General features: G+C 38.5%; 2 protein-coding genes and 1 long non-coding RNA gene across 11 annotated transcripts in view; 1 reads left to right on the top strand and 2 right to left on the bottom strand.

The window, feature by feature from the left end:
• Nucleotides 1–5,490, bottom strand: part of LOC309395618 — a 15,606-nt gene extending 10,116 nt beyond the window's left edge. For 4 of the 6 annotated variants that reach the window (XR_014175941.1, XR_014175942.1, XR_014175943.1 and 1 more), the window contains exons 1-3: nt 4,675–5,490; nt 4,486–4,587; nt 238–374 (exon numbers count right to left, since the gene is read on the bottom strand). This is a non-coding gene — a long non-coding RNA (uncharacterized lncRNA). The remainder of the gene's footprint in view (nt 1–237; nt 375–4,485; nt 4,588–4,674) is intronic. The other 2 variants (XR_014175944.1, XR_014175946.1) reach the window with 1 other exon arrangement.
• A 27,489-nt stretch (nt 5,491–32,979) lies between these two features.
• Nucleotides 32,980–35,948, top strand: SCOC (short coiled-coil protein). 2 transcript variants are annotated; one of them, XM_081960024.1, is made up of 4 exons: nt 32,980–33,127; nt 34,048–34,114; nt 34,196–34,279; nt 35,186–35,948. In XM_081960024.1, the coding sequence occupies exons 2-4, from the start codon at nt 34,093–34,095 to the stop codon at nt 35,326–35,328; spliced, it is 249 nt and encodes an 82-aa protein (XP_081816150.1). In that variant the 5' UTR covers nt 32,980–33,127; nt 34,048–34,092; the 3' UTR covers nt 35,329–35,948. The 2 variants fall into 2 exon arrangements, with proteins under 2 accessions (XP_081816150.1, XP_081816151.1); XM_081960025.1 differs by having other exon boundaries at nt 33,042–33,131.
• A 4,954-nt stretch (nt 35,949–40,902) lies between these two features.
• On the bottom strand, nt 40,903–71,504 carry CLGN (calmegin). 3 transcript variants are annotated; one of them, XM_081959642.1, is made up of 15 exons: nt 71,351–71,504; nt 64,243–64,398; nt 62,995–63,068; nt 59,792–59,850; nt 56,628–56,769; nt 56,032–56,113; nt 54,004–54,196; nt 50,631–50,820; nt 50,047–50,160; nt 47,761–47,917; nt 46,948–47,163; nt 45,509–45,628; nt 45,186–45,312; nt 43,615–43,706; nt 40,903–41,681 (listed from the first exon to the last, which is right to left on the bottom strand). In XM_081959642.1, exons 1-15 carry the CDS (start codon nt 71,489–71,491, stop codon nt 41,601–41,603), a joined length of 1,944 nt encoding a protein of 647 aa, XP_081815768.1. In that variant the 5' UTR covers nt 71,492–71,504; the 3' UTR covers nt 40,903–41,600. The 3 variants fall into 3 exon arrangements, with proteins under 3 accessions (XP_081815768.1, XP_081815769.1, XP_081815770.1); XM_081959643.1 differs by having other exon boundaries at nt 71,289–71,493; XM_081959644.1 differs by lacking the exon at nt 71,351–71,504 and adding an exon at nt 70,637–70,654.
• Nucleotides 71,505–72,089: the final 585 nt, after the last annotated feature.

Genomic DNA, 72,089 nt, shown 5'->3' with positions numbered 1-72,089 from the left:
TTATACAGTATTGACTAGAGATTATTATTTGCTCTAATATTTAGATAAACCTTTATAGAGAATAATTGCAATGCTTTTTAGTTAAATATCAGATTAGATTCCATCCATTCATCATCAAGCATTTTAACAAGATATTACAAGAAGGTAAAGTTAAAGATTAGTTAATATCTGGAAAAACTATCCAATAATGAAAGATCCAACAAAAGGGGCAGTAGTAGACAACGAGAGGCCAATTACTTGCTTACCAGAACTTTCAAATTGTTGGCTGGTATAGTAGTTGATTCCATCCAACAGCATTTAATTTGAAAACAAGCTCTTTCCATCTGAGCAGGAAGGAAAGCATCCCAAACAGCAGAGGGATGAAAGAATAGCTCCTAATTGACAAGGTGATTTTGGAAAAATGTAAGAGAAAGAAAACCAACTTGAATATAGCTTGAATTGATTACAAAAAAGGATTTGACTCCCTGCCACATGACTGAATAATTAAGTGCCTGGAAATAACAGGAATTATTATTTTTCCTGGAATAATACTTTTACGGTACTATTTTACTTTACAACTGTTTACACGGATTACAAACCACTTTAGGAAGTTTATCATCCTGCAAGATGAGGTACTGTATAAACAATAAATACAATATAAATTGTGGTAAAAGTATTGACTAATTATGCATATTTATATGAATTGCATGTTATCAAGTATGTTGATAATCCAAAAATTCCTAAGGGAAAAAAGAACTATTTTTCATTCTTAACTATATAGTAGTACTAGCCATTTTGCCCATTTAAAAAATGCAAGGGGAAATTTTTTTTGTACTACTATAGAACAACAGAAGTCCAACATATTTCAGGCTTCTCCAGGTTAGAGAAGATTCATCTAGATCTACACTCTCAGATTTTTTTTAAATCTCTGAAAGTCAAGATGTTTGTTTAATTTATTTTATTTATTTTCTTCGAATTTCTAGACCGCCCCCTCTCCCGAAAAGGACTCGGGGCAGTGTACAGTCCACACAACAAACAACAAGTATCTGTATTTGATATATATTTGATTTATATCTGTATTTGAATATAAATACAGATATAAATACACATGAGGAGGTTAAAAATTTAAAAAGAACTGTACGGAAGAATATAAATATGGTTCTAAAAACCCTAAAATCAGTTAAATTTAAAACCGTACCCTATAAATAACCAGGTAAGAATATGTTTCCAGGAGGTAACAGTTGTCACAATTATAATTATGCCAGGCCAGCTAATCGAAACAGGTGAGTCTTCAATTTTTGTCGGAAGGAGCGGAAGTCAGTGGTGGTTCTGATATCGGGGGGGAGGTCATTCCAGAGGGTTGGGCCCATCACAGAGAAGGCCCTACTCCTTGGCGTCGCCCGCTGGCATTGCCTAGTGGACGGCACCTGGAGAAGCCCCTCCCTGTGAGAGCGGATTGGCCGCAGGGATGTATATGGGAGGATGTGATCCCGCAAGTAACTAGGTCCTGTGCCATGGGGCGCTTTAAAGATGGTAATCAGGACCTTGAAACGCACCCGAAAAACTACAGGTAGCCAGTGCAGCTCGCGCAGGAGAGGTGTTACATGGGAGTATCTAGAGCTCCCCATGACAACCCGCGCGGCCGCATTCTGGACTAGCTGCAGACTAGTTTAAGCTTTTTTCTTCTCACTACACCCATTGCCAATGTAATTTTTTACCCAGTTTTTTGTCATTAATATCACAATTCACTAAAGTGCTGTACCTTATGATTCTTGATTAATGTATCTTGTCTTTTTATGTACACTGAGAGCATATGCACCAAAGACAAATTCCTTGTGTGTCCAATTACACTTGCCCAATAAAGAATTCTATTCTATTCTATTCTAAACTAGCAAGAATATATGGGGGGGGGATCACAAATTTTGCCTGCTTAAAACCTTTTAATAATATATTTGGCCTGTCTTATAATTCCAAACAATGTTTTGAATAAGCCCTCTCCCCCTTATATGGCAATGGTCCTAAAGCACCCACAGCTAATGAAGACACTGTCTTCAATGGCATGAAAAGATATTAATTTCCACTTAATTGGGACAAGAAACAATTGAATGTCTCAATTGCCAATAAAGGTCTGAGGTGGGGCCAGGTTGCCCACCTGAAGCTGGAGTTAAGAAATGCTTCCGTGGTCTCGGTCCCTCAGGCAATGGACATGTAAGAGGAATTCTGGGAGTTGAAGTCCACAGGTCTTAAAGTGGCCAATGTTGGACACCCTGTTATGAAGCATACAGAAATATAATCCCGCTTTACCATGTCCAGGTATCAGTATTCCTGCCACAGATTCTCCTGGGGGACTTGCTGAGTCTCAATCCTTCAGGAATAGTTTTGCCACAGAAGCATTTGTGTGCAAAAAGCATAATCTTATTAAGTATTCACCTGCAAGTGGTTAGTCTTGTGTAGGCATAGGTTTATGAATATATTTAAGCCTTAGACGTGTAAGAGAAAGGGAGGCAACTGCTGAGAAAAATAGTTTGTCATCCCTGAACAACAACCACCACAAAAACCGAACTGTCAGAATTAATTATTGTCTTTGAGGCTTCTTCTGCACTTTTCTCTTATTAAATGAGCAGACTATTAGGATATGTATGACCCTTCAGAAAGTAGAAAGTAGAGTAATAAAGCAAAGCAATAAATGACAATAGATAATACATAGTAACTGTTGAAATCTAATACAGTACTATGTATTTAATATTTCACCGTATCAATATTTTGCTGTTTCTTTAATACATATATTGTTTAGAATCTTTATTTTATTAAAGGAAATGATAAGGGTTATACAAATCTGAAATCATATTTAGAATCCTGCAAGTTTGGTCCTGTTATCAAAAACACATGATGTTGCCAAAGATAGAAGAAAGATAAGTAATGAGTTCATATGTCATTCCAAAATATGATATGGAGGTTGGGCTTGGCACTCAGAAGCATCAATTATTTTATTTTATTTTATTATTTATATGCCATCCATGCTGCTGTCAAGTGACCTGGGGCAGCTTACGGTAAGATAAAACAACAATATTAAAATTTAAAATTTAAATACATAAGTTTTAGCATTAATAATTTTAATACTTCAGTAGAAAACTAGTATATAACTAAATTTTGGGGAGACCTTCCAACTAATTCATATAAGATTGACATTAGTCTAGAATACAAATTCAGAGTTACCATGTAGTTTTTTTAAACAATGATTTATTGAATAAATCATAGTTTGATTTATTGAATAAATCATAGTTGCCTAGGTTTACACACAAAATGCTAAGCTATAAACCATGGCTTACAAACAATAATGGAAAACACAGTAAATCAAAATCAAATTAATGACATAATGAATTCGTGTGCTGTGTAAATTCAGTCACAAATTTAATAAGCATCTAGGCAAAATAGCAAATATGGATTCTGTTCTTTATAAATTATTAGGCTCATATTTCAGTATGATATCAATACATATATGATATCAACTTTTGTAAAGTATCCCAATCCAGACTGAACAACTGAAGTCAATTAATTTGTTAATTATGCTAAGGGGAATCTCTGGAAGCAATTTCCAGAAGTTATCCATAAATGCTATGTGTGCTTTGAAAATGATTTTGAAGAATGCTTGGAAACATGGGGGGGGGGGGGAATGCAAACACACTCTTGGGGTGGCTTTCATATGCTTGCAAAAATATTTGGTCACTTTAACAAAATGCAATTAATTTTAATGAGCTGGCCCATTAAAAGCAGAGGTTTTTTTCAGGTTCCCAGAGAAGCTTGAAAATGACATCACTGCTTCAAAAAGATAGTGTTATAACTTTTGAGTATTTGAACATGCTTGTTTTGAATAATTTTTAAAGCATGTGGAGTCCTAATATCAATTTAACCTGATGTGCAAAACCAAAGGCAAACAAATGGATTATGCCACAATACATACATTAATTTTTAAGATTACCCAAGACACTATTTTGGGAAATGGCATCATCTCTGAAAAATGTATAATAAGGATTATCTACACATACATAAGTGTATAAACAAAAATGAATTAATTAAACTTGTTGATAAGTGAAAAATTGATTAAAAGTGTTTCATGAGATTCCAGTCTTGAAGCTGTCATCAGTTGAAAATAGTTTTTTGTTGTTTTGCTAAATGTTTACATATTTTTTAAAAAATAATTTATAGTCTTTAAATATGTGAGTATAGAAAAACAGCAAATAAGACAATAAAGACTTCAAAATAATTATTTTCTCCCTCAAAAAGCCAATAGTAAAGTACAGAGGCAACACACTGCCAACAAGAATCTTCCCATTAACATGAAAGCTAGTCTATCAGAAAAGGCAGACAAAGAAAAAAAAAGATGCTTTTGAATTGTGATACTAAAGAAAATGTCTAAGAATATCTTGTACACAAGATGAACAAATCATCTCTTACTAGTTGAAATCACAAGTCACAAAGAGTCAGAAGTAACTGATAATGACAAACCAGTATTCGCTGCTTCAATAGCTATCTTTCATAGACATTGAGTCATTAAATCGTATTATTCACATCTTCCATCATGAATCCTTCACATCTTCAATCTAGTACCTATAATGATGGATAGATAATATTAGAGCAACATTCATTCCATCCCTCCAGCTGAGAATTCCCCTTCTCCATTCCATTATACTGTACACTTATCTAACACCTTGGATAATTTGCATTCTCTATCCTGCGAAGTGAGCAGAATTGTCTCATCAACCACAGCCAGCAGCCTGTGATCTGACTTATTGAGATGATTTGCATATTCCTGAAGTATTCTGGGAAGTAAGCAGAAAATCAGCCTGGAACAGCAAAAAGTTGGACTTTATCTCATCAGCTCAAGCTTTCAGTCCCAAACTTAACAAACTTATTAGCTTCCCCCTCCTCCTTTTTTGTCTTTAGAATATAAGCCACTTTTATTTGTTTTGTGTGTTTATTTGTTTGTTTGATTGATTGATTTGCTCTTCTAGGAAAAACAAGTGAATCTACAAAGAAAGGAACTGTTTGGAGTTGCACAATCTTCAGGAGACACATAGACATGGATAAAGAAGCAAGTACTTTGATAACCTTTGATCAATGAAGAGTCTATCAGGAATCCCTGGTTCTTGCAGAATACACAAAGTGTGGATAAGAAGATAGCTCTTCTCTGTACTAAATCTCGTTTTATATAATTTATGCCCCCAGAGGAATGAGTACCCTCAATACATACATCCTTACTTTTTGGAAATAAATGTAGACAGTGCTATTCTGTTTGCCTTTGACACAAGCTGATTGTAAATCCCAGCAGAGAATTTGATTGGAATATAATTACATTAATTTTATTGTATTTTATGTAACTTGTGTTGCATGTTAGACCCCATCAGGACTGGAGTGAGTTAGAATTGTTAAGTGTAACGTCATAATAATGTAATCATGGATATGTAGAGTTAATGAATAAGCCATGCTCTGGGTAGCTTGAAACCATGTATTATCAAGTTATGAAATGGGAATAAATTATTTGTGGTTTATTGGCTTATTATTATTTTTTCTATTCCGTCTGAACTTCTAGTTCACTAGCATTTAACAATGAAAGGAAAATAAACATTGACCAAATTAGTTATGGTTACTCTACTTAAAACAATCAGATTTTTTTTCTGGCTTGCCAGGAAATGGTTTACCATACAGCTCCTATAGTTCAGAATTTTATGTAGCTGCAAAAACAAGGGTCATTTTTTGCAATCAATGTCTACTCTGAATGAATCTACAAAATATTTGTGTGTGTGTGTGTAAGCCAAAAATGTGCAGGTCAGTTCATAAGCTTCAGTCACAATTGATTTTAGGTTTTTATTCTTGTTTATTTCACACATTCAACAGCATAACACAGGCCCTGACCCAGTTGTTTTTATGGTCTGGTAACTGCTTTAATCTTTTGTGTGAAAGATTAGAAGATGCTTCCAGCTGTTTCACCTAGAACCAACTTCAAAGCAACTCTTTGTGAATTGTTGGTGCAATATAAGAGTTCTGTTACTGTTTGCTGGGTAAACCTTTAGAGACATCTACAATGCATTTATTGAATGCTACACATACTCTAGCAGTGAGGCTTTAGGAAACACTGAAAAGAAATGCGTTGAAGGACAAGAAAAAATGGCACACAAAAGCCTGCTTTCCTTGCAATCTTGTATACTCAGCCAGCATGTGTGATGTTTTCTGTTGGCCATTCACCTACCTGAGATTTTAGGTGTGTCAATCTTTCCCCACAGGGAAACAGGGTCTAACCATCCAAAACAGATAAAATATTATAGTATGGGTGAGGATGAGCTTTTAAGGAGAAATAATGAGTGGTTTTTAAAAAACTACATATGTTATTCTTATGTCCTCTGGTAATTTCTATTTGAACACTTTGCATTTACCAGGTTATTGAATAAATTACTGAATATGTCTAACGTTGCAATAGAATTTATATGAATGAGCAACAATGCAATAAAACAGAAAAAGATAAACCAAAACCTTTATAAAAGATAGGGTTGTTGGTTGGTTTCTCTACCCTGGGGCCAATATTATCTTGGTAAATTTAGAATTCTCTTTTCAAAAAATCCTGACAAAACAAATAAAGAAAAAAACAACAATGTAAAATAAAACCAGTGAAATCAAACATTTATACTGAGTAATGACAGCGTAATGACAGCGTTTATATGACACGAGTGTTAACACAACACTCTAAAAGGAGCAATGTACTTCAATCAGAAGATAATCCCAAACTTTAAAAGTGAAAAGACTGTCAGATTAATAAAGCTAAAACAGTAAGAACAATTAATGGGACACCTTGCCTCCCAGGGTTGTGGGTAATCTATCGCTGGAAGTCTTCAAGAAAAGATTGGACAATCATTTGTCCAGGATGGTATAGGAACTGCTGCCTTGCAGGAGGCTGGACTAAATGACCTCCAAAATCTCTGAGATGAAAGCATCTCAGTAAACATCAAACTTGAAGCACCCTGTTTACTAATGATACACTTTTGTGAATTGGAGAATAATTTATTTTATAGTGAAAAGTCTATTTCATTGTTTTTAAAGTACAAGTATTAAAAAGCATATGCATAACACAGAAATTAAAAAGAAATAAATGTAATGGTGGCTCTCCTAATTATATTCCATGCTTTTATTTAATTTTTGATCAGTATTTCAGTTGTTTACAATATTGACAATTTTACTAATCCAAAAACAACTCAAAGGAGCACTTGAATTCTCAGAAATAAGCAACACTCAGAAACCCTTCCACTGGAAGTACTGATTTGAGAGACTTGGAGGCTAGATCCACCCAAATCCAATCAAAAACATGGCCTCATTTGAGTTTCATTAAAACAGCACCAAATTGGGGGGGAAACTATATGCAGTTGTATTGTAAGAAGTTAGATTACCAAAATTCTAAATGAATGAATGAGCAGGGAAATTGTGCGGAAAGAGTGGTTTGAAAGAGAGGTAAACCTAAGTAACATTTTAGGCTCAGAAAAACAACTTTGTAGGATCCCTGCTGTGAATTAAAATAATAAACAAACAAACAAACAAGCTTTGTTTTTAACCTTGAAGTGAAAATATTACATCCAAAATCTTCCATTCCAAATATCATCCTAAATATAAAAGAATTCTTTCCCTTAATAATTGCTGGACTATTTTTCTTAGAAAGAAAACAGCAGCAACAGCAACAAAAAAACTGTCAAATGGAGACAGATTCTTTTGTCTATTTTTTGTTTTGTTTTCCTTGTTAACTTTCCGTGCCTGGTGCTATGAATTCCTGGCAGCTCAACGTGGTCCTTCCTGTGTATGCTGAGGGTCTCTCACAAAGACGTAATGATTCGACAAGGGAGCGGGTTCTGGTGGTAGAAGGATAATTAGACTTTTTACTCTCCCTGTTGCTCTGCCTCCCACATCTCTCTTGGCTGTACCCTTAAGAGCAGCTGAGCTGCAGCCAAGTTCTGCACACTCCCCACAGCCAGCAACTTCCTCTGAAGCTGCAGCCCATAATTATCACCAGCTGTTCAGAGTTGTCTGAGAGCAGTCCAAGCAGCATCTTCGTGCCCAGAGAGCAGTCCCATCTCCACCCCCCACCCCACCCCGCCTCTACTCTCAGCTTGGCTGCAGTGAAAAAGCTTGCAGAAACCTCTCCAAAAGTTTCGGGAAACAAAAGCCGGGAGGTCCCTTGGTTTTGCTGTACTGCAGCAAGAGAGGTGTTAAGTGGACAAGGCAGCTTGACTGCCTAGCCAGGAGCTACCTTTGCTTTAGACAGTATCATTTACATGAATGGCATGTGCACATGTGCCTTTTCTATGGCACTGGCTGCCAAGTCAGATTGACACTGCTTTACCCCATAAATCTGGCACGCTATTTTCATGCTATGTGCAAGTTTCCTTTGTAGAAGCATTACATTCCAGATGATCAGGCACTGATGGTAGAGCCCAACATAACGTCCTTCCCACTTGTCAGCTTGCCTGTGCTATCTCCGCCCCATCAATTATCTGAAGGAAGAATGCTGAGCTAGATGGATGGTAGGCCTGAGTCAGCAGTTTGGGTGTTCTTATGACAGTCGATTAAAAAAAAACATGCATTCAGGTAGAAAATATGTCCTGACAAGACACACCACAAACTAGCCAATCACCTTTTAGTCTACCGTGTTGTCTGAAGACAAGTCAGTGTGATTACTTTATCATCTATCTATCTATCTATCTATCTATCTATCTATCTATCTATCTATCATCTATCTATCTATCTATCATCTATCTATCAATCTACAGTATCTATCTATTATCTAGCTAGCTAGCTAGCTAGCTAGCTATCATTTATCTATCATCTATCTATCTATCTATCTATCTATCTATCTATCTATCATCTATCTATCATCTATCTATCATCTATCTATCTATCTATTATCTATCTATCTATCTATCTATCTATCTATCTATCTATCTATCTATCTATCTATCTATCTATCATCTATCTATCAATCTACAGTATCTAGCTATCATTTATCTATCATCTATCTATCTATCTATCTATCTATCTATCTATCTATCTATCTATCTATCTATCATCTATCTATCATCTATCTATCATCTATCTATCTATCTATCCATCCATCCATCCATCCATCCATCCATCCATCCATCCATCCATCCATCCATCCAATTTCTACACTCGCCTCCCAGAAGTGGGTTTCACATAATTTTACCACGGATTCGCCGCACACTGAAACTGTGAGAGCACATGCACAAACACTTGCTTCCTGAGCACTCACGCTTTCCGCACATGTGCTTTGTTCGCATGAGCAGCTCGCATGCATGCACATGGCTTAGAAAATGTGGGTAAATAGGACAACATAGAACAGGGTAGGGGGCGGGCGGGCGGCACCCACAGATCGCCACTACCGGCTCTCCGGAACTGGTCCAAACCAGCTGAATGCCACTGCCCCCCTCCCCAACTCAACCTAGTGCCCCTAGAAATTTTTTTTAAAAACATTAAAACAATAAGAGCAGGCACCAAATAAATATGCATAAGCAGCAGCCGTGATGATTAATCAACTAAGAGTAAAGCCAAGTAACAGGGTCTTAAACACATTCTGAGCCATAGGCCCAGGAACACAGCCAGGTTTCTAAAGCTTTGTGAAAAGCGAAGAGGGTTGGGGCCATTCTAATCTTCGAAGGGAGAATATTCTATAAGGCAGGGGCTGCAGCATGCTTTCTCATGAACTCTAAACATTAGATTAACTGAATAAATCATATGAAATATGTCATGGAAAAACAGCAGCAATGTTGATAAGGATAGATGCGTGAGTAAAGTTATAAGGACTCCAGTTAAACCAGAGGGAACTTTAACACTTGTGGCATTATATGGAAGCTATGTAATGAATCCTGAATATCGTTGGGTTTTTTTTGTAAAATCAAGAACTTGACATGGAAAAGAGCAGGAATATCCTATATTTCATTCTTTCTATCTTTGCAGCAAATCGTTCTCTTCCTGGGTGAAAGGTTTCGAGCTGCAAAACTGCAACAGCTTCATTTGATATCCAGCAGGGACTATGTAAAATTCCCTGATGCCGGGAAGAAGGAATTTGTAACCTTTCACATTTGTTGAGCTACAACCCCCTCACCTTTGGCCATGCTGTTAGTTGTAGCTGAATAACATAGGAACAAATTTAGCTTTTAATTTTTAATGGTCCTTCCTTCCTTCCTTCCCTCCCTCCCAGCGGGATTCTTTGTGGAGCTGGCATTCTATATGTTGTAATAAATAAACCAAAGAAATCAGATTATAGCAAAGTGTGATGTGTGAACCCAGCTCACTTTACTTCCACATGAAGTTAAGATCATGTGGGCAAGTGGTGTTCTCATAGACGTCATGAAAAAGTCCAACACAACTGTCTTATTATTTCAAGCATGTAAAAAGAGAAAAGTCACTCCTACATTAACACAGTAACCTCTGAAAGGGTCCTTGTGTTTGGAAGCCAAAATGTTTCATAGGAATTTTATATTTCCTTTTGTCACTGTTATTTTTATGTGACTTTTTAATTCTGATTCTTTTTAGGCTCCAGTTCTATGAAGTTTGGACCTTTTTCATTCAGTTCACATACACGCATGTAGACAAGGATTGTCTTAAAAGTCCTTGTCATCAGGCCATTCTCAAATGAAAGAAGTCTTCTCTGTTGCTTCATGGATTACACATCAGCTTATAAAAAGACTTGCTTTTGCTTAGGTAGGTGTAACAGGTATTTAGGCCAACCCTTCACAAGCCAGAAATTACTAATGTGTGATTTGAATCTATTAACCTGGGCAGGTATTGGTATTTTTCGTGCTGTGATTTGGAGGGAGGAAATAATAATGCCACACGTATTAAATCAGTGTAGCTATGTGAAGGAAGTTCCAGAACTACAAGGAAAAGGTTAAGCAGTTCATGAATCTTTACAGTTATTGATTCTGGACTAAACTAGGGATTTAAAGTCCTATCTCTATCTTGTTTGATCATATTTTACTTTGGCCTGGAACAAATTAATCGTAAACCATGATTGAAAAATCACAGTATCTGGATTCAGTTTATGTGACACTCAAATCAAATCATGTTATAGTTTAGCATGCTATAATGGGTGAACAAACCTCTTAATAGAAAAGAGAATGACTGAAAATAAAGGAAGTTATATACTAAAGTATGGAAATAATTTTATTCATTAGCTCTGTAAAACATGCTGAATAGTATTAATCAAAGGTGTATACAAACATACCAATGGAAGCAGGTGGTCCAAAATATGATCATATTGTGAGAAGTAGCATTATACAAATCAACTCAATAATTGTAGTTAGGCCTTTTAATTGCCAGAAGGTGAAAACAGGTTGGAAGTTAAGAGGGGAGAGAACATGTAACCCTCCCCCCCAAGAAGATAGGTGGACAAATAATTACCAACCTGCCATCCTAAAACAGAAGAGGACCTGCATTGGCTCAACCAGCCCCTACACTCTTCACTACTCATCCGTAAGTAAAGAGAAAACTATACCAGCATGAAATATGATGTCCATGTTGCTAATCCCTATCCTGCTTCTACTGCCCAATCATTTGATCTCTCTCCAAAGCAATGGGTGACAAAGCCTAACAAATTTTACTTATGTTGAGGTTGCCTTTGAAGTAACATGCGCCCGCCCGCCCGCACACACACACACACCAGCTAGTTATGACTTAAGCAAATCTTACTGAGAGTTGGGGTGAGGTTAAGGCCACATTATGGGGACACGTAATAAAAAATGTGTTGCCTAGAGTTACAGCTCCCAAGAAAAATGTGTGAAAAGTCACTGTGATTACTAAATACTGATAAATAATGGGAATCTGCACATGCTTAAAAACATTCTTAGCTGCATTATTTAAGGGATTGTGATCTTAAAATCAAACCCACGCTTGGCTCTTCTCAAATTTCTGCTCTTCTTTGTTCTCAGATGTAGAAAGGCTTCTGACGCGTAGGTTTTGGGATTCTGAACCTATGCTACCACTCTCTTTTTGGAGGGCCAACGCTGTCACTAGCAGGAAACACACTGTGCTGGAAAAGCCTCAACCTGCTGCTGGTTCTTTGTGTGGAATGCTGGCTCAGCACCATTCCCCTTCCTTCTTCCCAAGCTGCTCTTTTCCCTAGTCTCTGTCAGGCATCCAGCTGCTGACAAGCAAAGGGGGAGTCAAGGGAGTTGGACTGGTTGGTTGCTTAGAATACTTCTGCCTTGTCCCTACAGATTTGCTGCTACCTGCAGCAGCTCTGCCATCTACTGGCCACATGCAATTCATACAAGAGAGTGAGGTTGGTACTAAGTGAATTTTAAATGGATCATGGTCTCCAGAGGACAAAAGAATTGCCACCACCACCCCCGGCATCTTATTGGCTTACAAATGCCAGCCTTAAAATTCTGAATAAAGATTAATTAAATGTGCAAAGTAAGACAAAATACTTTCTGCCTTAGGTACATTGGCATTTCCCCCAACAAACTGAAAATCATTTCTAGCCAGTGACCAAATCTGTTATCCAGATTTCTTCCATAACTGACATTTGCTGCCAATATAAGGAATGTGATTCTATTGTTTTCAGAACAATACATGCAACTCAGCAAAGCTACAATTACATCAGTGAGCTAAGAGGACTGTTTTCTTCAATAATCTTAATAATCTCCTTTGAGAGACATGCACACCCACACGCGGCAAATCCTATTCCCTTTGAACTATGTATGTTGCCTGTATGTATGTTGTAAGGATGGTACCAAATCACAAAAGCAACTAAGAGCATACCATTTCACTAAATTGGGGTCGTGGAGACAATTAGCTCATTTACTGATTCTGTTTCTGATGGGATTCTTACGCTAGCAAAGTTCCCACAGGAAATAGAGGGAAGGCAGGAATGTGATTAAATCACTGGCTCAATATCCCAGATACTGATGTTTAGGTTAATAACATATACCGTATTTTTCAGAGTATAAGACGCACCAGAGTATAATACACACCAAGATTTCGAAGAGGCAAATTTAAAAAAAAAGTTTTTGCACTCTGCAAACCTCCCCAAAACGGCCCATTTTTCAAGAAAATGGGCCATTTTTTTGTCAAGAAATGGGCAGGCATAGCCTTTAGGAGGCTTGTAGAGTGCTCCTGGGGACTGGGGGGGGGGGGGCAAAAATGAGCAAAAAATGGTCCATTTTACGTGAAAACAGGCCCGTTTTTTGTCAAAAAAGGGAATGCATAGCCTTTAGGAAGCTTATAGAGTGCTCCTGGGGCTGGGGGAGGGAGCAAAAATGAGCTAAAACATCCTGTTGTTCGCTCATTTTTGCCCTCCAAGCCCCTAGGAGCACTCTGGAAGCCTCCTAAACGCTATGCATGGCCATTTTTGCAAAGGGGGTGGGGTTTCAGGAGGCCAAAATGCTATATTCAGTGTATGACGGAGACAAGGCAATGACAGCAAATAATATGTTATGATGGGAAAAGTAACTAAGAAGGATTAATAATCTCCCAGTATAACACTGTATATCAAAGGGAGGTAGGCCGGGGTGGGCTTCAAATATTTCAGCAACGGGAGACAACTTCCGGTTCCTACTGGCGACGGACATGTTGTCTGCCGCTCGTCTCCCCAGTTGGCTCCGTAAGGAGCACAGGGGGCCTTGGAGGGGTCCCCTGCCGAAGGGCAGCTTGCTGAGGCACCCCGGAATCGCCGGCAGCCGGCAGGGGTGCTTTTCAGCTTCGCCTAGGAGCCGGGGAGCGGGGGGGGGGGGGGCGAGGGACAGCTTTGGGCTGTCCTCCCTTTCGCCGAATGGCTCCGGAGGAAGAAGCTTATCTGGAGAAGTGCGGCTGGATCCTGGTGGTGGGGGATTCATCCTCATCTCTTCGATCCACATTAAAGGAAAAGCAGCAGACTTCTGTAAGTTTGTGTTCAACTTATTTGAATGGAGATTAGAGGGGGGTGTTTCTTCTCTCTACCCCTCTTGGAGCAAGCGGCATATGAACTGTCCCCCTCTATATTAGAATGGAGAGAGAACAAAGGCTGACTCTCACTTGAACTAAGTGAGAAAGATCGTTATCACAATTGCTAGAGATGATGGCTGAGCTGTTTTCCTTTGAAAAGCTTTATAGAGATCTCTGTGCTTGGAGGGTCGTTTTGACTGCTCTGGAGGCTTCAGAGAAGCTTCCTGAAGATCCCTGAAGCCTCGAGAGCAGTCAAAACGACCCTCCGAGCAAACCGGAAGTCCGTTCCTGAACTTCTGGTTTGCCCGTAGGGCTGGTTTTTTGCACTCCTAAAGAGACAATTGAGCTGCTACTAAAGAGACACTTGAGGATGATAATGTACTTACGTTAGTAAATATACACTTTCTTAAATAATTCTAAATAATATATGAGTAGAATATGATTATCCCCATATGTCAATATATTTAGTCAGACAATTTTAATATAAGAACTTAATTAAATAGGGTAATTCTTCAAGGATTATCCTTATACTCATGGAGACCTATTAAATAGTATTCATGTTCATCAAAAACGTCTCCTATATTGCTACTTGCTTTCCCCAAAACTTTTGAATTAAAGATTTTGTGACATCCTTTATTTCCAGAGACCTTATTCACTCATTTTGAGGCTTCTCTGATTTTTCCTTCGTTGCTTTAATTAAGACTGTTTTTATGGCTTTTGAGATATCACCGTGTGCTTTGTTCCCAGTTAAAAAAATAAATTATTAAACCATGTTGCTCTCTACTCTTCAAAATTAAAAAACAAATGAAGTTATATAATTTGAATTATAAATGATAATTTTTTCAGTTCAATCCCAATCAGAAGTACAACAGTTTAGACTTATAATAATCATGTTCAAACATATTCAGATTATAATTACTTTTCCTCTAGTAATGATAGCTCATATGATTGGATGATTGCCTATTTGACTTTGATAAGTCTCAGAGGTCAAAGTAGAGATAATTACAGACATCTGTTTTTCTGGAAAATAAAACCCTGGAAAATAATATTTAAAGTGACATCTGCAGATAGGTTAAAGAAAACATTTTGCACGTTAAAAAAAGGACAAAAATGTAGGAAAGAATTGAATTGACCATTATGTCAAAATGGAAGTCAGAGGAGAGCTACTTTAATGTAATGATTTGAATGCTAGATCTGAACTGAAAATCATCTTGCTTCAAATACTGAATCATTCATGAAACTCAGTGTAACTTTAGTTAATCCAGTAATTCTAACCTATTTTATAGACTACTGTTAGTAGATACTCTAACTGCTGTAAAGCATACTGTATTAGAGAATGCATAGGATACAGATGGGATCGGCAGTGTACACTGGTACACTCAGAACTAAATTTCTAAATCAAATAGGACTTATTCTAAGTTAAATATACATAAGAACTAAAACACTCTAAAAGAATTGTGTACTTCAAATATAATATATGCACGTGAACGCTCTTGAAAGGAGCTATACCAAGGTTTAATTTCTTAGGTCATTAAATAGTTTAAATAGATACATCAGACATTGCCACCGGATCTGAAAAGGAATTGCTGTAGGTACCTCACTCTGATAGCTTTTTACCAAACCGCTGGATCAGAATTTATGGAAAGAGAGAAAATTTTCTGACACTGGCATTTGGAAGCAAGTTTTCCTTGCCCTGATGTTAATGAATAAAACTATGAAACCTGTACATTATTTTTATACATATATTCTGCAGAGTAATTATAGATGTATTTTGTGCAAGTTACATATTATTCTATGCAAGATGCAAAAAATAAATTCAGGCTTACGCTTAGGTGTTCCTCTCAATCCTCCAGCTACATTCTACATTATGAACGTCAATGTTTTTTATTCTCCAAAATAAAAATGTTTAATTTCTCTTTACAATGGAACTCTGGAATTCATTTTCTGACGTTCACTGTCATAAGTCATTAAAATGCCTTGACTTGGCCCTGTCTTTTGCACAACCACATTAAAGAAAGAAAATAGTATTGCTACTTAAAGTGATATTGCACATGCCTTTGTAAGACTAGTTTTGGGTACATTTAAGATATTTGTTTATTGATTTATTTGGTCCTGCCTGACTCCAGAATAACTCTGTGCCTTCCAATTTAGCAAACAAAACTACAAAATAGAAGGGAACAAGAAGGAACAAAGGAAAGAACAGGATGGCTAATCTCACCCAACAACACAAAAACATATATAACCAACATTGAGTAAAATATTCCTGCCACTTAGGCAAGGCCCCTTGGAGAAGAATTGGGTCTTCAAGGCCCCCCATATAATTCTTTTCCACCCAGATTTCAGCAGGAACATCATTTCAGAAAGCAGGCACTGCAACAGAGAAGAAGTGCTGTCTGATTCCTGATAGAAGGCATTAACTGAAGGAACTTGGGATGTGTTCATTTTGCCAGTTTGTATGGGCCAGGAAGACCTCACAGGACATAGGTAGACCCTTAAATAACCAGGTCTTATTAAATATTTTAACTCAAACATTTAGGATATACTTTGTTCCCTTTTTCCCTTTCAACTTCCTCAGAATAATAGACAGCAAGAAAGTTAAACTTTGCCACCCATGCCTGACTTTCTACTTTATGAAGAGGATAGTTACTTTGGGAATTGCAAGAAGGGACAAAATGTTTTTAAGTGACAGAGAACAATAAATTTATCAAGCGTCAACACTTTTATTGGAATAAAAATTGAATACATTGTGTAGGTTGGTGTGTTAAACCAGTGCTAATATTGATAGCTTGAACAACATGATAACATATGCTTGTGCTTTTCTCTACCTTCCAAAAGGTTAATCCATTTACTAGAGTGTTATTTATTTCCTCCCTCTTCCCATTAAACACCACCCATGATATGTGCATACAGTGGTAGACAATCTATACACAGACAAGTATATGCAACAGTCTGGTCTGTGCATACTTCCTCCTCAAAAAAGACAAGGAAACACTCCACAAACTTGTCTGTTGCAGCTAGGAGAGAGGTTCCATGTGAAATAGCTCTCACATATGAAATGTCATATTAGAGTAAGGACACCTCTTCTATTATAAAAATAAGAACATCCGTTCAGGAACTGAATCTACCAAAATGTAGTCTGGCCTTTCTTATGTTTTTTCATCCTTTGAAGTTTTGGATTTCCTTTCTAGTAGCATGTAATAAAGAAAACTTTCCCAAATCATAACACACTTTCTCTGCCACAGTTTCAATACATGAAATCTTTCTGAAGTCTGTAAACTCTGCTTTTTTGACTGTGCATGTTTTACTATACTCTCTTTTAATTTGGCAGCCTGGTTGCCAGAAAAAGCTTTCCTAAATCTAAAATAGGCTTAAGACAATTAAATGAACACACCCAATGCCTCATCAAAGATAAAAGTGATGGGAATTCCCAGGCATTGCCAATATGCATTTTATAGTTCTTCCCAGTGGTTTGGGGGTTGTTGTTTTTTTGCATTAGTCATGAGTGAATTTCAGCTGTCCAACAAATACTTGACACTTAACACATACCCAATATGTAATTCTTCAGAGTATTTGTGACTGCAATCTGTAGGCAAAGAAAAGGGCATTTAAAAAAATATTTCAAAGTTAATGTGGCCTGGGACAACTTAGGCCCGGCTTTGCCTGGCTACCATTGACAATAGCAACAGCGGCTATAATTCTATTTGTTGCCGTTGCTAACAGTGATAGTAATTACAAGGTCTTCGTCCTTCTACTTTTCATTCATCATCAGTTTTCTTGATGGCAGTGGTTTTCTTTTGAGGATATTGGGAAACAGGACAATCCAAAAAAGTTTTAAGGATTAGGTTAAAACTGCCACTATGAACAGTCTTTATGCGACTGTCACCCAAATCAGTGCTGAATTTATAATACTGTATGCAATTTTGTAATTAGGAACAGAAAACTGAACACCTGGATGAAGAGGCAGGAGAAATTTAAATGAAGGAAATTGGTACTGGCACATTTGGGCTGTGCTGGTGCCATTAATATAATCCTGATTATTGTATTTTATGTTCCTTTTGTTTTGTTATATTATCCTTGATGATAATTTTGAAAACCAAAATTAAAAACTTTTGCTGGGTCAAGATTTTTCCTCTGCTCTATATTTTAACATTAGCAATTCTATCTGTTAGAATTAACAGTCATTTTGAAAAACTGCAAAGCAGCTAGGCACATGGATGTATATGGATGTCACCAGCAATCATCCCCCACCCCAAATAGTGAATGAACTAGAGAGAAAAATTCTAGTTAGGCTGTTGAAATAACTTAAATACGCAAGACTCAAGACAAGGCAAGATATAAAATGGTCAAGCAAGTACCATGCATTCCACATTTTAGAATAGCCAATTAATGTCATTGTTGTTCCTTTATTCTTCCATTCTGTAGGCATAGAGACACTTTCTGACTAGCATAAAGGTCATTGTGCAGGCAAGCTCTCCTCCCCCTAACCATATTCATTGACGGGCGGCATCCATTCCGTTTAGGACTTTTCCACACTGCAGCCTCAACTGCATGTCTCCCAGCTAGAAATGAGGGTGGATTAAGAAATCCCTTCTTGGATTTCAACCCCTTCATATCCACAGGTTCTAGTTATGGCTGGTATTCTGTCCTGACCTCAGTGACCTCAGCCCCCAACATGTGGATTCCCCTCCCGCTTTTCCACTCCCAGCCACATCAGGAATGTGAATGATAATTATTTTCCTTCTGTGGGCATGTTTTATCAGGGGTTGCCACAAAGAAGAGGGAGTCAAGCTATTCTCCAAGGCACCTGAGGGTAGAACAAGAAGCAATGGGTGGAAACTAATCAAGGAGAGAAGCAACTTAGAACTGAGGAGAAATTTCCTGACAGTTAGAACAATTAATCAGTGGAACAGCTTGCCTCCAGAAGTTGTGGATGCCGCAACACTGGAAGTCTTTAAGATGATGTTGGATAGCTATTTGTCTGAAACGGTATAGGGTTTCCTGCCTAGGCAGGGGGTTGGACTAGAAGACCTCCAAGGTCCGTTCCAACTCTACTATTGTATTGTATTATTGTATTGTATTATTGTATCTACAGGACTGTATGTTTTATCTGGGACTACTTAAAGCAAAAAAGAGTTTTTTATATTCTTTTTTAAAAGTGGATCCCTCTCATGTAAACAGAAATAATTTAGAAAGCATAGAGTGGATTATAATGATTTTGGGAGACAGGGGAAGTGCCACAGAGTAGATAAGGGTCAGTGAGAAAGGCTGAGGGGACATGGTGGCTCAGTGGCTAAGACGCTGAGCTTGTCAATCAGAAGGTCAGTAGTTCGGCATTTCAAATCCCTAGCGTCGTAACAGAGTGTGTTCCCGTTACTTGTCCCAGCTTCCGCCAACCTAGCAGTTCGAAAGTAAGTAAAATGCAAATAGAAAAATAGGGAACCACCTTTGGTAAGAAGGTAACAGTGTTCCATGCACCTTCTGTGTTTAGTCATGCCAGCCACGTGACCACAGAGACGTTTTCAGACAGCGCTGGCTCTTCGGGTTTGAAACAGAGATGAGCACCACCCCCTAGAGTTGGGAACGATTAGCACATAAGTGCGAGGGGAACCTTTACCTTTAAGAAAGGCTGAGTGTGCAGAAGGAATGGGAATATGGCAAATGTCTCAGAAAGGTCCCTCCCTAGTAAAGGCAAGATGGGAGACATGAACTTGCAAGATTCTGTTAAAGTAAACTCCCAATAAAGTTAGAGTTAGAACCCCCGAGTGTGCTGCTTCTCTGGACTAAGTCACCAGGCTGACAATATAGGTATCAGATAAAAGGAATGGAGAACTAAGACAAATATATTTCATATTGTTTCTTAGAAATAATGGCAGAATGTGCAATGTTTACATTAGTTACATATTGACAGGGGAATTATCCAATCTAAACGTAAGTTTCTTGGTTCTAATTTCTAAAACCCTGAACAGTTTGAGAACTTGAAGGACTGTCCTTAGGCAAACCACTCTGCCTACATGATGAGACCCACTTTTAACCCTTGGTTGTAGCCGTAAGCACAAAGGACAAATCTTCTTCCTCCCTGGTGGGATAGTGGGATTCTACAGGTTCCACTGGCTCAACCCCATTAGGAACTCATGATGTTTGCTGCACTTTTTAAATATAGTTTTTATAATGCACTTGAGCTGTAGCTGCTTTTGCCATCTCTGTCTATAGAGCTGAATGCTCTTTTATTGCTACCACCATCTGTTATTGTTTAATGTAACTGTGATAGAGTATTTAATTATGTTTTATATAGTTATAAATGTTTTAATTTGACTATATTTCTGAGCTGTTTTACAAGAATATTCTCTCTAAGGTGGGATAAAGATTTATTACATAGTACTAATAGTATTAGCATAACTAATGACAAATCTAATGCCCTCTCATACAGAGCTCTGGGGCTGCTTGCTACCCTGCCAGGAAGGATGCAGCATGCGCAAAGAGACAGACATGGGGGAGACAACTGGGTAGGAGAAGTTGAAGAGGAAGTCTCTTAGCTTCACTGAGACTCAGGGCTAGGAGGGACCAAACCAGGAATGGCTTGGACTAGGGTGGGCGCCCAGCTAATGGAATTCAGTTCATGACAGGAATAGGAAATGCGGAGATTGCCATTGTTACGTGAACCAGTAATGTGACATTGCACCTTACAATTGCACCACTGACCAATAGAAAGTCTGGTCCCAATTGTGATGTCAAGGACTACCTGTAATTACCAATAATGGGCAGAACTTTTAGATTCAGAAGTTATGAACAACCAAGTTTCTTTCTTTTTTTAGAAGTCATTACGTTTCCCAAGCTAGACAGGCTTTAACCAAGAGAACTGAACCAAGAATATCCGAAAAATCCGTTCCACATAGTGAACACTAGAAAACAAGTTTCCATACTGCATTGGCTGTTGACTGGGACAACAAGGGCCCGTAACTGATACTATAGCTCCTGTGCATTAGGTGACAAGTGAGCTACAAGTTTTGGTTCCCTCTGCTAGGAAAGCAGACATCCACAAATGCAACAGCACACAACAGTGAACACATAAATTAATAACAAGATAAACTCATTTGTTAAAAATGTATCAAATTCCCTCTCTCCCTGTTTAATAAACTAGACTTGAGTTCATTCATTTGTTTGTGCAGAGGATTAAAGAGCAGTTGTAGGCATGGTTCTGGTTTTACTTTCCTAAATACATACAATATTGCTTGAGATCTTCATGTAAAAAGTAGGTAATGAAACTTTGTGTATGGGTAAATACAGTTCAGTTAATACTTTTAACTGAAAGCAAGACCCTTGCTTTTATATAAGTTAGATAGTTATTTTTAGTACTGTACTATCAAAGTTAATTAACATTAAGTCTAACTGATAGTATGATACTTTATTCAAGAATATTTTGATATGCTTTCATGAAATTAATTTTAGAAAAATAAGAATCAAAAGGAAAAGAAAAGAAATAGAAACCTAAAGTTATATAGAACACTTTTACTATGGCTCTACATGTGAAAGGAACAAATGCCTATGGAACAAAATGATATACGGAAGACAGAAATGTTATTAAAAATAATACATGTTGTCTGTGGAGGCTATTGATTTCATATTTCTTTACTTGTGAAGTTAAAACAGAGTATTCCACTTAGTTCGATTTGCCAATTCTTCAGAGGGTAAAGTTATTACATCTTGTTTGGTCAAATAAAACCTAATTATTAAGATACACCACTTAGGAACTACAAGCATTCTTTTTACAAGCAACATATATTGCATGCATGGAAAGTGAAGAATTCATATGAATCCATTTTGGTGAAGAAAATAAAGGAAACTGATATTTTCCGTATATTTTGGAGAACTGCAGGCAATAATGCATATATATATAGAATTGCTTGGTTTCCTTGAGGATTGAATTAAATCAACTGGAAGGAATTGAACTTGCATGTCCAAATATCTATCTTGGCTGCTAGTCTGGCTTTCAAACTAGAACATACAGCTCAGGAAGAGAGATATAGTTTTTGTTTATTCTAGCAACATTTTATTAGTTAATAAAAACAGTCATTTGAAATTCCAAAATCAAAGCTTATGTTCTAAAAATCCACTTCCAGAAATTAAAATTTTTAAAATATTTTTTTAATCTGAAACAAACTGCTTGCAACAGTTCTGCCTATATTATTTATATGAGAAAAAGGATAAAGCTCTCTAAAAACACCTTTGCATATACTTAGTTTATTTTGACTAAGGGTGTTAAGTATGATAGCTTTAGCAGTCAGAGCTATTGATAGTAATACTGTTTAAATGGCATAGTGAACCATCATGGGCTCATCAATGGAGCAAGATGACCTCTCCTCACATGATTCAACAACCATGCTGCCATGGTGAGGCCCAAATGACAGAAATGTACAGCCCTTTTTTGTACAAGTGGGGATGGAGCAGAATTTTGGCATGAAGCTGAGGGAAAGAGCTAGACAACATGTTGCTGCCTGGCAACCAAGTACTAATTGTTCTGTGGAATGACCATTGTCTTACCTGAAGGGTCCTTTTCAGGGCGCTGCAACGGAGAGTCCAAAGAAGGTTAAACACAGCCAATCTGCCCAGAACTGAATTGAAACTTTAAGCCACACCTCTGGTGCTGACTCTCCTCAGATTTATTCAATGAAGACGTGGAACAGTTGCGCGCTGAAACTTCAACTGGAAGTCTAATATGGAACAAGTCAAAAATAGTCCAACAACAATAACAGAAACAACAAACAACACTGTGACTTCACAAACACCAGCGGAGAATAGACCCCAGGGCGGGGTGGACTCTCCATTGCAGCGCCCTGAAAAGGACCCTTCAGGTAAGACAATGGTCATTTTCCAGGGCGCTGCTCTGGAGAGTCCAAAGAAGGGACATGCCCAAGCTAACTGTCACTAGGGCGGGAAGGCTCAGCCATCAGGGTCGCTCCGCTGGTATGGATGCCCTGAAGAACACGCCTCCCAAAGGCCCCTTCCGCCGATGCAAAACTGTCCAGTTTGTAATTTCGGACAAATGGAGACAGAGAAGTCCAGGTGGCCGCCTTGCAGATCTCTTCAATCGGTGCCTGTGTAGACCAGGCAGCTGTGGTGGCGGCGCTTCTAGTCGAATGTGCTGTGATATTGCGAGGCACAGGAACGGACTGTAAAACGTGGGCAAGCGCAATGCAGGCTCGCAGCCATCCGCCGATGGTAGATGAAGAGACCTTCTTGCCTTGAGAAGCTGGTTGAAAGGAGACGAATAGAGATTCGGCTTTCCGAAAACTGGCCGTGCGCTTGATGTATCTGCGAATAGTCCTGCGCACATCCAGCATGTGCCAGCGCTTTTCCCTCGGGTGCCGAGGATGCGGACAAAAATCCGGAAGGACCACCTCCTGCGCCCGATGAAACCAGGAATTGACCTTCGGAATGAAGGAAGGGTCCAGCCTCAGGATTACTCTGTCGTTACGAATGAGACACAAGTCCTCTCTGACTGACAAGGCAGCCAGTTCCGATATGCGACGAGCAGACGTGATAGCGACCAGAAAAACCATCTTGAATGTGAGGTGTCTGAGACTGGCCGTCTTAATGGGCTCAAACGGGGGCCCGATGAGGGACCGCAACACTACATTGAGATCCCAAGATGGGTATCTGTGGACCACTGGGGGTCTCAGGTTGGTCGCTCCCCTGAGGAAACTGCGGATGGTCGGATTCCGGCCAAGAGATGCGTAGCCCTCAACTGAGAGGATGGTTGACAGGGCTGCCGCCTGGCGCCTCAGGGTGTTAGGAGCCAGGCCCTTGTCCAAACCTTCCTGCAGGAAGTCCAGGATGACAGGAACCGAAGCAAGGGGCGCAGACGTACCATGAGCCGTGCACCGGCTGGCGAAGGATTTCCAAGTGGCGTCGTAGATGCGCGTCGTGGACTGCCGTCGTGACGCTTGGATGGTGCCAATCACCTTGTCTGACAACTTGCCTCTGCTTAGGAGATCCCTCTCAAGTGCCAGACGGCCAGCTGCAGCCACTGGGGTTCTGGATGTTGAAGGGCCCCCTGGCTGAGAGAGATGTCCTGTGGAGGAATCCGCCACGGTGGTGTGATCGAAAGACTCACCAAGTCTGCAAACCAGGTTCTCCTGGGCCAGTACGGTGCTACCAGCAGCACCTCCGCCTCCTCTGCTAGGATCTTCCTGATGACTCTGGGAAGAAGAGGTAGCGGGGGAAAAGCGTAAAGCAGACCTTTCGGCCACGGGCCGTGCAGCGCGTTGACTCCTTCCGCCCTCGGGTCGTGGAACCTTGTGAAGAACCGCGGAAGATGCGCGTTGGCCGCGGTGGCGAACAGGTCCACCAGCGGGAGGCCGAACCTCTGGGACAGTTGCTGGAACAGCAGCGGATGTAGACGCCACTCCGAGTGGTCGACTGTGGATCTGCTCAGCCAGTCCGCCTGGGTGTTGCTCGTGCCCGAGATGTGCTCCGCCTGAAGAGAAAGGAGATACCTCTCCGCCCATCGACCCAAGAGCTCCGCCTCCTTCATCAGGGATCTGGAGCGCGTTCCCCCGTCGATTGATGTGCGCCTTGGTGGCGACATTGTCTGTCATGATGCGCACGTGGTGGCCCTGAACGGTGCTCTGGAAGCGCTTCAGCGCAAGCCTGACTGCCCTCAGCTCCAGCCAGTTGATGCTGTGAGCGGCTTCGGAAGGGGACCACCTGCCCTGTGCGAGCTGGTTGTGGCAGTGGGCCCCCCAACCGAACAGGCTGGCATCCGTTGTGATGGTGAGCCTGACTGGCTCCTTGAATGGCGACCCCTTTAACAGGGCCGGAGACAACCACCACTTTAGAGAGCGACGTACCTCTGCTGGAACTGGAATCAGTCTTGTTGAGCTGCTTTCGTTTGTTCTTTGATATGGAAGCAGGAGCCACTGAAGGGGACGGGAGTGAAGTCTCGCCCAAGGCACGATTGACAGGCACGAGATCATCTTGCCGAGGAGCTGTGAGAGCTGAACCACCTTGACTAGACGTGACTGCTGCACCTGAACGACCATCTCCCGAAGGCTGGCCACCCTTTCCGGGGACAGGGATACCGTGCACGAGGTGGTGTCGATGACGGCCCCTAGATGCTTCAGTCTGGTCGTGGGAACGAGATGACTTTTTTCCAGGTTGATGGTGAACCCGTGGTCCCGGAGCGCCTGCATGGTGTGTTCTAGGTCGCTGACAGCTTGTTGATGCGATGATGACAGAATGAGAAGACCGTCTAGGTAACAGTGGAGTCTGACCGGACGTGACCGTAGAAAAGCTGCCACGGCTGCGAGAACCTTTGTGAATGTCCTGGGCGCCGATGACAGGCCGTATGGCATTGCCCGGTACTGGTAATGGAGGCCCATGTAAGAGAACCTCAGGAACTTGCGGTGGGCTTTGCGGATAGGGATGTGGAGGTAGGCCTCTTTGAGGTCTATGGACGTTAGTATATCGCCTGGCCTGATGCACCCCAAGATGGACTGGAGGGACTGCATCTTGAACCTGCGATATGTCACGTGGTGATTGAACCTCTTTAGATCTAATATCCCCCTCCACCCTCCTGAGTTTTTGGGGACCAGAAACAGGATGGAGTAAAACCCTCTTCCTTCCTGGCCTGCTGGGACAGGTTCTATGGCCCTGATCTCCTTGAGGTGCCTTATCTCCTGTTCCATGAGGGATCTTTTGACTAACCCTGAGGGAACTGGACACCGGATGAAGTGGCGGGGAGGGGGGGACCAGAATTCTAAAGTGAGACCCATGCGGACCGTTTGAAGAACCCACTGGTCCGACGTGGTCTGCTCCCATTTGGCGTGGAACAACTGCAACCGCCCTCCTATGGGAGCTGACCTGTGATGGTCATTTATACCTCCTAAAGGGTCAGGAGCTGGAGCCCCCCCGAAATGGCCGCTTGGAGAAGGGCTGCTGGCGACCTCTGTCTCGAAAGGACTGACGGTCCTGAGACCGCTCACCCTGCTGGGGATACGCCCGATGATAGGGGGCGGAGCTGGTGGAGGGCTCATTGTTCCGAAAGGCCTGCCTCCTGTAAGAGCCAGGACCTTTACGATCAGGCTTTTTGGTGACTGATGGCATCACTTTCTTTTTGTCCTTGTTTTCCACAAGGACTGGATCAAGGACCTCACCAAACAGCTTGTCCCCTTTAAAGGGGGCAGTAACAAGCTTCCATTTGGAGCGCATATCCACATTCCAGTGCCTAAGCCACAGGAGGCGTCTGGAAGTAACATTAGACGCTAGGGCACGCGAGGCAAACTTAGCAGCATTCAGAGTGGCATCAGCAGTGTACTCTGTGGCTGCCATGATTTTATTGATATCCTGCCTGACTTTAACGTCCTTGGCAGGTATCTTCCTCAACAACTGCCTCAGCCACAGGAGAGCCGCCCTGGAGAAAAAGGAGGCCGAAGCGGAGGACTTAATGGCCCATGCAGCTGCCTGATGGGTCTTGTGACAAGCAGTTTCGGTTCTCTTGTCCTCAGCCTTGAGCCCCTCCAACAGGTCAGGAGGGAGCACAGAAGAGGAGGTAAGAGCCGCTACAGGGGGATCGATAGGAGGGAGCTTGAGCAGCTCCTCCAGGCTGGCATCCACCGTGTATAGCTTCTTGTCATGGCTGCTGGGGGTAGCCATGGTAGCTGGCTGCGCCCACTGTCTTTGAACTAAATTGAGGAACATCTTGGGTACAGGAACTATTTCCTGGACCGAAATGGGTTCCTCAAAGAGATCCCCAGATAGATCATCAGGGTCTACAACCACCTGAGCTGGGGGGGGTGGACCCCATGTGAGTTGAGATCTTAGCCTTATCTAAAATGGTTTTGAAATTATCCAAATTAAATAAGCCTGAAAAGGCCGGCTTTTTGGCGGGGCTTGCCTCATCCCCAGAGAATTCAGCTTCCTGCCTAGGAAGAAATTCCTCTTCTTCCTCCCAGACTGACTCATCGGAGGCCACTGAAGAATGCAGGGATGGAGGTGGAAGGCTAGGAGTCATCTCTCTGGAATCCTCCTGGTGTTGCAAATGGTGGGTCTTGCGAGTGCGCTTGCCACCTTTTCGCATGCCTGCCTCAATGCCCTGGGAAATGGCCCTGTTAATTATTTCCTGCATTTCAGTGGATAGGTTAGGCCCTTGGTCCTCAATGGGGCGAACCCCTTGAGTGGGCCCGGGGATCGGCTGTTGAGGGGCTAAGGGCCCCATTGGAGCTGGTCCTTCCTCCATATCAGAGGGACAGGCAAAGAGATCAGCCTGATCTGCCATGGAATGGCCTGGAGAAGTTGCCATGGCCAAGGAATTCCCTTCCTCTTCACTATCAGAAATGGGGCCTCCCTGGGCTGGAGGAATTTCCCTGGAGGGCTCCCCAGGAGACACCGAAAGGGAAGATTGGGCCTGCTGTTGGGCTTTGGAAGACTGTTTTTCTAAGGCTTTCTGTCGTCTTAATGCATCTTTGTCTAGGCCTGAGCCCTGCTTGGGGCCATGCCTGGAGTAAGGCTTACTCCCTCTAATGGCCTCCCTGGCAGCTTTCCCGGCCTGTCTTACAGGGGCTCTGGAAGAGACACCCTCAGAAGTCTCAGGGGCCTGATCTGCCATGGTAACAATCACTGGTTGGGACAGTAGGGGGATGGGAAAACCACCACTCACCACCTCCAGAAAGCCCACCGCAGCACGATGCTCCTGAGGAGACAGAGAAACTGCAAGGCCTGAAGTAGCTTGGAATTTCTTAGGCGCGAGCAGAATTCGCTCCCAGCGCCTGCAGGAGAGTAAAGGAGGCGACCCAACAGGCCACGATCCCACGCCGCTATCACTTGCTTGGATTGGGGCCCAGGTCGCCGGTCACACCGGGCAAGTCTGACTCCACACGGCTCCTGCAAAGAGCCAGGCACCAGGCAGCTGCGGCAAAAAACTTTTAAAAGTAAAGCCGGAAGATTGCGCAATCCAAAATGGCGGCCGGAACTCACCGGAGCTTTGCGCGCCAAATTTAAAGAGGGAAGAAGCCAAAATGGCTGCCTTGGAAGCCCACGCTGCAATTTGACTTGCTAGAAGCACAAATTGCAACGGAGGGCTTCCAGCGGGAATCGGCCCCCAGTAGGGGTGCCCCAACAGAGCTGGCGTCGGCACTCCAACCCACGCGCTTCCCCCAACAGCTGCCTGCGGCTTCTAGGAGCCAGAGCAAAGCCCCGGACTCCAGGAGAGCCGAAAGGGTGAGAAAAACCCAATTAAAAAGGGAAAAAAACAAACTTAAGTTTAAACTCACCAGCCTGCTCTAAAAATCCTTACATATACTGTTTTAAAAAATTATTCTTCCTCTGGAGAGTCCAAGGAATCAATCTTAGAACTGGAGAAAATCTTAAAGCGCGTCTACTGGGCTAGCTGAATTGAAAAAATCTGAGGAGAGTCAGCACCAGAGGCGTGGCTTAAAGTTTCAATTCAGTTCTGGGCAGATTGGCTGTGTTTAACCCTTCTTTGGACTCTCCAGAGCAGCGCCCTGGAAAAGAAGGTGTTCTCTTCCCTATCAAACACCTGGCAAATCAATCTGGAGAGGAGAATTCAAGAAATAGCAGCATTAACATGGGCATCCATAGGCTGCTAACGGCCTCATGCAGATTGGAAAAATAAATGGACTCTTTCAGTGGAAAGTTTGTGTAACAAGAAGCAAAGAATCAGTACTGATGAACTCATCAGAATGTTACAGGGTGACTTGTTTAGCAGCTGCCTGATTTAATAACTGTTCACAGTTATGACACAGATGAAAAAGTAACTTTACAACCAATAATTGTACAGATCTGTAAACAAAGGAAAGCTGAAGTAGGATCATACTTGCAGTTTCACTTAGTGACTGGTATATTTAATGACTTGAATTCCTATTCCCAATTGTGTTCACCATTGAACTATTTCTAGTAAACATTGTTGGGGTTCTTTTGAAAAATATAAAAAGATTGCAGGACAAATGGTTCTGGGAAAGGCAACCTTTTCTCAAGCTCAATCTTGATCTATAAAATAGAATAATAGCTACCCTAGCCAAATTATAGTACAGGTAGTCCTCAACTTATGACGATTACAAAATTTTGGTTGCTTAAGTGAGACATTTAATTGAGTTTTGCCCCATTTTACAACCTTTCTTGCCATAGTTGTTAAGTGAATCCTTGCAATTGTTAAATTAGAAACATGGTTGTTAAGTAAATCTGCTTTTCCCATTGACTTTGCTTATCAGAAAGTTGAAAAAGGCTTGATTTGACTCAGGGACATTGCAACCATCATAAATATGAGTCAGTTGCCAAGTGTCTGAATTTTGATCACGTGACCTTGGGGATGCTGCAATGGTCATAAGTGGGGAAAATGGTCATAAGACACTTTTTTCAGTGCCATTGTAACTTTGAACGATCACTAAGTTGTAAGATTGTAAATTGAGGACTACCTGTATATACAGTATTTGCAAAGTGAAAAGACTGGTAGGTAATATGTCACTTGTAGTAAAATGTGCAGCATATAAAATAAATAAATGAATATGTACATGCTTAGTCATATTGTCCTAATCCAGCTATGTTTAGGTGTGAGTTAATTTTGTGAGAGGTGACAAACCCCTCAAGCTATATCAATTCAGACGGAGGCTCAGATGAGAAAGTGCTGTTTCCTTTATAAAATATAAATATGAATATATAGACTCGAAGATCTACTTAAACAACAATTTACTCCACTATAATCCCCATTCAAAGTATCTTGGAGTAGCATTGGAGAGGACTTTCTCCTAAAAGATGCATTTGGAGAATATGGCGGCAAAATTAATACTAGGAACAACATACTCCAGAAATTATGTGGAACTAAATGGACAACCTCACCTGCTACCCAATGTTACCTCTAAGGTGCGCGGCTGCGCGGCCGTGCACATGGCAAGAGAACACCGCGCAGCAGTTTTCAACTGCCGCGCAGTGATTTCTATTGCCACAGGCTCCGGAAGCTGGGGAGGTCCTTTGCAGGCAGCTAGAACGGGCTGCCCGCAAAGGACTTCCCCGGACTTGCTTTGATGAGCACGGGGGCGACTGAGGGTAGTTGTGAAGCCCCAAAGCCCCCGCCGCCACCAGAATAACTTCTGCCACCTCCTCCTCTAACAGCACTGCCGGATTTGGCGCCCGGTGCTGTGGCTGAATTAAAGCCGGCAAAGCTCCAGCCGGCATCCCCGCTCGTGGCAGCGCTGCCTCCCCTCTGCTTGGAGCACTGAGCTCAGCGCTGTGTTACTCCTGCCCCCTCCTCCTCCTCCGCCGTGCTTTTGAGGAGCCATGAGGCTGCGGGAGCCAGTAGGAAGGCGGGGGGGGGGGGAAGCAGGGGAAAAAAAGCCTCATGGCTCCTCAAAAGCACGGAGGAGGAGGAGCGGGCAGGGGTAACGCGGCACTGAGCTCAGGTGCAAATGTGGTGGTGCTGTTGGAGGAGGAGGAGGTAACAGCAGTTATTCTGGTGGCAGCTCGTCGGCATCTTCAGCAGCAGCCCTGCCCACGATGAAGAAACCAAAGATGGAGCAGATCCACGCAGATGACGTAGCTGCAACATGACTGGTGGAGGAATTCTGGGAGTTGAAGTCCACAAGTCTTAAAGCTGTCAGGTTTGAAGACCTCTGCGTTTTTTTTCTAGGGGTGGAAGGGTCTTGTAACTTGACAGCTTTAAGACTTCCATGCTTCAAATGCCAGAGTTCCTGAGCCAACAGGACTGGAGGAGGAATTCTGGGAATTGAAGTCCACAAGTCTTAAAAGCTGTCAAGTTTGAACACCCCTGAGGTCTTTTTTTCTAAAAGGTTAGGGGTGCAAAGGTCTTGTAACTTGACAGCTTTGAGACTTGCACACTTCAAATGCCAGAGTTTCTGAGCCAACATGACTGGAGGAGGAATTCTGGGAGTTGAAGTCCACAAGTCTTAAAGCTGTCAGGTTTGAAGACCCCTGGGTTTTTTTCCCCTAAAGGGTTAGGGGTGCAAGGATCTTGTAACTTGACAGCTTTAAGACTTGCATGCTTCAATGCCAGAGTTCCTGAGCCAACATGACTGGAGGAGGAATTCTGGGAGTTGAAGTCCACAAGTCTTAAAGCTGTCAAGTTTGAACACCCCTGGGGTCTTTTTTTCTAAAGGGTTAGGGGTGCAAAGGTCTTGTAACTTGACAGCTTTGAGACTTGCACACTTCAAATGCCAGAGTTTCTGAGCCAACATGACTGGAGGAGGAATTCTGGGAGTTGAAGTCCACAAGTCTTAAAGCTGTCAGGTTTGAAGACCCCTGGGTTTTTTTCCCCTAAAGGGTTAGGGGTGCAAGGATCTTGTAACTTGACAGCTTTAAGACTTGCATGCTTCAAATGCCAGAGTTTCTGAGCCAACATTTTGGTTGCTAAGCAGGAGCGTTGTTAAGTGATACTGACATTATATAACACTTTTAATTAAGCGAGTACCTTGAAGAAACATAACTTTGAGTTTCAAATAATACTGATTTCGTTGTTGTCTTAGGTGACATCTGTGAAAAAAATTCAGGTGCTCAGGCATGAAAATGTGCCGCTCAAACACTATACTTTTCTGCTCACATTGAAAAAAAATTAGAGGGAACATTGCTGCTACCCTCAGGTCATCAGTAGGATGGTCTACTCCGCGGCAGAATACTGTGTCCTTCACAGCTGCCATATTAGTAAATTAGATGCCATACTCAACACCACCATGAGGATTATAAGCAGATGCATTCTGACTTGCTGGTTTCCTGTTCTGAGTTATATAGTACTTCCAGCTTTACAAAGGCAAGATGCACTAGTGAGAGAATACAGAAAAATTATGAACAACTCACCCCTACCGGTGCACACCGATTTTCCTCACTTATCAGCAGGAAGACTGAAATCCAGGAAGTCCCCATGGGCACTTGCACATCTGCACAACCACCTTAACATTGATTCCCAATGGACAGACAAATGGGTCGCTAAATACTCAGACATAGGCAGACATATAAATGACCCCACAAATAAGGTGCCAGGCTTTGAACTAAAACATTAGCAATGGATGATCCTGAATAGGATTCACACCTCATATGACTCTCTATATAAATGGGGCATAGTATCCTCCCCCGTCTGACTGTGGGTCCCACATAAAACTGTAGATCACATCATGACCAGTTGTAAACTGAGAGCATATACCAGTCCAGTATCTGATTTTTTTCATATAAAGGATCCTGAACGTCAATGATTAGATGGCTAGACTTTGGTATTTGAAGATAAATCTTTTTAACATTTTTCTTTTACTGTGTTTTACTAATCTAGGTGAAAGGTTAATTTATATTGCTACTCCATGTATGATATGTCATACACTAAATAAATAACCATTTTCTTCAGCAAACTCCATTACATTTCAGGTGTTTTTGCAAAGTTTTATACATATACCTCCCTTCCGCCTCCCAACTGACATTTGTGAACTAGCCATTATTTACATTTTGGTATACTATTTCTAACGCACCGTCAGAAATTCAAAATGCTACCATTTCCGACAAGAACCAGGCCCGGGGGAGAGGGGGGGGGGGCTTAGGCTGGGTTCGGAGTAACTCAACAGTTCGGGAATTCTTACTACAGGCGGCCCAATTAGGAAGGAGAATTAAAATAAAGTAATAATGTTTTCGGAGGTTTGCCTTTTTCACCCCTTGTTGTATCTCCCTACTGCAAAGACACGATTCTGGACGCTTGAAATCCGCGATTTTCACCTTGTTTCCCTCTCAAAAAAAAAACACTGTTCAACTCAAACCTATTTTCTGCTGTGACTTTTTAAGAGAAATAATTGGGACCACACCCCTGGAAAAAACGGGGGTCTGGATTTGAACAAGCACTCGCGCCTCCCTTTCTAATTCCGTTCGCGGAGCCGTCTCCATCCGCAGCAGCAAGCCGACAAGTGGAATGACTAGGAAGCGTCTGATGATGTCTCCCGCCGCTTATTGGTTGCATCGGGAAAAGCCATGGGCTTTTCATGGGCCGTGATTGGTGACGGCGAAAATCTCCTTTCTCTTAAGCCCGCCTTTTCTCCGATTTCGCTCCGCCTCGTTGTTTTCATGGGGGCAAGGCGCGTGCGCTACCGGCTGGCCGAGGAAAAGATCGCGCAGGCGCAGTGGCTGCTTTTGAACTCGGCAGGGGTCGGAGTGCCAGGGTATCTTGTGGCAGGTGGGTAAGTAGGCGAGCGCCTCTTTGGCAGGTGACGAAATCGGAGGAAAGAAGGGTCGAGCGCGCGCTTCTGCCCTGGGGAGGCTTGCGGGAGCTGGGACGCGGCGTGATGATGGGAGGGGAATTGGCCGGAGTGTGTGGGTGATGGGTTGATGGGATGTAGGGGAAGGTTTCTTCGTGCCAGGATGCAAAACCGTATTTCCTTCTATAAGGAGAGGGCGTGTTTTTCTCTGAATAGAGCTTTGCGGTAGAAATGCGAAGAATCCCGCTTAGGATCTGTTGTCAGAGCCCTTTATGTGTTGGAGAAAGCATCTCCCTCCCTTCCTCTCTGGTAACAGGAGATCCAATCCAATCTTTTAAACACAATTGCATTCAAGCATGACAAATTTGAAGGATGCAAAGGTATTATTACGTGGACATAACAATTTGTGTACCGTGTAATGTGAATATACTCGGTTCACAGTATCCTATAGGTAAGTATATATATATATACTGTACAGAGTATTAACTGAAATGGTCCTAAAATATATTTAAAATGAGTTGAACCTCTGGATAGTTACTCATTTTAATTTTAGGATGTGCTCCTTTTGGCTGCAATAGTATTTGCTTGAAGAATTGTGTAAAAAGTTTTAAGAATGTGTATATTCCAAAGATGTTATAAAAAGTTGGGAAGTGGATAGTTTTAATATGTGCAGAATTCCATCACTTTTCTAGAATAAAAAGCATACCTATTAATTTGTCCCTTACAGCCAGCATTTATAGCTACTGAATCATTTATCTGTTTTGACATTCTTAATGACTGCTGAATCTTGCACTTTGAAGTTTTGGTAACACGTATTGTCAGTCTAAAATGATAAGCTGGAAAATGGTGATTCTGTGTATGTGCATACTATTGATATTGTTTTCTGTCCTTCAAACAGAACATATCTCCCAAGAAGTTGAGGACGGAAAGGATCTATTTAACAATGATGAATGCGGATATGGACGGTAGAATGCATTTTACTGTTATTTTGCTGTTACGTGCGTTATAATATTTGATTGTTCTAAAGATTATGTTTTTTTTATCAGCTGTTGAGACTGAAAATCAAGTAGAATTAGAAGAAAAAACACGACTTATCAATCAGGTTTTGGAACTGCAGCATACACTTGAAGGTTAGTTTCTTAATTAACATATATAACTTCATGCCAAATTATTTTAAAGATAGAATGTTATTAATAGAGAAAGTAAACGGTGTAAATATATTTGAATATTCCTTTTAATTTTGTGGTATAGGCTAATAACATAATAGTAGATTTATGCCATGACTGCAGTATTAAAGCAGTGCTTTATAAGGAAACTAGAGCAATGTGGTGATTTAAATGTGTCTTTAGTTCCTTTTGACTTCGGGTAAGTAACTTAGATTACTATAAAGGCAGACAGATTAAGGAGTTGGGATATTGTTGTCCTGGATGGTTTTAGGATTCCAGCACTTGCAAGGATGTTGGACTAGAAGACTTCCAACCTTATGATTCTATGAAATAATTGCAATAATGTCTGCTCCATTTATGGGTTCAGTTCAAGATTTCTTTCCAACATTTATTAATTAGTTGTGAATCAGAATATTGTAAAAATTACCTTTTTCTAGACAGACCTGCCCTGGTGAGAAATATTTTAGCAGTCACAGAGGTCTTAGGATATTTTTGGTTTTGTCATCCTGACTTTGATGTGCCCCATCCAGAGGTGGGTTGCTCTCAGTTTGGCCGAAACGGTGGCGGCAGCAGCAGGAGGCTCCGCCCACCCACCCAGATGCACATGCGTAGAAGCATTGCATGCAAGTACGCGCATGAGCACGAGCGAACCGGTAGTAAACCGGTTAGCAACCCACCACTGGCACATCTGATAATAGATTAGTTTTGGGTTTTTTTGTAACTATGCACATACATTTATTTGGATCACTGCATGGATTTCATTATACAATTCCCTTTGTATTTTTAATGACTTTCAAAAACTTTGCAATTTTTTTTAAAAAACGTTTTGCCTAAACATTGGCTGCTAAAGACCTCTACATGTCTTTACAGATCTGTCTGCAAGAGTAGATGCCGTTAAAGAAGAAAATTTGAAATTGAAATCAGAAAATCAGGTTCTTGGACAATATATAGAAAACCTCATGTCTGCCTCTAGTGTTTTTCAGACTACTGACACAAAAAGCAAAAGAAAGTAAGGCCCTGGTAACCAAACAATATTATTGTACTGCTGCTGCTTTCGTTTAATTTTAAATTACATAAAACTACATAATATTTTAGTTTGTATCATCATTGAAGTTATGAAAATTTAATGTTAGTTCTAGACATTTTAATTTTTTAAATGAATTGGACAGTACAAGTCTGTAATGTCAGTTTTCAGCAACATAGGATAGAGAAAATATATTTATTACTACCACAGTCTGAATACAAGTGCTTTTGAAAATCAGTTCTGCTTTTATGGTTAATGTCATACATGGCCAAGTACTGTAATTATCATGGTTTTTATAGTATTACTATTTGCTAGCAACATAATACAGTGTTGTGAAGAGTGGTATGAAAATACTTATTTGGAATGAATTATTTGCATGACTTCTGTTAGTTTTCAAAAAAGTTGTACATTCTCCATCTCTTCTGCATCCTCCAGGAAAATCTATGCTAATTCTTGCAGATGAAGACATAGTTTAGCTTGTTGAGTGGTGGAAGTTAATTCTTTTCAATGAGGCTGTATAATGTATTGCTTGCAAAATTGTAAAGAGGAAAAAGAGCACTCTATAGCTTGATATACCACTCTGGAATTAATAAATTATAATTTTAAAAATGTCTTAAAGTTGCTTTCACTTATTGGGCCAGTATAGTGTTGCAATTGTTTTAAGTGTGTCCTGTTTACAGAACACTTAGTTACATAGTAATATTATCGTGATGATACAAGCTTGGAAGAAATAATCTTGTAACAAATAGTAGATACATTTATGAATTTTCACTAGTTATAGATATACTTTTACTACATAATTCCTATTAACTTATAATCACATTTTAGCCCCACAGATGTTTTGCCTTTCAGTACTAGAATGAAATTAGGGTTTTTCAAGCATGATACACATCTCTACAAAAATACTAGCTGCTACAGAGATGTACCAAATGCCTCTCTCTCTGATATACTTCAAGCAGTTAAATGTAATAAGGCTTATATAATATACTACGTTTCCAGGATAAGCAAGCAATTTACTTAGATGCAGGCATATGCACAGTAACATTTCTGTGAATATATACAATAAGAAACTATCTAATTTTCACTAAAGGTGAGCTGTAGGGAATCATTTTATTTTTGCAGACAATGTGTTTTCGTTAGTCTGATATCACTTTGTTGATATCATTAAGAAAATTGCAGTCCCAATGGACTTGGAAGAAGCAATAATTAGGATTTTAGAAGAAGATGTGGAATGGAATGGCTTCTGATTTGATTGGGTTTTAACAGTTTGAGGTCTTTTTTGCCATTTTTAATAGTAGTTTAAGGATGATTTAATTTCTATTCTTTGGGAGGACATAAATGGTTCGGAACAATATTATAATTGGTGCTCATTTATTAGAAGGCCTGAAACAGATATAGAATAACAGAGTTGGAAGGGACCTTGGAGGTCTCCTAGTCTAACCCCTGCTTAGGCAGGAAACCCCACATCACTACAGACAAATGGTTATCTAATCTCTTCTTAAAAAATTCCAGTGTTGGAGCATTCACAACTTTTGGAGGCAAGTTGTTCCACTGATTAATTGTTCTGTCAGGAAATTTCTCAGTTCTAAGTTGCTTCTTGATTAGTTTCCACCCATTGCTTCTTGTTCTACCCTCAAGTGCTTTGGAGAATAGCTTGACTCCCTCTTCTTTGTGGCAGCCCCTGAAATAGTGGAATACTGCTATCATGTCTCCCCTAGTCCTTCTTTTCATTAAATTAGACATACCCAGTTCCTGCAACCGTTCGTGTTTTAGGTCAGCCAGTTACGAATCCATCTGGTGGTGATGCTGTCTAACCCACATTTTTCTGCTTTATCTAGTAGTAGGTTATGGTCTATTTTATCAAATGCCTTACTGAAGTCCAATTAAATTATATCAACAGTATTCCTCTGATTTTTGTCACTCTGTCGAAGAAAACAAAAGATTAGTCTGGCATGATCTGTTTTTGACAAACCCATGTTGGTTTTTGGTTATTACTTTGTTTGCTTCTAGTTGTTCACTGATTCGTTGCTTGATTATCTTTTCCAGAATCTTTCTTGGTATTGAGGTCAGGCTGATAGGTCTGTAGTTTCCTGGATCTATTTTTTTCCCTTTTTTGAATATGGGAACTACATCAGCTCTTTTCCAGCCCTCTAGCAGATACAGGATCTTTGAAAGATATACTTAGAATTAACCACAATAAGTCTAGAATTTGGATTCAACTGGTTTTTGCAATTTCAATGGTAGCTAAGTTAGCAGGCATTAATGACAGAACAAAAGTAAAAGACTATTTAACAATTTAGGAATTGTTTCTATCCAGTTTCAGACTAACTCTGACAGCTAGTAATGTCAGAAAGTGCTATCTAAAGAGGATTGTTAATGTGACACTGGGTTTTAATGTCCTAGATGTGATTGTTACAGTGAATAAATGCACCACTGAGGCTTATGTTCTAAAAATGCGCTATCTCAGAATTTATATTAAATAAAGATTTTTTTGAGTTTATTTTGGTCCTTTCTGCTGCATCTTTTAAAATGCTACTTGGAAAATAAACTGTAATAAATATTGCAACTAATTTCAATGAAAGGAGGTAGAGCTAATTGTGTTTTGAGCATCTTGTAAAAAATACTATACAGCACTTATGAAAAATATTTCATATGTATATAAATTTGCACAGAATTCAGTTCCAATGTTTTCATTACAAACATTTAAAGAGTAAATTAAATGTGTCTCACACAGTTACAAGCTAATTTTTGTGGTGATTGAGATCCCCCCAAAATAGCCCTCAGATAAAGGCCATACACTGATATATAAGCATTCTGTTTGTGATGCTTTATTACAGATAATGCTTTCATTATTCTGCATATATGCATAATGGTGATGCTTTTGTTACCTAAGCAGTGTTATGCAAATTGCAAATATAGATTAAGAAATAATAAGCCAAAACTATGGAAGAAATGTGAAGAATGGGAAAAAAGGGAAGAGCTAAATCTAGCTCTATTCTCTATGCCTCTCTGTCACTGGTTCTACCACATCCATGCATCATACACTTCATTTATTTTCTTTTGTTTTTTTAAACTTCTCTCTCTCTTTTTCAGAATCTCACTCCAACCACAACTTTCTTAGCCTCTTTTTCTCTCAATCATACTCAGGCACATTCATTTATCACCTATTCAGTGTTAACCCTCTCTCATTTTACCTACCCCCACACTTCATTGGGGACCTATTCCTACTGCGTGCAATTTACTTTTGATTCTCATCATACAACTCTTGTTTCCCTGTAACAAAGTTTATCAAAAGCAGAGAAAACGGCTAATTTTCCATTTTTTAACATGTGTCGTACAACAGGCCAAATACTATCTTTCTTCCAGCATTTGAATTTGAATGTATTAACATTTCTCCAACCATTTTCCTTTCTTTAATAAATATTTTATCTCAGAATATACATTAATCTGTTTGCTCAAGCTTTATGCTGCAATAAGTAATTCAATTTTCCCTATAAACCACAACTGCTTTAGATCTTCAATACAATACCGGATGGCTTACAACCGGTCATCTATTCACCATATGCTGTCATGACAACCTTGGGACGGATGCTTTATGGCCTGTAAAGCATTTCTGGCTGTCATAAAATGTTGTGCCGATTCCCTCAATCATGAGTGCATTTTGGTCACTTGGCAACCTGTTCACATTTATGACCTATTGCCAAGCGCCCTGTAATCGTGAAGATTACAAAGGGAGGGAACCAGAGATGGTATTCAGCAGGTTCTGACCAGTTCTGGAGAACCGGTAGCGGAAATTTTGAGTAGTTTGGAGAACCGGTAAATACCATCTCTGGCTTGCCCCACTCCCATCTATTCTGTGCCTCCCAAGTCCCAGCTGATCAGGAGGAAAGGGGGATTTTGCAGTAACCTTCCCCTAGAGTGGGGAGGGAATGGAGATTTTACAGTTTCCTTCCCCTGCCACGCCCACCAAGCCATGCCTGCAAAGCTGGTAGTAAAATTTTTGGAATCCCATCACTGGAGGGAACGTTGGATATGAGATCAGTTTCCCCAGCATGCCAAGAGATTTCCCCTCCCACTTATGCGCGAAGAGGAAATTTCACAGGCTCAAGGAACAGACCTCAAATTTGGCAAAAATGCTAGCAAAAACCAGCATTCCAAACCTTTCAGAATGAATGTCAGCATTCATCACTAGTATTTAAGTGAACACCATCTCCACTTCTCCAAAGGGAAAAACACTAGCAAATGCCAGCATTCTGAGCCTCCCAGAACGGTGTTTGCTAGCATTTTCACCAGATTTGAGGTCCATTCTTTAGTGTGCTAAGGGATTTTCCACTAAAGGGTAGGGGCAGGGCATCTGGGTGTGATAGCATTCGGCTTAAGGACCACAACTGAGAGAGCTGGGATTGTGATTGTTGAACAAAGCTGTCACATGGCATCTCGCTTAACACGTGCTTTGCTCAACAACCATGATTTTGGGCTCAATTGTGGTTGTAAGTGGGGGACTATACACTTCGTGTCATACTGTATTTGCTTCAAATATTTGGACCTTGAAGCAACAGCACAGCACACAATAACATGTGTATTCACATCCAAAACCAACAGTCGTTAGTAGACTGTATATTTAGATTGCTGGTGAAATATGATTAAGAATCTAAATAATTTAAGGACAGCATGATTAAATATGCATAATTTAATGATACTGCAAAATATGCAGAATTGGAATGCCCACTGCATGGAATGCATGGAATGCCTACTGCATGGAACAATAGAAATTTCAATGTATGAACATTACATTTATTCCAAACATTGTGCTCAGAAAAAATAGTATGTTTTATTGTTGGTATACTATCTTCATTTTGATTGCTAAAATGGTTAATTTATTTTAAAATAATTGCTGGAAAGCTGGGATCATATTTTTTAAATGTGGCAATGTTATAAAATTCAACCATTCTGAAAAATGATTCATGCTAGTTTGAAGGAAATTTTGCAAGCTGAATTCCCATTTCATTCTACAACATTTTTACAGGTGGAACTGGTATTTCTGTTGCAAAGTGATGTTTTCTTAAAGTGTGACATCACGTAACAACACCTAGCAATGACAATAAGGACCATGTGGGTCATTGATGAAGGACCTCATGTGAACATGACTTCTGACTTCCTTCACCTTCTCTTTTGACTTTGCTGGCAGGGAATGTTGGAAATTGGGTTATGCCCATGGCTCACACCTTCATTTAAATGTCCAGATATAAAATAATCCTGTTCTACAATAAAGGGCCTTGAGACAAAATAGCTTTTTAAAATAAAAATGTGTTAGTGGGCTCCCGAAGATAAGAGATCCATTTCCTCAAGGTAACCCAGAAGTGAAACTTCTGCAGAAAATGTGCAATCAATTCCTGGAAGCTCTAATGCTATTCTATCAATTTTCCATTTTGCAATACAGTACACGCTGAATGTTGACAATTCTGAATATCTAGCAGAAAATTAAATGTTAATATTATTAGAAATAGTTTATTTTTTAAAATGTGATTCCAGTAATATCCACATTAATAAGCTTCAAGTTAAATAACAGGTTATGTTAAAGATTTTTATTTAGGAATCAATATAATTTAGGAAGTAAATTGTACATGGATTATGCCAATCTGGCTTGAAACACAAAACTATAAAAGCATGAAAAATTTCATGTACACCAGTTACATAAATACAGTTAATGTTTTTCTATTTAAATGTAAAACATGTTTTTATTTAAAATCAATAACAATGAAGTACTTTGTAAAACAAAAAGCAGCAACTATAACAAACATTAAACACACATTACAACAAAATGTAAGTAATATTAGTTTTCAAAAATGTAATCAACAGCCAAACACAGTTATTGTATTCAGCTCAAAATATCAAAGTAATTTTATCATCGTTGAAATTTTTAACTCTAAAGCTTAAAAATAATATATCCGCTCTAGAGCTAGGGGAAAAAACATTAAGTGTTTAAAGGATAATTTGAAGCCAAACGTCAAAGAATATTTATAATAAATCAGGCCTATTATCATTTAAAAAAAATATTCTATGGAGTAAAGAACCAGATAACAATTAGGAATATTTCTTCAAAAAGAAAATGAAAAACCTGACAAGATGAAGGTCTAGAAAATAGGACTTAAAATCAAAACTGAGCTCAGTCTTTGTTTAGAGTTAATAATCTCCATGCCTGTGCCAGTGTTAAAACAGTATGACTGTAACTAGAAACAAATAATACTAGATGGAAGTGTGTTAGTCTTTTCGAACTCTTCGTTTACGTACTGATTTTGCAGGTCCATCAACAGACCCAGTGCTTTCATCTGCTTCTCTCATCTGGGGGAGCGGGGAACAAAATATACATGAGAATTGTCAAAATAAGTTATGGTTCACTATTATCCATCTTGATTACAACTAAATATTAAGTTTACTTTTGAAAATATTTTTAAATATTAATGTTTTATTTCTTAGAGCATTAAGAAAATCAATAATTTGCATTTACAAATATGGCTTGCTTATAATTCTTTTTAAGCATTATAACTTGTATTACTTATAGAAAGAAGGGGAAAACCGAAGTGTAGGATACTTACTGAATACAGCATATTTAAATCAATAATTATTTCCATATTGACATAAAAGTATCTGCTTTCTAGTGTATATAGATCCTAATTCACTAGAACTCTAGTATCTCAGGAAACAATTATGTCAGTAAGAAAGTTATGGAATGGAATGCCAAATAAAAAGATCTGATCCTTTTTCCCATACTAAATTGACTTTATGGAAAACCCAGCTTTAAAAATTTGGGAAAAAATGATGATATGGAAAAGTTGGATGGAAACAGGCATATGGATCAATTAATAGATGATAATGAATTTTTAACATATGCCTTATTACAAGAAATATGATATATCAGATGTAACCCAATGACAACGCTTACATATTTGCAGTTACACTTGTTAACAACATGGTTAGCATTTTCATCTGAGATACTAGAACAAGTGATTAAATCCTTCAACATATCTATCTATCTGTCATAAATACATCCATTTGCTATATATTTGGTAAGAAATGAGTGGAATAAGGAATTAAATTTATGCAATTATATATTGCATAAATAATGGGAAAATATCTTAACGTCTACAGCAGTGTTTCTCAAACTTGGCGACTTTAAGTCCTGTGGACTTCAACTCCCAGAATTCCCCAGCCAGCTATGCTGGCTGGGGGATTCTGGGAGTTGAAGTCCACAGGACTTAAAGTCGCCAAGTTTGAGAAACACTGGTCTACAGCAACAGTGCCTTTAATTATGGGATACAACAAAAATATTTAGAATTTATTGCACTCCCTTACATCTGAACAAAAAAAGATTGTCTAAGACAGCATAATAAAATAATGCTTCTTTACTGTATATGTTTACTATATGTGTGTGTGTGTGTGTGTGTGATATATGTGTGTGTGTGTGATATATGTGTGGGGTGTGTGTGTGTGTGTGTGTTCCAGCATAACTCTGGAACACCTTGAGCAATTTCAACCAAACGGTACACAGATTACCTACTCTCTGGAAAGAAATACTGTGGTGGTAAAACATCCCAAACACCCCTCGGGGTGTGTGTTAAGATACAGCCTCTTGTGCCTTAAAATGGCTTCTACCGTACTGTCTTAAAATGTCTTCTACGGTACAGCGTTGTGGAGTTGCCATGGTAATGGCTTCACAGAACTGCACAAGGGGGTTCCCGCTGGTAAGGGGGGAAAATCCAACATTAGAGATTGCGGCGACGTTCATGGAAGGAGGGTTGGGATAAATAAATACCCGCACAGCGCCGGGCTATCAGCTAGTGTCCTATTCTTAGCAAGTTTGGGGAGAATGTAATGGACTATATAAACATGACTGTCAAAATCTAAAATTTTCAGAGATATATGGTACTGGGAATTTGATAACTGGATTTTGACAACTATATACCTAGCACTTGGATTTTGGCAACATAAATGGATTCTTCATGTCCTTACTATGGATGAAAAACTAATATTGCAATATATGAAAAATAAATGTATGGCTCCATTCACTCAACGCATTTGAAGACCTCTGCTTATAACGTTTGAGCAGATTGCCTACAGACCTAAATTTAGTATGGACAGCTATAATGAAATGTGAAATTCAGGGGTGTTTCTCTAGATCTAACAAATTTCTGCTTTCATTTTATTCTATATGTACCTTAAAGAGAATTGGCGGAACTAAAACTTTTTACATTTCTGTAATTCTAGAAAGTCTCACCTCATCCTCTTCTGAGTGAGATTTATTATCATCATCCTCTTGACTTCTTTCAGTGGTGTCATTTTCTTCTTCATAATCATCATCTTCACCACCTTCAAATTCCAAGGGACAGTCAGTATTAAATATAATACAGTAAGGATAAAAAATAACAAGGACACATAGATTGTCTGATAAATAACTCCAGAATATGTTCTTAGGCCAGTTTAGTACAGTGGGTACAGAGTATATATGTTACGGTGAAAGACCGAAATCTGGTGAATGTCGACATTCACCGGTGAAAGACCGAATATTTCATTACATTGTTTTACATTCGGACCTTCACCGGTGAATGTCGACATTCACATAGTCGCTTGGTGTATGTCCGAAAATACCCTTATCCTCTCGACACCCTTACCCTAATCCCCTTACCCTAATACCTCGGCTCCTCGCTTCCTTTTAAGCGTCTTCTATTCGCGGAGTTTTTTTTTTAAAACCTGCGATCCTTAAGAAGACGCTTAAAAGGAAGCGAGGAGCCGAGGTATTAGGGTAAGGGGATTAGGGTAAGGGTGTCGAGAGGATAAGGGTATTTTCGGACATACACCAAGCGACTATGTGAATGTCGACATTCACCGGTGAAGGTCCGAATGTAAAACAATGTAATGAAATATTCGGTCTTTCACCGGTGAATGTTGACATTCACCAGATTTCGGTCTTTCACCGTAACATATATAACACTAGGCTACAAATGAAGAATGTGAGTTCTAGTTCCGCCTTAGACGCAAAACCATCCAACCACCTTAGATCAGTCACTCTTTACAAGCCCTAGAAAAGAGGCAATGTCAAACTACTTCCAAAATCCTGCCAAGAAAACTGCAAGGGCACAGACAGACAAAATATGAATCTTTAAGGTATATATTGTAATAAATGTCAGCTAGCAAATCACATAATTATTCAATCTCACATTCATATTAATCAAATTTTGTAACTAATCTTCTCTCAATCAACTTTTTTGTCATTTCACATTTGGGTTGTAATGAAACTTGGAAGTAATCTGAAATGGCTATTTATAGGATGAATAGGGCAAACTGAGTGCATTTCTACCCCTCCTTTTATAATGCTGATGACATTATAATGGCTGTGGATAGGACTAGTCCTTCCCTTTCCCTCTTCTTATGCTTCCTCCTGCCAAAGAACACTTAGAGATTTGTTTTACTTTTTTCTCCTTGTTTTATACTTCTACCTAGAAAAACATACTTTGGTCCATATTCAGAGTAGCTCCACATTATTTCATATACAGGCCAGAACACCTATTCCAGATTGAATGCATAGAGTAGTTCATATACATAACATGTGAATACCTTCAAATCACCACATGTGAAATGAAGTAGTGCCTTCCAGCTATGTAGGGATTACAGATTTTATTGAGGAACTCTGATGTGTATAATGATAAGGTGATATAGAGTGTATATAATACTGTAAATATAGAATATTTAACAATGGTTTTCCAGCTTGGAATATGTTTCAAATGGACAGCAACTAATGTAAACTATGGTCTATCACAGTTTCAAAAAAATATTGTCAAAACCTCTTACCTCCTTCATCAATATTTTCATTCGTTTTTTTAATTTCATCCTTTTCAGAGATCTCTTGTTCTAATTCTCCTTTTGTAATTGGCTTAGCTAAATCAGTTTTTTTGTAGTCTATATCGTCATCCATTTTCTAAAATAGAAGGATTAATTATGTCTGGTATTCAGACTTAATATTTTCAAAACATTACAAAACAATTGAATGTCTCGTGCTTGCCAATTTCCTTTCCTTCTTTCTCCCACTACAGTACATTTCTAAACATATTTTGAACCAAGAACAGATCAAGCAAATTATTGATTTTTATAGTAGATATAATGAGATAATGTACCTTGGATGGCCAGCAGAACAATATGCCCATTCCTATTGGTAGTGCCAGCGTTAAGATATAAATAATCCAAAGCCATGGGCGTTCTTCTGCAGCAATCACCAACTGGCTAAACATACCAGGCTGAAAAAGCAAAGGGTGTGCACTTATTTGAGAGCTCAAGCTTCATGGAATTTTCTTTAAGACATTTATGTTTTTCAAAAATGTTGATCAATTCATGAGCTATATCAATTATGAGCAAGAGTGGTTAATATGAAAGAAACCTCTGAACATAAAGAAGCCACTATATTAATTATGCTATATCTCAAATCAATATCTCACATATCTGGAGAAAGAATATAGTGATTTGCTTCATGAAATGAGAACGATAGTGATTAAGTAACTATTTAAAAAATAGTTTTGTTCTCAAACAGATTTTATCCTAATCCAAGAATCGATAATATAATGTTGTATTTTCTATACTAAGAATTCCTCTCTACTACATTTTTTCTATATTCTTTAACCAAGTGTTATCCATTCTTCTCATGCTAAAATCAAGCTACAAAATATGCTAAGAAAGAAAGGTCTGCCTGTTATAAACATCTCTTATGAAATGTCTCCCAAAGTCATCCACTGGCATGAAGTCAGTTATATATTTAAAACTGACACATACATACATACATGTGGCAGCTGTATCTAAAGAGCTTTTGCACAGAAATATCTTGTGCACCAATTGCAGCCATTTCTTGGTTGAGAAGTCATGTTCACAATTACTCATCTTATAGTTCCCATTCAGTTTATAGTAGCAGATTTTACATAAGTGTCAAACTCGATTTCCTTGAGGACCGCATTACGGTTGTGTTTGACCTCGGAGAGCAGGGGTTGGTATGGTATGGCCGGAGGTGGGCATGACCAGCTAGACATCACTTGAGTCGGGGGCACCTGTGGTGACCACGTGCTAAGGCAAGACTTCCCTCAGACCCTTACTCCCTCATTATAATCTTCCGTCCTTCCTTCCCTCTTCATTCTTTCTTCTTCCTTCCCCTCTTTCCTTATTTTTCCTTCCTTGTTGTCTTCCCATCGTACCTGCTTTTTCTTTGTCTTTCCTCTTTCCCTTTCTCCTTTCCTATCCCTTCTTCCATGTTCAAATGCAAAAGGGGAAACATTTCTCTTTTATTTTGTTTTGAGTTTGTTTTGCAAGCCCTCTGCCAGCGAAAACAAAGCTTGGAAGTTGCAGAAGTCTCAGTAAATTTGTTTACTATGTTAAAGAAATTGAATGGCATTTTAAGTGCCTTAATTGTGTAAAAGTAAACAAAGCATAGAAGCAAGGTTTTATAATCAAACTCAATGTATTTCTAAATATTTCTCATCCGTGTCATTGGAATTTTGAAATGTTATGCATTTCAGGGATTTTTTTTTCAGCAACCGTATGTATTTGAGACAAAAATATAATAAATTCTTACTTCGTTGGCACTTGCAATCAATTTTTTAAAGCCCCAGCCATCTGCTGCCCATCGATCAGCAACTTCTTTGTCTGAACAGATTATGAAGTTATCAAAGTAAATATTTGATGTCATAGACCAGAGTTCTAAACCGATAGCATCAACAGTAGTCATCTGAAAAGGATGAGCATCTTCAAAATAATCAGGATTAGGAATTTTCTGAGGACTCCATATACCCTGAAAGAGAAAAATAATAGAATCCCTATGAAAGAAGATAAACATTTAATAACCAAATATGACAGATAGAAGGTTGGCAACTGTTCAAAATATGAAGCTTCCTATTATTTTAGAGTGAATACAATAGATACAGATAAAACAAAATATTTTTACATAACCCAACCTCTGATTCCCATTGATGGATTCATACGCTAGTATTTTATACATTGGAAAACAGGTTGGCAGAAGCTGGGACAAGTAACGGGAGCTCACCCTGTTACATGGCACTAAGGATTCGAACTACCGACAACCTCAGTGTCTTAGTCACTGAGCATAGAATAAATTACCTTAAAAGAGGGCATGGCTGATTAGACATTGGTACAGGAATACAATCTGTTGCAAATATCATATGTATAAAATTGACATCAACCCACAAATAGAATCTAATCTAACCAGTATACCTGTGTTTGAACTTGGCCATTTTAACTTCTGATTTTTCTACCATGCACTGATGACGTGAGATTTGGCATTTTAGTAATGAAGCAATTAAAGCAGTCCATTATAATCCCCAACAAAATATATAGTAATCAACACTTTATATAACAATTGTTGCTATACCTGATAGTTAGGATTTTCTATCATTGGCGGCTTCCATTTTCCTTTATAGTTTGGATTGGTCATCATGGGGCGTACCCATACCCCACAACCAGGTGCAGCTTCACATTTTGGATTAGGAATTTGTGGAGCTTCCCACACCCCATCCATTTCTTCATCCCTGTAAAAAAGATAAATGTATCCATTCAACAAAAATTGTTTTTAAAAGGATAGAAATAAGAAAATATGCCTTCTTCCCATTTGTTTAAATACCTGAAGAGAAAACTCAAAAGATAATAAAAAAGGTAAAGATAAAGGTTTTCCCTGTCTAGTAGTGTTCAACTCTAATTTGGGAGGTGCTCATCTCTATTTCTTAGCCTAGGGAGCCAGCATTATCCAAAGATATTTCTGTGGTCATGTGGCCAGCATGTTATACACCAAGGGGCATGGAACACTGTCACCTTCCCTCCAAACTAATGCCTATTTATCTACTTCCATTTGCATGCTTTTGAACTGCTAGATAGGCAGCTTAAAATATAATAATAACAGATAAACTGTCAGTTTTCTCTGGGTTGACATCTTGCAATTAGACTCTTGCATCTTGCTAGCATTTTAGTGTTTTCACTTATTCATTAGGGCAACATATTAAAAGAGATAATGCAGATGTTTTTCTCAAATCACTTAAGATTTTTACTTCAGTCAAATGTACAATGCAATTATTAAATGTTTCAATTACATGTGATCTATGAATCAACAGATCAAATGCTACAGATATGTGTTTAAAATTCAATCCTTGATAGATCACTTAAAATTATTTCTAATTAGCATATAGTCACATTATCATTTTAAGAAAGCTTGAAATCCCCATTTTTAATCCAAGATTTTCTAGTTGATTTTAGAATCCTGCTTGAGATTTCAAGTGGAATTATGTTTGACATTAAATTTTGGAGGAATATGCTAGCTTTTCTAGAGTATTGCTTTCTGCCCATAAAATTAGGTAAAGAGCACTTCAAGTAAATAAATAAAGGCTTAACATTATCTACCGTGTTTCCCCGAAAATACAACCTGTCCTGAAACTAAAGCCTCGCCACATTTTTTGCGTGGGCAAAAATATAAGCCCACCCCCGAAAATAAGCCCCCTGGACAACCCCCCCTCTGGCCAGGCAGAGCACCGCTCGCCGACCTAGCGGTATCCTGAAGGCACCAAGCCGCAGGAACGAGGTGGGGGCAAAGGTGCTTGCGTTGCTTGGCGCTTTCAGGGTACCGCTAGGTCTGTCAGCGGCGCTGTGCCCAGCTGAAGGGGGGGGGGTTGCTGGGCAGCTGCTCTCTTGCAAGCGGGCTCCGGAAGAGCCGGGCACAGCCTTAAGGTCAAATGGCTGTGTTGCGCTGTCGCAGCAGCAACACAGCAGCCATGAGGTTACCAAGCTTATGAGCAGCTGCCCGGCAACCCCTCTTTCCAGCCAGGTACAGTGCCGCTGACCGACCTAGCAGTACCCAGAAGGCACCAAGCAGCGCAAGCACCTGTTTGCCACCTTCCGCCTCCCGCAGCTCAGTGCCTTCGGAATGCCTCTAGGTGAGTGAATTGGGCTCTGCATGGCTGAAGAGGGGGGTTGCGCAGCGGCTTTTCTGCTCCCTGCTCGCGCGAAGGGCATCTCTGCTGCTGGCACCGCCCGCTGCTTGAGGTTTTTTTCAAAGCACAGAGTACGGATACCGTTCTGGAAGTACACTCTATAATTGTGGGCTGCAGATCGTACAACCATAGAGCGTACTCCCAGAGCAGTATCCTACCTCCGTGCTTTGGAAGCCGCAACGGGTTGCCTGGCGGCTGCTCGCAGACCTAATCACCTCATGGCTGCTGTGTTGCTGCTGTGACAGCGCAACACAGCCATTCGACCCTGAGGCTGTGCCCGGCTCTTCGGGAACTCAGTCGCAAGGAAGCAGCTGCCCGGCAACCCAAAAATAAAAAGCCCTCCCCTTTAATAAGCCCAAGGCCATATTTCGTGGGTCAAAAAAATATAACACCCTGTCGTATTTTCGGGAAAACACGGTAATGCACAATGCTGAGAACTATTGCTGTTTATTTGATATATTAATTTTCACACTTTAAAAGATTCAATTTTAAGTTTCTGAACTAAGTAATCAGTTTTTACATATTTAAATACAATATAAAACAACAAAAGCCAGACAATAGAGCAAAAGATAAACACAATTTAAAATCTTACAGAACCATAAATAAAAGTCTATCTTCAATCTAATATGTTACAGGAATCAGAGTCTGGTAATAATTTTCAGAATGAGAGACATACTTACCAATCTTCTGGTTTTTCTGCATTTGGATCTGGAATGTATTCAGGTTCATTATCAAGCCATCCTTCGGGTTTAACAGCATCGGAATCTTCTATTTTTGGAGGCTCGTCTTCATTCCTTAAAATTACAAACCAATTTTATCACAAAACACATAAACGAGTATTACTATTATGGGTAAATTTGTTTCTTCAGGCGTATTTTTAGATGTTTTTCTATATTTGCATAATAATATTTTATTTATTCCAAATCCTTTTATTATAGAAGTGAATCAAAAGAATACCGCTACACCAATATTACAACTGCAAATCTTTGCATGTGGACGAACACTTCAAAGATTAACAGTCTTATTGAAGACTGTTAATCTAGGCTTTCTTATTTTGCTAAAAAGCTCTAAGTGAAAGCTTTGGTTGACCAATGATTATAACTAGATAATACTATTTGTGAGCATAACTGCTGGTGATTATGGCATTTAGAATATTGTGGTAAGTAGGTAGGTAGGAAGGAGGGTTAAAATCCACTTATATGTAAATTAGAGACAGTAGAAAAACATCAAAGGGGGGGAGGGAGGAGTTATGTATTCTCTTTACCAGTCGTCTGGCTTTACAGCATCAGGATCAGGTATCTTAGCTCGCTCATCCCAGTCTTCAGGTTTCTTATCATTAGGATCTTCTATCTCTTTTGGTGGATTTACAGGTGGAATCACATCTTCTAAGAGATTTCCTTTGCTGACAACTTCTTGGTCAATTAATACTTCGAAAGTGTTATCAGGTTTCAGCACTAAAATATAACAAGTTTTATTGAGCATATAGCCTGAATATTTATTTAGAAAGATTCGTTGTAATAGGAATATATTTTCAAATGAACTTGGTTAAAACACATTTAATCTGAAATCTTGGCTTAAAGCTTTATTTATTATAATTTATCAAACAAAAACAAAAACAGGAATAATATAAAAATACAATGACAGGGACGATAGGCATGTTAGTGTGCTTATGCACGCCCCCTCTATGGACCTCTTAAGCATGAAGTGAAGTTCACAGAAGTCAATTTGTGACTAAAACTGTGAAAATTTGTAGCTGAGACAACTGAATAAGGTAGAACACTCCAGACTGTGACAACTCTATTACAAAAATCATATTTTCTACAAATTTAGAATGATTTACATTGAGTTTAAAGCGGTTGTTTGCATGCGTATTATTGCAATTAAAACAGAAAAAAATCATTTACAGATAAAACATTACGATGTACAATTTTGTGATGCAATACCTAAGTCTGACCGCAAGTGATGCAGTTCCAACTTATCCAAATCAAGAATTTTGAGCCTAGTAGCATAGGGAATTCTATTGTGTACAGAAGAGTGCAAAACTTTTTTCGTAAAATACTTCTGAACCTGTTCAATTGTACTAATGTCAGATATATGGTAGGGATTTCAAACAGTTGAACAGTAGTCTAAGGTTGGTCTAGCATAAGTTTTATAAGCTCTAGTTAGCAATACAATGTTTCCAGAAAAGAAGCTTCATAGAATTAAGTTTACAACTCTTAATGCTTTTTTAGCAACAATGTTACAGTGAACTTTGGAGCATATTGTCAGAGATAAGTACATCTAGGTCCTTAACAAAGTGAGGGTCATCTGCTAGATCAATGCCACCTAGCTTATACTTGTCATTCTGATTACATTTACCAATATGTAAGACAAAGCATTTATTAATTGAAATTTGAAATTGCCAGATGGATGACCATTCAGACACATAGTCAAAATCACTTTGCAAAACAATAGAATTATCTGCAGTATTAAATAATTTTATGTCATCGGCAAAAAGGACATAATTGCTTTTAACTTGATCACATAAATTGTTGAGATGGAGCAAGAAAAGTGTGGGACTTAAAACACTGCCTTGAGGAACACCACTGTTAACTGATGCCGGAGTAGACAGCAAGTTTCCTATTTTGACTTTCTGCAGTCTATTAGACAAGAAAGCAGCAATCCACGTGTGCAAAGGTCCAGAAATGCCATAAGAATTTAATTTCAACAGCAGTTTATCATGTTCTACTGTATCAAAAGCCTTACAAAAATCTATGTAAATTGCATCTACACCTTTACCTTGATCAAGACATGTAGTCCAGATATTTTTACAGTGCAAAAGTTGTAAGTTACAGGACGAGTTTTTCCTAAAGCCAAATTGTTTGTCGGATAGCAAGTTATTTGTTTCTAAATGGTGAACAATGGATTGGTTTATGATTGATTCCATAACTTTTCACGTAACACATCACAAAGAAATTGGTCTATAATTTTCAGCTGAACTACTAGGGTCACCATTTTTAAAGATTGGTATGACTGTAGCTGATGACCACAGATCAGGCAGTGAACTAGTTCAAAACGGTACTTCAAAAATTGTACACAAAGGATCAGCTAAGACAGTAGCAAGCTTTTTCAAGAAAAAAGCACATAATCCATCTGCACCTGTGGATATTTGTATTAAATAATAATTTTTTATTTCAAAACTGCCATCTTTGTTCTTCTAAAATATATTGCTTTAAGTTTTATTATACTTCAAAATCACTAAGCCCCATACAGTACATTTTTATCCCTATTTATTCAGAAATTATAACGTTATGTCAAGGCAGCTTATTCTATATTAAGAATTCTTAGGATTCTTTTTTATTTTAAAAGGTACTAAAGTACTAAATAGATATAATCCTCAAAACTTCTCACTTTCTATTAAATTGTCATCTTGTATGATAAAATGCAAAGACATGATTTATGGTTAATATCAGAATGCACCTAGGACAGGGGTCAGAAAACTGCGGCTCTGGATCCGCATGTGGCTCTTTCCTCCCTCTGCTGTGACTCTGTCACCGGTCAGCGCCAAATTTTGAAAGGAGCTTCCGGGGAGGGGGGGAAAGAAGCACAGTGCGCCAGGTGACGACTATGGCAAGGGGAGGACAGTTTTCCAGTTGTCTCCACAATTGATAGGGCTTTCAGTTATGACAGGTAGACAAAAAAGTACACCGTGCTAACTCTATGGTGGGGGAACTGAACTTCCGGTCAGCTCCAGAATGGAAGGGGGGGGCTTCCGGTTAGGACCTTTGTGGCTCCCGGTGTTTTCTTTTCTGTGGGAAACAGGTCCAAATGGCTCTTTGAGTGTTTAGGTTTGCTGATCCCTGACCTAGGATAAGCTTCAATTCACTTTAAAGTAATCTGAATTGCCTATACAGCAACATCATTTAATTTGAGGGGAACAATAAAACATGATTAATGCTGGCAAGTAAACAACTATTATTTTCCTAAAGATTTTTACCAACTTGAAACATAATTGGGAATTATGGGAATTGTAATCCAACAAATCTGCAAGGCATCAGATTGAATAAACCAATGCTTTAGATTTTATGCCATATAAAAGCCCTAACTACAAAACAAATATAAGTAGAATTGTAGGCTTCTGGCACTCTGAATTGTAACATCCTTTTATTTGCAAAATTCCAATACCTATGAGTTCTGTCAAGAGAACATGAGCCCCACTGCTTTCATTAGTAACTCTAAGAAAACGTATCTTCAAGTATAATAATTCCTCTAATTTTCATTATAAAACTGAGGTAAGGAAGTATCTAAAGTTCCCAGTTGTCAGTTGCTTTCCTTTATGCATACAGCACCTGCTTCTATATAGCATTAAGTGTAAAAAAGGCAAATGACACTGTTGAAACAAAGAGTTCTATTTCCTTTAGGTTTTCTCTGATGTCTTTGTCCTATTCTTCAAACATTTACTGGACAATAATATTAAACTGTTACCACAGAAACTGAGTTTCACAGAATGACCAAAAGAAAATTAATATTTCTTTAAAATGCAGAACATATTCATGTGTTTTAAATATATGCTTATAAGTTTAATAAGTTATAAATATAAGTTAATAAGTATTTCCACCCTAGCTTATTTTTCTAAATTTAAAAATGCAAAAAAATACCAAGAGTATATAGATGGGTCTTCCTGTCAGTATAAATTTTTTTCAGATCTACATCAGGTCGCTTGGCATGCTTTTCCTCATAATCCCCAATCTTAGGATGTTTATGTCTGAAGATAAAATGTAGTTTATAATCTTCTCCACATTTATCCGGCCCAAACATAATTGTGTATGATGTTTTATCATAGAAATATTCCTGTAGGTTAAAAATGAACACAATATTTTGTTTGTAAGAAAAATATTCTGCAACAAAAAACATTGGCACTAATTAGAGCTTGATATCTACTTATTTTAAATGACATTTAAAAATGTTTTTAGAAATTAGTAGCATTTCTTTAATTGTGATTCATAACAACAAAATGGAAAAAAACAATATATAATTGATTATTAATGTTCAGAATGAGACCTAAAAAGATAATTATTTGACCTTCTGTGCTTGCAGTTGTATAGGAATTTCCTGCTGCTAACCTTCTTCCAAAAATAAGACTCTTGCAAGGAAAAAAAGTGGCTGAAAAACAGCACGATGTATATAGCAGCAAGCAGAAAATAATAATTTGATCTAGTTCTAGAGATTTAAAATTAACCTTCCAATGAAGGCTTCCAAGGCTCATGGTGTGAGCATAACTCTGGTAAAACTAAGACTGAGTCTGAAAATGGGTTGGGTCAGAGAATATATTCTACAGAAAATTAGATTTCCACCAGTGCTTCCATTCAAAGAGGGAAGTTGGCCAACATCTTGGAATGTTGGTGAATGCTTCATTCTCAGTCCCCTTCTTAGAAGGGGGTTGGACTAGAAGACCTCCAAGGTCCGTTCCAATTCTATTTATTCTATATTCCATTCAATTCTGAATGGGCCACAGTCCAGGGGTTGGAGACTCATGTCCTAATGCACATATATATTCAGAGATGCAATACAAGTATAGTACATAAACAGACAAACAACGGGTCATATTAACACCTAAAAAAAATAGATGTCTCTCCCTTACGGCCACCTGTGATAAAGTACTGGAAAGAATTTTAGAAGCCATGCTTAACATGCTTTCTTTTTCTTGTTCCAATTATATAACATATCAACAACATGTGGGAATTAATTTAAATATTAATAGATTAATAGATTAAAATTAGAGTTCCTGTATTTTCAAATCCTAACTCAAATTCTACAATAAATGAACCCAAAAGTAAGAAACTTCAGTTAATCAGATTATTCAAATGTATCTTTGAAGCCCACTCATCTTCAGCCAATTACAATATTTCATCTTAATTATCCTTGTAGAACTATTATAATAATGAAATTGGGATAGGCAAGAACCATTACATAAGCTTAACTTCTTGGGACACAGGTGGGATATGTTAGATTGCTATTTTTTATTTTATTGTGATTTTTAAAAATATGCCAGATGAAAAGGCTTTTTATATTCTGAATCTTTTTACATACAATTTCAAACCTACTGATTGGTATTATTTTCAGATCAAATTTAGTTTTCTGTATTCGTATTACAGTTTTATTTTTCCTTACAAACTACTAAGAATATGACTGAAGGATGAGGAAAAAAATAGCCATAAGCAGCAAACATTCTAATTAATGAAATATAACCTGTTTCCCTGAAAATAAGACCTCCCCGGATAATCAGCCCAATCGGGCTTTTGAGCGCATGGTCTAAAATAAGCCCTTCCCTGAAAATATTACAATGCAGCAGCAGCCATGAGGTGACCATGCTCGCCACCTTCTGCACCTCAAAAGTAATAAGACCTCCACGAAAATAAGGCCAAGCGCTTATTTCGGGAGTCAAAAGAAAGTAAGGCCCTGTCTTATTTTCGCGGAAACATGGTATATATCAGGCTAGTGTATGCAGATTTACTAAAAAAAATAATGAAAATTGAAGTATGTAAGTTATCTATTATAACAAGTGGTGCCTATCTATGTATGAACCTCAGTAATAAAAACTGATTGCAAGTACTGAAAGTTTGGAAGTTCTCCTTCCAAATACTGCAACATGACGGATCAAATAATCTCTTGCAGTTATTACGTACCAGATCCAAATCGTCACTTTTGGATAGAAGTTTAACATATGCACCACCACAATCAATGCCATCCTGAAAGTTCACTTCATATCTGCATAACAGAAACACATTAATACTCTTTTGCAGATAAATATTAATTAATTTTCTTTAGCTACCAGTTCCCAGTAAGTTCAGGCACTGTGTCATGCAGTTTTTAGCGTCAGTTAGTACATGTTTTTCTCCCTGTGATTGACCTAAAACATTTTTAATTTGTTTTGAACATTTAAAGTTACATATTAATCTTGTATTCTTTTTATACCAAAAATAATTACAGTGCATTTTGAAAACCAGATGCTAGAAGTGGAGTGGCATTATTAATATTATTATTATGGCTCATTGCACATTAGATGTTTAAACCGGATTTGGCAATTTTATCCACCTATAAAGTCCTTCTCAAGGACCTGAGATAGGCAGATGTTGTTTGGTAGGCAGGAATTGTTGCAGGATATATTATTATTATGGTTGGTTGCAAAATCAGTCATATATTTAGACTGGATTTGGCATATTTATCCACCTATTGAGTGTTGTGGTTATTATCATTATTTCACAAGTAAATATATACTTACTGAACAATTAGTGGTGTACTATCAAAAAGAAATGGCTTTGTTAACTTAGTTGATATTGCATGATGTTTTGCTACTGATTTTAGTACCAATCCTCTATCGCCAGGCACCATGTTTTCTTTTAATGGTTCTATTTCCCATCTTCCTAAGTGACATAATACAGCAAGAGAAAAGCAAAAAAGTGAAATTTTTCAAGCGCAATTATGAGAAGAAACGTGTCTGTCTGTCTAAACTAAACTCCAATGAATATAAATATCATGTGCCATCAACCCACCAACTAGACAAAGAGCACCTTTCTTCTCTGTAAAATGGAACAGAAAAATCATCAAAGCCTTCCAGAATCCAAAAAGATATAAGGTTGATCAGAGATCTGCCCATGATTAGGGCCAAAATTCAATGTCTCTTATATTCAAATTAAGTTACATTTGTTCCAAGACAAAAGACAGATCTTGTGTATTATTCTCCACAAGTGCCAGTGTAAGTAAATTGAGTCAAATCTATTATTGTCATGGCAGCCATGAACCTAGGGCTATTTCAGACATACAACCAAGGGGAAGAAAGATTAATACTGCTACCTTAGCAATCAGACTGAGAAGCCTTGGCAGGAATGCCGCAGTGCACTAGGGATAACAGTATAACAGCAATCAATGCAATTAGTCCTTCTAGTCCTGTGATGGCGATCCTATGGCACGTGTGCCACAGGTGGCAGGCGGAACCATTTATTAGGGCACGTAAGGCGCTGCCCTGTCAGATCCAGCACGCATGCGCACGCTGGCCAGCTGACTTTGGCGTTCTTTTAAGGCCATTTTTTGCCCTCCGGAAGCTTCCTTGAAGCCTCCAGAATGCAAAAACCGGCCATATGGACAAACTGAAAGTTTGGGAACGGACTTCTGGTTTGCTCCAGAGCCTTCAGGAGCCAAACCAGAAGTCGTAGGGCCATTGTTCGCCCTCCGGAGCCTTTAGAGAAATCTCCTGAAGGCTCCGAAGGGCAAAAAACAGCCCTACAGGTAAACCGGAAGTCACTTCCAGTTTGTCCGTAGGGCCATTTTTCGAGCTCCGGAGGGCGAAAAAGGGCCCTATGGATAAATCAGAAGTCACAGTTCTAGAACATCTGGGTTGCCCATAGGGCCGTTATTCGCCCTCCTGGGGCTTCAGGGAAGCTCCTGAGGGCCTCTGGGGGGTGGGGAAGGCTGCTTTCACCCTCCCCAGGCTCCTAGAAAGCCTCTGCAGCCTGGGAGGGTCAAGAAAGCACGCTAAAAGCAGGGGCAGTGAGTGCTGGGGTCGCGTACGCATAGCATTTTGGGTGTGGCACGTCCGCACACGTCCCCCCCTGCGCTCTCCCCTCTTGGCACATGGTCCAAAAAAGGTTAGCAATCACTGTTCTAGTCCCAATTTACAAATAAGGAATTGCATTCAGCAATGCCTCTTGATGCCAACATAATCTCACATATGACAAAATTAATCCCTCACCCCCTCAAAACGTGCCTGATCTTAATTTGAAATCTGGATGGGTACATTTATGACAAAGATCCTTTGTCCTCCTCCACCACCCAGGTTTTGAAAGTAGAGGCCAGATCAGCTCTCTCATCCATAATCAAATCATGGATGAGTAAGGTTTTATTACAGACAGACCTGGCATTAAATAGCAGCAATTCTTGGGATTCTAAATTACCTGGAACCTCGTTCCCCAGTATGAAAAGTGAGAACTGGGAGAAAATCATACAAAGATGTCAAACCCACTTACCCTAAGTGCCTCCCACTCACTCTTTTCTGCCAATTTCTCATAGCTCATTACAACCAAGTACCATTTTCTACTTCTGGAGAAGCAATGTTAGACTTAAAACAACTCTGCAGGGAGCAAAGCCAATGGCTACAGGAGAAAGAGGAGTTGGTGAAAGGATTGTTTCCTCAGAATTTTTCTTCAGAGCAAGTACAGGCTGGGATTATTCACAAGTGCTCCATACAGTGGCTCCCCATGAGGAAACCATAAAGCAGCAGTCTTCAGTGGGTTTTAGTGCTCTGGGAGTAGGGGGGAAGATCTCACCTAAGTCACAGATCAGCATCTTTAAAGGAACACTGAGTTCACATACTTCCTCTCTTAACCACCTTAGGAAACTGCTTATTAATGGCTTTTTAGAAGTTAAGAAACTTGAGAAAATGCAAGTTTCATTACAGCCAGGTGAATTTCCTTCTATCCTTGATGGACAGTTTCATGCATGTTTAAGGACTTTAAAAAGAAAAAAATGAATTAACAGAAAAAGAGTGATCAACATGTTGATTTTGTAAAGTTATAAACAGATTGATGTGATAGATGTAATAAAGACTATTTCCTATAGGTTGTTCAACTTTTTAGAAAAATATGTATGAAGATTTTGAAACTAACTCTAAGAAATCCACCCATGGGAAAGTGTTGACTAAAAAAAACCACATATAATAAGAGGGAACTTTGAAGGTTGACTAGAGGAAACCAGACAGAGCTAAAGATTACAATTAAAAGACAGGCAACCTATTAATATAATGCAGCAATATTATTTGACTGTGGAAGAATTCAAGGATATTTGGGGAAAATGCACTAAGAAATGACTCTTGTTTGGTACTACAAAAATAGGTTTAAAAGAGGCTATAAAAGAGGTGTAGATTTTATTGGACAAAATAGAGACCGGGGCTGATTTCAATATGGATTTCAAAATAGATTTTAAAATGCCAGATTACAAGAATGATACGGAAAAAGATGTCACACTGGATCTGCAACTGAAATTGGCCAATATCTTACTAATTAAAGGGAACATACATAGGAATAATAATAATAAATTAGAAGAGTAACTTGGATAGCTTTCTTATGTTGGAATTACAAAAGAGACATGCTAAACTACAATGAAGGAATTTCTGAGTGGAGATAAAATGCATTGTCAGAAGGAACTGTTTTTGCTTTTAATATTAAACTATTTTCTTGTGAGCCCATAAGTATACTATTATGATAAAATGATTGAGAAAAACCAGGAAAAGTGCTACAAGTACAACCTGCAATGGTGCGTTTTTGTGTGGAATTTTAATTAACAATACAACAAAGAATATACATGTGAAGTACTACGTGTTGAAACAAAATATCCAAATAAACTTGCACAAAGCAATAATTCATTAATAATAATAATAAGTTTATGTCTTACCATCATACTTTGCAATATTTTCATCGGTATCCTCCTTTTTGGTTTGAGATAAAACCCACCTGTTTAAAAAAACACACAACACAACCAGATCATACACATTCCTGGAGGTTCAGACTGCCACTTGTCACTCATTTAAAATTTGGTCTCACCTATATATGGGTAAATTTGAAATAACCTAGTTCCAAGGTGCTAGAAAAGTTTATATCAATTCAGTTTACAACATTGGGGGTAGGAGGAGTAAATGTTTCCCCTTAATACAAAAGATAATCCCTAACAAGTAAAAATTATGAGAATTAAACTGAAATTGTAATCTTATCACTCAATAACTAGTTTTCAGTGAGGATTAATATTATTTATTTCAATGCATAAAACAATACAAACTGCAATATGCATTCATGATAAAATAATAAAAATTAGAAATTATCCACAAGCAACCATTCCAACTAGCTACAGTAGAGGGAGATATAGGTCACTGGTTTCACTTTCCTGGATTGGAAAGGACCAAGTGCTTTTTAATCGCTTCTATTCCAGAACTGCTTCTATTCAATTTGCAATTATAAAGAAAGAATATAAATCTTAAAAACTGGCCGATTTTTACATTTTTCCCAATTTCAATTTGTTCAGAATTGGGCCTCTTATACTGTAAAACATGATATGTCTGATTTTTAAATGTCCCCAAATAATTACTAATTTTTAGCTATAATTATAAATAATCAACATGAAATCATAGGATCATTCACAGAGATGCAGGTCCTGGCATAGCACTAGAATAAAACAATCATATTCTTCTACATTTACAGCTGTTTTTTTAAAACAAAAAATTCTGGGCTCACTCAAAAAGCTCAATTTTACATTGCCTGTTTTTCCTGAAATTAATGCACTATTATTTATCAGTGTATATAAATTGTCTTATGGATTCTGAGAATAGTATAGCTCCTATAAATAGGAGCTTTTCCTATTTTGGATTCAACTGTTTCTTCCTTTAGAGGAAAGAAATACAAAAATATTACTACAGCTTTCTGATCTTTTTAAAACACAAGGACTTTCCTAATATATTTTTTTAAATAGCAGTTTTTCATGACTGTTGATATAAATAGTAAAACTACATGTTTGAATTTGAGCAAGAATAGCTTTGAAGAAAATTATGTTTATATAATTTCAAGTTTCATGTCATAACTATAAAAAGATGTAGATTTAGAGAATTATTAATGTTGTTATTATTATATACTTTATTCATTAAACATGAAACTCAGCCAACTGAACATTCAAAAATGCATTACAAATACCAGTGACTGGTGCTAATGGTTGATACGGTTTGCTGTTGTTGTTGTTATTATTATTATTCAATTATTATTCAATTATTATTCAATTGTTAAATAATAGTGGAACAAAAAAATGTTTATTACAACTGAAAATAGGTAGTTCATAAGCAATCTATTTTAAAATGCTTTTTAGATATTTACAAAGTGAAAAAATAAACCTAATACAATTATTTGAGTATATATTGCTTTTGATAAATGTTATAAATAAAAATAATGAGTTAATAAATGAACAGAAATATTTTAAATCAAATGTGATACAACAATCCTTAGGAGCTTATGCTCCTGATAGTTGTTTTATTATTGTTCAATTGTTTCCAGTTTTTCATAACCCAATTGTTGTAATTTTGTCAAGATTGTTTGTCAGTAACTACTTGAGTTCTTGTAAACTTATGCTTGCATAACTAGTGGCAGTATCAAGGTACAATATCTTCTGTTAGCCTCTTTTTTGATTGCCTGTGATTTTTTTTCTAGAAACAGAGTCCAATCCAGTGAGATTATTCTAAATTGCTTGGAATTATGTGTCCCAAATAGTTAAGTTTCAGCTTCATTATTAGTGCTTCCAATGAGCAGTTAACTAACATTGGATGATTTGTTTTTATTTGGGTCCAGTGTATTGCTATTTTCTCCAGCTTCAGAATTCAAAGCCCTGGATTTTTCATTGTATGGCCCAGTGATGGGTTTCAAAAAATTTTAGAACCTCTTCTCTAAGTGTGGCCTGCTTTGTGGGAGTGGCTTGCCGGCCATGTGATTGGGTGGGCATGACCAACTTGTAAAATGTGATGAAACTCACTTAACAACGCTCTTGCTTAGCAACCAAAATGTTGGCTCAGAAACTCTGGCATTTGAAGCACGCAAGTCTTAAAGCTGTCAAGTTACAAGACCCTTGCATCCCTAACCCTTTACAAAAAAAAAAAAAAAAACCCAGGGGTGTTCAAACTTGACAGCTTTAAGACTTGTGGACTTCAACTCCCAGAATTCCTCCTCCAGTCATGTTGGCTCAGGAACTCTGGCATTGAAGTGCGGAAGTCTTAAAGCTGTCAAGTTACAAGACCCTTGCACCCCTAACATTTTAGGAAAAAAAGCCCCAGGGATGTTCAAACTTGACAGCTTTAAGACTTATGGACTTCAACTCCTCCTCTAGCTCTTCATCTTGATGATGTGCGGACGGGCAGGGGGAGGGAGCTGGAACCGGTTCTAAACGGCACTGTAGATTTGTGGAACCTCTTCTATAGAAGAGGTTAGAACTGGCAGGAACCCACCCGATATGACCTTTCAATACAAATAAACAGAAAAAGTAAAGTAGTGCCAGGTTTTGTCTTTCTAGGAATAGCAGCCATGAAGAACTGGGAATGTATTGGGAATTTTATATGAATCTATTGTTTTTCCATATATTCTCGACATCTGTTTATATATTTTTCTCCTTTCCCTTCCTCATGCCTATCTTTGCATGTAAGTTTTTCTTAATTTTTAAGAAACCTATCCTTCCCATTTTATTATGATCTTTTATGACTTTTTTACAGGTCTGAAGGCTGTCCTTGGGCAATGTTTAAAAAATGACATTTTAAAATTTTAATTTAATTTTTATTTTTTAATATTTTTATGTTAACACAACTAATGACAATTTGTTGGAGATGAGGACAATGTAACGATGCCAAGGGGAAAAACTGGTGCCAAGACAATTGTGCTGTGGTCAAGTAGACTGGGGAATAGGCTCAAGAAGCATCCTAGTTTGATTTATATTCATAAAATATTTGTTTACTAAAAAAACCTCACTTCAAAACATGTGAGCAAGATCTAACAATTTATAAGCAGCAAGCTGTAAATTATCCATCTAAACTGCACACATTCATGACTTTAGGGCTTTTGTTGAGAAGCACTTACCCTGACAACATTGCATCATCAAAGGTTTCAGTAAAGTACACTTCTCCTATAGGCTCTGGTGTTTTGTATACTACCTACCAAAAATTTACAAAAAATATAACAAGAATCAGAATCAGCACTTACAAGTGAATACATTAAAAGTACTAAAAGAAAATTAAATATCTGTACATTGTCAATCAAGAACTTCATTCCATGAAAATGAAGTTTATGCTAACAGCAAAATAGAAACAAAGCATGTTTTTTTCTGGCTTTTTTTCCATCATAGAGAAATTTATGTAAGGAATTCAACAGCGATAGATTGTATTTAGAGCAGAGTTTGGTTTTTCACATAGGCACAGTTGGTAGCATTTACCACTATGGACTCAAACAATTATCATCTAAATTTTACATTTCTAATTTATTTCTCATTGACCTTTATATTCCAGAGCAAATCAAAAGTTTAATTACTAAAGTATCCCAAATTTATGGAACAAATTAGTTCTTTGATATTTTAGAAGCTAACACATTTATTATGTATGAGTTTTCACAGGAACTTTCATCATAAACTACACAAGGCAAAAGCAGCAGATGTGAAATAGCAATATATCAATATGCAATATGAATTATTTTGAGAAAAAATATTCAGTAGATACATTTACTGTACACCCTTTTTACCAGTTCAGATTCTTCTGAAAAATACAAATACTAATTGATACCTTTTCTGGTTTCGTGGTAAGTATTGTAAGTGTAAGTTAAATTTACCAAAATTTAGGAATATATATTGACGGATGCTTTCCAAGTGTGGAATGAGCTGTGCAAATATAAGCAGCCATCTTTTTCTTAACCAATCATGCTTAATTAAAAAAAAAACAATGAATATGACTTCCCTAGATAAGACAATAAGATATACATCAGATTTAGATTCATTTATTGATTTATGCACAGCATGATTTTACATCTCAGGACTGTGTGCAGATAAAGCATCATTGGTAACAGGTCCACTGCATTAAAAATAGGACATTATAGGTCTGTAACAAGAGAATGCACAAAAGAATTTAAAAAATCCGCTACTATACGGCATAGTTTATGACATTTTATAGCACCAAAATAAATTTAAAAAGAAGTAACATGTTGTGTCTCAATAAACTTCCAGGAATTTATAACATTCTTGGTATTTTATTATTTCCAAAAGCCATAATAAATGGAACAGGAAAGTTTACAGTCAAGTAGCTGTAATTTTAAATTTTAATTTATACATGAAAATGTTACCTCCATGGAAGATCTGCCTGTCTCAGTGTTAGTGTCTTCTGAATTTTGATCAAAATTTTCTACTTCAACTTCTGGATCTTCAGATTCTCCACTTACTGAACTTAATAGTAATAGACTCAGACATAACAAATCCCACTGACGTTGCATTATGACCACCTGTAAAATGGATTTATGACAAATGTATTATTATAATTTTTAAAAATCAGGTGTTTAAAGATTAAGATAAATCAAACAAAGCTGGCAGTTTTTGATTTTATCTTTCCAGACAACTAAATTTACTGAATTAACCCAGATGCTGAAGCTGTAAACATAGACATAAGGAAAGAAGTGTTTCATAACCCCAACTCCAATTTCTTTATTTCCCAATTAGAAAAATTATGAAGTTTCTTATAGCAACAGAACTTAAGACTTATATACCACTTCACAGTGCTTTACAGACTTCTCAGTTTAGAGTCAGCATATTGCCCCTAACAATCTCAGTCCTCATTTTACCGACCTCTGAAGGATGGAAGGCTGAGTCAACCTTGAGCTGGTCAGGATCAAACTGCTGAACTGCAGGCACCAGCACTCAGCAGAATAAACCTGCAGTAGTGCATTCTAACCACTGTGCCATGGCTCTTAAAAATATATTCATTGTTAATGTAATACAACCCACCCCCAACATTCTTATTCTCAAAATAATTTTAATTGTATCTGAGTTTAACTGTCATCCATATATATGACATGCTAGAGTGACTGCAATTGATCACAGAATCACAGCATGTGAATCTAATTCACTACTACCCTGACAATGAAATACTTAGATTTATCTACATATGTATGTATGCATACATACATGCATACATACATACATGCATATATAAATACACACATATATGAATAGAATATACTCTTCCAAGCTCTATGAACTATGATGTTCAGAAATGGTATAAATGGAGTGAGTACTTATACTGAAATTTTGTATGATAATGATGTCAACATCAAATATACCTCAGAAGATTCTTCCTACTTAAAAGACCCTCTACTACTAAAATATGAAGTTAGGTCAACAATGTGGTCATTATCATTTTTACGATCTTTATAGCTACCGTATTTATTCGAGTATAACGCGCAAAATTTTGTACCAAAAAAAGGAATCAAAGTTTGGGTGCGCGTTATAAACGAGGGCTGGGGTGGGGTGGCAGTGGCGGCCGGTCCATTGAGGGCGCAGGCAAATTGTAAATTGTAAATTTCCGGACTGCAGCCTCGATCCCGGCCTCAGGCGGCGCCGCGCCATGCTCAATAGTCGCAACTCAGCTGCCTGCCGCCTTTCCCCTCCTTTGTCTCCCAGCCGGGGCGGCCCGCCGCCGAGTTGCGACTATTGCCGCCGCTGCTGCCGCCGTTCACAGGACCCGCCTCTCACCCTCTTCCTCCAGTCGGCAGGAGGAAGAGGGTAAGAGGCGGGTCCTGTGAACGGCGGCAGCAGCGGCGGCAATAGTCATGGCCGCACGTGTTCAACAACGTTTTTTTGTCAATTACAATGCTTGGTGTGAAACCAAATTTTATACCGATTTTTAATCGAAAATTAGGGGGTACGCATTATACACGTGTGCGCGTTATACTCGAATAAATATGGTAGATTGTATTTGCACATATGAAAACCAATTCATTCCTATTCCTTCCTGTTTCAACTCTTGCATAGATTTAAGTTCACCCTCTGCATTCAATATTTCACCATATCTAACTGTTCCTTTTTGTATATTATTGGATATGAAAAAGCTTCAATAGTTGATAGCCAGACTGGGATTTTTAAACAATATTGCCTTTTGATCTTCTCCCAATTCAGTAACAAAGCCTCCCGTAAATAATGTCCTCTAAAATAACCCTGTGTTTTAGTTCCCTTATAACATAAAAAAGCATGCCATCCCAACAGTAAATCATGTCCTTCTACAGTCAATAATCTAGAGTTCCTTAATGTTATCCACTCCTTAACCCACATCAAACTTGTTGCCTGGTAATATAATTCTCAGTTCGGTAAGCCCAGTCCTCCTCTTATTCTAGCATCTTGTAACAATTTTAGTTTTATTCTTGCTTTCCATGTTTTATATGCTTTCTAGGTTTCTATGATAAAACTGACTGAATTAGACAAAATTTTGACAGGTACTGATGAAAAAGTAATTTAAAAACTATATGGTCACTTACTAGACTTGCATAGAAGCTAAAAGGTACTGGACAAAATCGACATGTGGTTGGAGAAAATGATACAAAAACACATAGACTTTAAACCAGATATTTTTTTATTGGGAATCATACCAGAAACATATAATAAAGATCTGAAATATTTCATTGTAAATGTTTTAACGGCAGCTAGAATTGTATTTGCAAAAAATTGGAAAAATGAGAAAATACCAACGCAGGAGGAAGTTATTTGAAAAACAATGGAATGTGCTGAAATGAGTAAATTGACATTCGAAATTAGAGAACAAGAAGATGAACAATTTTATAAGGTATGGGATTTGATCTACCAGTGGTTAGATTAAAAAAAATATGGAAATGAAAAATCTTGGAGAAGTCTTTCGTACGGTAATAATAGAATGAGATAGGTGATATGTCAGGGGAAGATTTCACCCTGAACTAAATGAGGTCTAGGAGTCAATGGCTTTTCCAAACAGGCATATTCTTCAAGAAGCAAAAATTAAAATAAAACCCGAGAACGTGTTCTAATAAAAAACAAACTTTTAATATGAAAATAAAATGAAAATAGAAATAAAACAAATCTATCTAATTGTTACATTTTGGCAAAAGCAATTTGTCTCCCAGCTTCCTGGCAGACGAACAAAGATCAAAAGGAAAGAAGTCTCTGGAATGTGTGATGAGTATGCTCAATACATCACTTGCTGATAAGGGCTTATGACCTGCCCAGTAATTCATCAGTAATTATTCAGTTCAGCTAGCAAACATTTAACACAGTGACATGATATCATAAAGACATTATTATTAAATAGATTGATAATGATGCAATGGAATATTGGTATATATATGAATCGAATATCTAGAATATTTTGTTTAAAATGAAGGAATAACAATTGTAGTTGAATATATGATGCACAATGATAACAATGTATCTATGTATATTTTGATGGACAATCTGTGATTTTATATACGATTGAAAGTGGTGATGCACAAGTACAAAAAGTTGGAGAATTTTTTTCATATTGTAAGAACAATAGAATGAGATAGGCGATACCATAAAGACATATTATTACTAAATAGACTAATAATGATGTAATGGAATGTTGATATATACATGAATCTAATCTCTAGAATATTTATTTAAAATGAAGGAAAAACAATTGTAAGTTGAACATATGATCAACAATGATAATAATGTACCTATATATTATACTTGATGGACAATCTGTGATTATATATATAATTGAAAGCGGTGATGCACAAATGTTTGTAATCAAACGACATGCTATATCTATATGTAATCGATGATGGTTTTATGTTTGTTTGTTTTGTCTTTGTTATCCAAAAATTTAAAAAAAAACACAATGTGATCATTATCAAATCAGAAGGCCAGAGGAATTGAGGTAATATGGCAAGCAAATTACAGAAGAATCTCAAAAGACTCTAATCAAATTATGCCAGCAAATCTAAAGAATTGCCAACAAACTAGAAATGGTCGAAGAAATATCAGAGAAAGAGATGCTAAAGTGTATGTAAATTGTTAAACAATATCCTTAATTTCACATGTAAGAAAAGAATGTTTAGTATCATTAAATGCAGATTATAGCCATACATGGGAGATGCCAGATATTCAATATGATTTTAGATAAGTCCAGAGGACACGATACATCATTGCTAATGCAAGCTGGATAATTTAGAAAACCAAAAAGAAACAGAACATGCTTCCTTGGTTATACAGGTAGTATAGCACAATTGGGATCAGAATTTTTGTTGCTAAGCAAGGCAGCTCTTAAGGGAGTCACGTCAGATTTCAAGAGCAGTCTGGTCAATCCGTTCTCATTTTAATTGTAGAAGCAAAAATATCCCAAATGCATACAAGCTAGCTCTGCAAAACTAAAAAGGAAGGAAAATGTCATTTTTAAAAAAAATAGCATTAGAACAAATTTTACTGTTTAATATATTCAGAAATAAATCCTATTTTATTTCCAGGTAAATGAGATCGAAAACTGAAAATTATATTAAATAATAGGAGGGGTTGAGAGGAAATAAAACATGTAAAAATAAAAACAGACCTAGCCACATACAAAAAACGAAAGCCCCTCCCTTTTTGTGTAACCTTTACCAAATTAATTCAAGTTTAGGCAATTCCAGACGCTCAGCCTTCCATTGCCAGTGACTTCTACAATTAACATGAGGACAGATTGACCATACTGCTCTGATTTCCAAATAGGTAAATATACCAAAAATTAATGGGAGGGAACATGCTTGTGAATCTACAGCATCTACAGCATTTGTAGAGATCTACAATTGATGAATACTTGCTCTTCCTTGCCAACTGGTCACTGAGAACTCACAGTGTAACAGTGATTATTTGTGGGCCAGCAACAGATAGAGGTCTCAATCAGTGATTGCAGACATACTATATAATGGAGGAAAACACTGTTTCCTTGACAGCAATACTCAGTATTTGAACATAAGATTTTTTTCACAAATGAAGGCAAATATACGTGTCCCAGGATAATGATACGAGATCGAATTTCGATCGAATTTGGCCATGAAGGTACAAAGATAGTCAGGGAAATAATTGAAGCCTGAGAAACGGGCCCCTTGTCAGTTAAAAAGAGTGCTGAATTACCACCAGCTTATCAAATACTTAGGAGCCGAGGGCTTGGCAGTACAAGCAAACAACAGCCAATCAATCAACACACCAATCAACCAGTAGGAAGGCACCAGGTAAACATGACTCACAAAATAACCCAAAGCACATATTTCAGTAGAGAGAAATTCCTTGAAGATAAGGTCTAGGCATGAGTCCGAAAGCTCGGAAAAGTAAATCTCTGGTCAAGGTGATCAAGCCAAATTCAAACTCGCATAAGATTTTTTCTTTTTTTCTCATAATATAAAATACCAAGTCCCAGCACTCATAGAGACTTGAATCAATCTGTACAGGATCTGAATGCTGATCAGAAAACTGATATCTGGGAATCAAATATTTTTTGCCAGTATACATATATTGTAGAATATTCAGGTTTCCCCCCACAATTTTTAAAACAATCAGATGTGAACTCTAGAATGGGAAATGAGAAAATAAATAATAAAGAAGCAAGACTTATAATATCTTAAATAATAGCAATGCAAAATTAATATATTAATTAGGTACATTCAAGCAAAAGTACAAAAAACTAGCAAGAAATGTAACTCAGTAGAAAAAGACAATCCCTACTGCTCCCAGCATTAGTTCAGTGGTAGATAAACAATTAACTAGAACAAATAATTTTCTTAACAATACTCAAAAAGTAGATGATTCAGACTTATTGAGAAATAAGCAGAATATTAAGATACAAAAAATTAGAGATAAACATTCTCTACTTATTGCTGGTTCCTATTTTGAGAATCAAGAAGGGGTAAACATTATTTTCTCATCCATTGTAAAAATAGCCCAAAACTAGATTATTATAGTCTTGCTTAATGACTGCTTTGCTCAGAGACCCAGACTCTGGTTCCAACTGCGGACATTAATTCTAGGGATATCTGTACACCTTGTCTTTGTTTTATTCAAATCAAAAGGTACATTAATTTGCATATACACATTCACTTTGCATGTCTAACAACTTCCTTATTTGATGAGAGTAAAATAATAAAGCAACTGTTCATCTGCTAGCTGATGATGTGCTTATCTTTTAGGGATACTTGCTTTATATACTAACTTGCCTTTTTCTATTATTGAGGCTTTAATTGAAAACAACTGCTTCTTTGCGAAGAAACACAGACAATATCAAGAATGTCACATATCTGCAACACTTTGAAATTCCTGTATGAAACAAAATTGTTTAAAATAATGTGAGCCTAGAATAACAAACGCCCAACCACATGTATACATTATTCTGGGTTCAGCGAACTATAAAGACAAAGGGAGACTGGATAGAAATAAGTTATCTTTTTTAAAAAAAAAACCAATAACCACGGTCCCATTGACATGGATGGTATACAACATTTATTTCATTTTTAGTAATCCAGTAACATATACACCTCCATGCATCAAAAGAATTACAACATTGTAAAATTTTAATTTCCAGGCCAAGGAACTGAAAGCAGGGGGGATACACCAAATGTTTCTTAATGGATGTTAGGTTTTTCTGAACCAGACCCACTGCACAATTAAAGAGCAATAGGTCCTTAATCTTAACAGGTTTCGGGTGTGTTTATTTTGGCGGGTTCCTACCTAGGAGCTTGCTTCTCTCCTTTGTTTAGAATCACAGCAATTCCATGTTTGCTCGATGATGATAAACAAACAAGCAGAAATGAGCCGATTAAGCACAATTAGCCACAACTTCTCCCGCTTAAGCTAGGTAATTATGGAGACCTCTGATCGTCGCGGCTGCGGAGCCGCTGCAGGGGCAGCAAGAAACCGCTGCCACCCCGGGCTCCTTCTCCTCGGATACGAAAGCTAATTGGTGTTGATCTCCGCATCTGCCCCCAGGAGGAACGACTCTCCGCGGAGGCAGCCCGGTCTCCAGGGAAAAGCGACTGCCGCCGCATCCCTCCGGAGCCACGGGGCGGACTAGGAAAGAGACAGGCTTAAGGCGAACTCCCTCACTATGTTCAACCTCTCTCCCTCACGCCGGAAGAAGCGGAGGCCGAGGAGGACTGATCCAGGTCGCGCCGAGTAACGGCAGAGTAACGGCTGCGCCCGAAGGCGAAGAGTAGGAGGGGCGGGGGCGACCCCTTCCGCGCGCAGAAAGGAGCTTCTGAGAGGGCAGCGCCCGCTTGCCGCGCCTTGCAGTTGCTGGCTCAGCCAACCTCATCCGCCGCCAAAACCCAGAACCGTCCGCGGGACGCCCCTCCCAGAGTTCCTAAGAAACTACCGCCGTTACCTCCCGCGAATCCAGTCAGCGTTTCCCCAGCTGGAACACGGACGCTTGCCACAGAGCATCACCTTAGCTTCCCAATGCGCATGCGTCACGCATCCGAACCGGCGGGCGTCAAGGAGCAGGTGCTTCGCCTGGCAGCCTCGGCCAATCACAGCGGGACGCTTAGAGATTTTAAAGCCAATCACGGCGAAGGGATTCATTCCCATCAGCAAACTAAACCCAACCCCGAATCGGTCCGCCGTTCTTTGAGAACTTAACATGAGCGGCCTGTCCAATCAGGTGGCAACTTTTATTGCTACTGATGGAAAAACCCTAAATTATTTTCGCAGACGATTGCACCACGGTGGCCGCTTTAAGGTCCAGTACAGATCGTTGAAAACTCAATTGTCCGATTTCGATGTAGAATTTTTAAAATGCGGATTTTTTAAAAAAAAAAACTCTTATCAAAGGCACACATTTTCCTGCAAAAGTGAATGCAATGCAGCGATTAATATGTTAGACTGGGACCTAGAGACCCAGTTTCAAACCTGCACATGATCATGAAGTCCGTTAGATGACTTTCGCTCGGTTCAGCAGATTTAGATGAGATGTTTGTTATGAATTTATACAACTGGAATTCCAGAGGATAGGTGAATTACAAATTTAATGTATTAGTGTTAATGAATAAGCAAGCCAAAAATAAAATGTTTGTTCTTACTTTTAAAAAATAGCTACTTAAAATGAATCTAGTTTTGATTATATTATTGTGTCTTTAATTATCTATGTAAAATTATCTGTTATTAAGAAAATGACTTATTGAACAAT

The sequence above is a fragment of the Natrix helvetica genome (genome assembly GCF_964273705.1).
Source record: "Natrix helvetica genome assembly, chromosome: 7".
In the NCBI taxonomy this organism is placed as follows: Eukaryota; Metazoa; Chordata; class Lepidosauria; order Squamata; family Natricidae; genus Natrix; species Natrix helvetica.
The sequence above is the reverse complement of the archived record's forward strand: the minus strand, read 5'-3'. Positions and strand labels throughout refer to the sequence as shown.

Bases quoted from the DNA above. Each gene is read 5' to 3' on its own strand.
- SCOC (XM_081960024.1), top strand. From the start codon at position 34,093: ATGATGAATGCGGATATGGACG. The intron at 34,115-34,195 runs GTAGAATGCATT...TTTTTTTATCAG, and splicing joins GATGAATGCGGATATGGACG to CTGTTGAGACTGAAAATCAA. The intron at 34,280-35,185 runs GTTAGTTTCTTA...ATGTCTTTACAG, and splicing joins ACTGCAGCATACACTTGAAG to ATCTGTCTGCAAGAGTAGAT.
- CLGN (XM_081959642.1), bottom strand. From the start codon at position 71,491: ATGGGAATGAATCCCTTCGCCGTGATTGGCTTTAAAATCTCTAAGCGT. The intron at 63,069-64,242 runs GTAACATTTTCA...AATTTTTGGTAG, and splicing joins CAGGCAGATCTTCCATGGAG to GTAGTATACAAAACACCAGA. The intron at 43,707-45,185 runs GTAAGAGGTTTT...TGGAATTTGAAG, and splicing joins TGAAAATATTGATGAAGGAG to GTGGTGAAGATGATGATTAT.